Below are 53,721 nucleotides of genomic sequence, written 5' to 3' on the forward strand. Positions count from 1 at the left end.
AAACTGTAAATAGCATAATTTTAACAGGAGTTTCTGTCTGCAAATATTTTAAAAAGCTTTCTATTCGACAAATAGTGAATGAGATAGGAAAATACAGACAAAAGTGTAGACAACACTATATATAAATTTATGGGAGAAACTGTAAGCTGTGATGACAGGAAATTTCATGATCTGAGTAATTATAACAGTAAAAACAAAAGCGCATTTAATTTTTAAAAAGTCGTTAAAGAACAACAAAGTAAGACAAAATAAAGCAAAGGAAATGTAAAGATAAAAGCAAGTAACTAGACAGGATTAGCATGAACAGAAAGACTCGAATCCATTCATAGTTGACAGAGAACATTACCAAAAGACTGTTAAATATGCATGTTTTATGAGCACATGGAACTGGATTTATAATGGTTAGTTTTTCCTTTTTAATTCCATAATGTCTTCTTTTATTCATTATTTTTTCTTTTCATAATTGCATTTAATTTCTCCCTAAATTCCTCACTTATTTTCATTACTTTTGTTAGTGCTGTTGGATTGGATGTATTAAAACATACATTACTTTCGTTTTATAAATTAAGCTATGATCAAAAATGGAAAGGATCGGGAAGGTGCCTCCTGGGGACAGAACTAGGTTGGCTACACACGAATGACGTGTAGCACCCGCTCCACCCATCTCTGAACTACGCAGCCCCGGCCGCTTCAAAGCGGCTGCAAACCTTGAACCTGTCAATCCCGCGATGCATACCGCAGAGCTCTCTGGGAAGTGTAGTTCTGTAGCGAGCTGAACTTCGGGAAATGTAGTTCTGCGCGAACAAAACGCCGTCGGGTGGAGTCAGCGCTGTGCCACTGCCCCGAGGGGTAAGGGTGTGCGAGGCGGGGAGGGATCGTGAGATCGCGGCCTGGGGCGGCCCCCGTGACCCTCACAGTCTCGCGTCGACCCTGGCGCGCGCACCTACTGGCCCTGGAGCCGGTGCCAGTCAGGCCCGGAGGACGGCTCCGCAGCGCGGGCGGTTCTGGTCCAGGTAGGTGGGGGCCGCGGGGCGCGCGGGGAGGGAGCGGGGTGCGGCGGCGTAGGGCACAGGAGTATGCACCGGTGGGTGCCGGGCCGCGAGTGTGGGCGGCAGGACGGAGATTTGGGGGTTCGTGGCGGGCCCGCCCGTGGTGGCGGGATGAGGGACTGTGAGGAGACCGTGGAGCTGATTAATCTGGGGACCCTTGAGGGTAAAATCTGTGACGATCAGGAGCTTGGGGCTGGGCAGGGCAGCGTGGTGCGGACCTAGTGCAGGGGATTAATTAGGCGCATCACTGGACGGGATTCTGGGGGGGGGGAGCGTGGGGGGGCGTGGACCGCCGCGGTGGCAGGGGCGGGCAGTGGGGTTGCCACGGACGCTGCCCTCCGCAGTGACGGGGACGCAGGCCGCGGATTTGCGCGGAGGAACGGTTAGGGCTCCGTGATCGACGACCTGGATGCCTTTAGGAGGAAGGAGCAGGCGTCGTGGGGCACTTACAAGGCTCGGAAGGGGTGGACGGAGGCTTCCTTCGCGAGCCGGCCTGCTGCTGGTGACGGCGCTGGGTCGCTCCCGGGGACGAGAAGGTTTAGGGACCTGCCGCCCGCAGTGTTCCCAGAAACAGCTCCCGCGAAGAGCCCGTTCTGGTGTGGCTGGGTGACGCGTGCCCCAGTGTGACTGGGACAAGGCCAGACGCTGACCCTCCAGTTCTTCTTTGCCGACTTATCAGTGATTAGCCGAGCCGTTCGCCCCACTGACGAGCTGTGGGGACAAGATGCTTGTTAACCGGACCCGGCCGCGTGCTCGGTTGCTGGGAGCATCGTCCCACACATCAGGACGCTGCGGGTGACGACTGGAAAAATGCTTGTTTTCCCGACTTCTCTCCTTCCCCCAGTTCCCTGCACTTCGGTGCCGGCTCACGGGGAACAGCTCCTGATCCCCTGCGCTCCCAAACCTGCTTCCCCACACCTGGCTCCGTTAACCTGACTTACCCTTTCCGTATAAAAGAAACCAAAAAACTCTCCAGGCCTCGTCAAGATGCTTGTGTTTCTCCAGTGGCAGTAGGCCCCACCCCCAAAATCCTTTGGAATAAACTATTTTTTGACTAAGTCTGCATTTGGTTTTTTTTAAAGTATATTTTATTGATTATGCTATTACAGTTGTCCCAGATTTTCCTGGTACCCCTTTCCCTCCAGCAGTCCCTCCCCTTAGTTCATGTCCTTGTGCTGTGTAAGGTCCTTGGCTTCTCCATTTACCTTACTGTTCTTAACATCCTCCTGTTTTGTACCTACCTGTTATCCTTCCTGACCCCTTCACCTCTTCTCCCAATCTGCCCTGTCCCCCTCCCAGCAGACAACCCTCCAAATGCTCCCCATAGCTATGATTCTGTTTCTGTTCTCGTTTGCTTAGTTGGATTTTGTTTTTATTTTTTAGATTCAGATGGTGATAGTTGTGAGTTTGTTGTCATTTTAGTGTTCATAGTTTTGATCTTCTTTTTCTTAAGTAAGTCCCTTTGACATTTCATACAATAATGGCTTGGTGATGATGAACTCCTTTAGCTTCACCTTGTCTGGGAAGCACTTCATCTGCCCTTCCATCCAAATGAGAGCTTTGCTGGATAGAGTAACCTTGGGTGTGGGTCCTTGCTTTTCATCACCTTGAATACTTCTTGCCAGTCCCTTCTTGTCTGCAAAGCTTCTTTTGAGAAGTCAGTTGACAGTCTTATAGGCACCCCTTTGTAGGTAACTCTCTGCTTTTCTCTTGTGCTTTTAGGATTCTCTCTTTCTCTTTATCCTTTGGCATTTTAATGTTGATGTGTCTTGGTGGGACCTCTTTGGGTCTAGCTTGTTTGGGACTCTCTGTGCTTCCTGGACTTGTATGTCTATTTTCTTCGCCAAATATGGGAAGTTTTCCTTCATTATTTTTTCACATAAGTTTTCAATTTCTTGCTTTTCCTCTTCTTTTTCTAGCACCCCTATGATTTGGATGTTGGCCCTTTTGGAGATGTCCCAGAGTCTTAAACTCTCCTAATTTTTCTGAATTCTTGTTTCTTAATTATGTACTGGTTGACTGTTTCTTCCTTATGTTCAAAATTGTTGATTTGAATTCTGGCTTCCTTTCACTGTTGGTAAAGGTGGAATGGGTGTCTAGCAGAGTAATGGCACCCAAGATGGGGCTCATGAGAATCCCTGATTTATAGCTGGTGGGTCAGACATACAGGGGACGTCCTGACTTGTGACCGGGGTCTGCAGTGGAGGGGCACTGGAACCGCGAGCCCATAGCCAGTGGGTCAGAAGCACCAGTAACTACCTAGGCTTGCAGCTGGTTGTCTGAGTAGAGGACCGTCTTCTGGGGTTGAGCCCTGTACCGGTGGAGCCTTGATTCTATCTCAGGGTAGACAGGGCCAGAACTGAGTTGAGTTCGTGGGCACCTGCTGGGCCGGCCAAGGGTTGCTGGGTGGCTGGGGAAGCCTCCGCTGACATACACGCCGGGGCTGGGTCCAGGCACCGTTGCCGTGGGCTCGGGCTGTGCGGCCTGTCCTGTGAGCTTGGGGCTGGAGGATTCTCAGGGGGTCATGTGGGCGACAGAGGCCTGTGGGTGCTGAGGACTGGCACTTGGGTGGGGGGAGCGGTCTGAGGGGGTTTTCATGGGATGAAGCTGTCTTTAGGACCAATGTTTGAGGTACCTGTGAGGGTGACTCTTGGCTGTCGGTACAATCAGACATTCCCTTTTCCAGAGGAGGCGGCCAGAGAAGGTCTGCTGCTCCACACGGAAGAAAACCTTCCCGGGCAGGTGGACCTTGTTCTCAGGGACCCCTGGTTTGCACAGCAGTAAGTCTCTGGTCTTTTTTTCATCCAGGGCCTCCTAGACTGCTTAGACCCCCTGCCTGTCCCCAGGGGCTCGGAGGAGCTCCCTGGGCATCTCGGGGAGCGAGGCTTTTCCTTTGCATGCTGCTCCCAGCTTTCCTAGAACATTTTTCCTGGAGAGGTCTTCCTTCAAGCCCCAAACCCTTCACACTGGACTAAGGAGACTCCAGCTTCACTCGAGGAATCTGTCCTTTATGTCTGCACCCACCAGTGGGCAAAAACCTGTTATTCTCCCTCCTTCCCGCCTCTGGGAACTCCTCCCGCCCTGGATGTTTTTGCTGGGCCCTCTGACACTGTTTTAGGTCAAAGTTCAATATCCAGCCTGTCTTTCCAGATCGACTGTGGTTCTCAACTGCCCCACAAGATCCTCGTTACCTTGCTGACATTGGAACTTGTCCACCTCCCGGGCCTGAGTCTTCCTCGAGTCTGCTGCGGCTGTCAGGAGACGCTGCCGGGAGCTGGGAGCTGGTCCCCGTGGTCAGAAGCTTCCTTTCCGCTTCCTGCCTGTGTCTCATGAGCGTGGTTCCTCACGAGCGTGGTGAGTGGTGCCGCCTTGAAGGGGTGGTGTTCTGACTCCACTGTGGGCAGCGGCCCTGGGGCAAAACTTGGCCGTTTTCTAACACCCAGGGGTAACTTCAGCCCCTTGATTATGGCAGATGAGCGGAGACTTCTATGCACCCCTCACTATACCCATTTATACCCTTGGGAACATTGAAGGCCTGTTCCCTGGTCTTCAGTAAAACAGAGCCTCCGAGCCAGGGGCTCTTGCTCTGATTCTTCTGCAGGTAATAACAGTCACCCCTGTTCTGTTTATTTTCGGGAACGGGGTCCACTGACCTGTCCATGCTCAGCCTGCCAAGTGAGCAGTCAGCCTCTGGCCGGATTGCTAGGAAAGGTGGAGTTTGTCCCTCCTGTCCCCACGTTTACTGGGTACTGACCGTTTTTGGACGTTTCCTCTCAGGTGTATTCTTAGGAAGGAACAACCCCTGTGCGACCCACGCCTGTGAAGCCCTTCCCTGGCCCTGGACCGTGAGGACTGAGGAAAGCTCAAGTGTCAGCGTTTTTATACACCAGACACAGTCCTGTTTGTTTATTGCGGTTATCGTAAATCCTGGTCTGTCTACCCCAGTAATTCTGCCTAAGGTGGTACCTGATACGCAGTTCATGATGTTTAAAAAAAATTTTTTTTTAAGGAGAGGGGAAGGGAGGGAGAAAGAAAGGGCTGGAAACATCGATGTGAGAGAGAAACCCACATCGGCTGGTGCCTCTCGCAAACGCCCAGGGGATGGAACCTGCGGCCCAGTCCTGTGCTCCGACTGGGAATCTAACCCTGGGAATCTATCCCGGCAACCTTTCCGTTCATGGGACAAGCCCAACCAACGAGCCACTCCAGCAGGCAGTTTGTGATCTTTTAAAAGGGTTATGGATAGTGGTTGTACTCAGTTATCTGGTTATTTGGGCTGTTAGGGAAGTAATTAAAACCATAACCTGCAAACCCAGAAAAATTTTCCATAAAATTAGAAGAGAAAGCTCGAGTACCGAACAACAACTAACCCTGTGTGCGGGGAGCGTTGCAAGCAGGCGCCCAGGGACGGAGAAGGCTCTGCTCCGCTGTGGCCCGGTAGTCACAACCCGTCACTCACACGCTCTGAAGGTAAATGACCGCCTGCCGCTCACAGTCCTCCTGAACTTACCTGGCAAGCGGTGTGGCCGTTTGGGTTCACTAACTGCCTTTATCCAAAGAAAAAAACCAGCCTTTCATGTCTTCAGGAGGGAGCCGGGTGCCCAAGTCAGGCTGAGGAGGCCCGGAGGGTTTGAAGGAGGCGGCTTCCAGGTCCTTAAGAAAGACAGTCAGGTTCTTGGGCTGTTAAACTGGACGAGGCTCGTTTAGCTTTAGAAAAGATTAACATAGATCTCAAAGGGGCCCAGAAAGGACTTACAGTTACAGGTTTTCTAAAGCAAATGCTCTCTGAATAGAGATTGGGAGTTTCTCTTTTTTGCATGTGGGAGAATTAGGTTTCTTTCTTTCTTTCTTTCTTTTTTCTTCTTTTTAATTTACATTTGCCCTCACAGGCCTCTGAGCTCACGTTTTCCTAGTGTTGTCCGCTAATCTCACACAAGCTCTGGTGCCTTGCAGCAGGGAAGGGCTGAGGCCAGGCCTTTGAAGAGAGAGGAGGGACCCTGTAGGACTCCTGGGCAGCCGAGTCCCTCCACCTCTTCTAGCAGCTCCCCAGGTCCAAAGTCAGGAGCCCTTAGAAAGAAGCCTCAGTGGAGCGCTTTCCCTGGAGAGCGAGGGAAGGTGGGAGATGGTACAGGCCCAGAGGCAGCCGGGCGGCCCTCGCCTTTTCCTTGGCCCCTTAGGTCAGCAGCAGTTTGAGCTCCTCCATTACCCCTGGAGACCTGTGTTGGGGCTGCTCTGCCCCCCGGGAGCGGAGGAAGAAGCAACGCAAGGTTTCCTTAGGCCTCTCCTTGCTGCGATGGCTCCGGCCCGCAGGTGCGCTGTGCACACAGCCTCACCCCAGCCTCCTCCGCCGCGGGCTGTCCTCTTCTTACTGCTGTTTCCGTGAGTTCTCTGGCCTCTGCTTCCCTGTGGCTCCAGGGCTGATTTTGGGGTGGAGGCCAGCATCCGGCCTACGTCACCGTCTTGATCCAAAAGCTGGTTGCTTTCACACTGTGGCACCGATGCAAATGGTTTAAGTGCCGCCAGGAAATGTTGCTGCAGAATGAGTGAGCCAAGATGGTGTGTTCAGACTAGGCTGAGGTCTCTCTGCAGAGCATTCTGGTGTGTGCGTTGGGGGGCAGGGAGGCTCTGGGTGTGTCTGGTTGAACCAGTGAGGTGAGTGGCTTCCACCTGGCATTTCCAGGTGGGAGCCAGGGCGGCTGAGGGCAGTGTCGGGCTCAGCTGAGACCCGCAGTGGCTTCCGTTCCCTCCTGCTTCTGATTGGAGAGCAGCAGACAGCTCATCAGAGTTTCCAGTAAGAGAGAACCGAGATTTAGGTTCCCAAGTGAATTACACCACCTGAAATAAAATTCCCGCTGCATCTCCAGGTCACACTCTCAGGAACAAGATGACTGATGCCAGGTAAGGAAGCAGAGGCCTCAGGACTTCAGCTTAGAGCCCTTGACAGAGGCCCTTCTCAGACCGTCAGGAGGGAGAGAAGGCCCAGAACAGCAGAATTCCCAAAAGCAACAGAAAATGATCATGTCACAGGTGAGTAATCTGTTTATTCTCCACAAGCTTCTGTGGATGTGGTGAGGCTTATGGGAATCTGAGCAACAGGACAGGCCTATATACGTTTTGATCATAACCAGAGAGAATAGTATGAACCTGGGAAGGATGTCAAGAAGCACGAGTGGATGTAGAATCGCGCAGTCTTAAAGCTGGAACATAGAGGTACAAGAAATGAGGTCCTTCAGTGTTAGAGATGAGCTGCAAGCTTTCATGAGCAGCTCCCAGAAGCCGGGACAGAAAGGGCAGCAGGACCAGCTACAAAAGGCAGAGCAGTTCTCAGTAGCAGTGAGCATTTCCTGATGATCACATGGGGAGGAAACACGTCCATAGCTGTTTGTGTCGCTGATGTCGTGGACGACGTCCTAAACACCAATCCTGTAATGAACACACTTGTATGGAAGGACTCTCCCAGGGCCCCCGGTGCGAGTGAAGGGCGTGGATCTGAAGGAGGCCTCCGTGCTGGTGTGCAGAGGACACAGCAGGGCGTGGAGGACATGTGCTGCCGATGCTCTCGTTCTAGGAAAGAACCTAAATCACCGGGCAGAAGTGATCGCTACAAAACCTGCAGGTGGCCCCCATAATATTCTTGGTTAGAAGGGCTTCGCTTGTGTTGGCAAACGCTGGGCATGAGGGTGTCTGCCTTCAGCACTGTTTCTTTACTTTCTTGACTCGAGAAATAGACGCATGTCCCTTCACCTTTCAAAGTCATTCCCGCTGACTGTGTTTCTTTTAAAAACCCCGTTGTTTAAACTGACGTAGAATGACACCGGCTTTTCCCCCTTCCTGATGTGCAGTTACGGCAGGCGCTAAGCTGAGCTGAGGGGGCCCCGCTGCCAGGGCTCAGAGCAGCTGGTTGCAGCAACGGCTGACAGTCACTGAACCTTCCCTCACACACCCTAGGGCGCAGCCAGAGCTACCGGAGAAGGCACCGCCCCCGCCCCCACGCATTTCCCACCGCACACAGGCCGAGGGTCAGGTGCATCAGCGTAGACGTGGGCTCGGCCTACTCCCAGGGATCCCCAGATAGTGAGCTCCAGCAGTTTTATGCTCCTCGGTCAGGAGGAGGGAGCGTTGAGGTGGAAGGGCTGGGAGCAGGAGAGTACTGAGTCAGAATGAGCAGTGACTTAGCTTGCCCCTCCCTCACCCCATAAGGAGGTCTTGGCCGAGGCACCTGAGCGAGGCCTCGGATGAGCAGACCAAGGCTGCACAAGTTCATGACTGGCCAGGGCCCTGAGGCCCTGACTGCAGCTCCTTCTGAGTCTGCCCACCAGGATGACTGTTGGAGGGCAGCATCCCCTGGAGGCCTGCCAGGTAAAGCCTTTGTCATTGCGTGTCATTGGGCCTGAAAAATCTTGGTGTTTAGCCTGCAGCCGGCTCCTTGTATGAGGTTTAAAATGTGTCAATTCATGTAATCAAAGGCACAGTCAGGACTCAGCACATTCCATCTCTCCAGACAAACTCTGAGTCTCGCCTTCCTGCACCCCTGACTCCTGGCACCGACTGATCTGTCTTCTGTCTCCAGTTCTCCTTATTCGGAGTGTTAATGGAATCATATCTCTGCGATTCATCTATGTTTGTTCCCTCTTGCTGAGCAGTGCCACTGAATAATATCCCATTGGAGGGACCCACCAGTTTTCTAATCCATTCACTTTTTAAAACTATATATTTTATTTATGTATGTATTTTTAGAGAATGGGGGAGGGAGAAGGACAGGGACAGAAACATCGATGTACAAGAGAAACATCGATCAGCTGCCTCTTGCACACCCCCAACCAGGGACCTGGTCCGCAATCCAGGCATGTGCCCTGGCTGGGAATCGAACCAGCAACCTTTTGGTCCACTGAGCCACACCAGCCAGGGCTTCACTTACTTTTGAGAAACATCGTGGTTGCTTCTAGTTTTTAGCAATTGTTTCATAACACAAGGTTTGAACGTGAGTTTTCAGGTGAGCTTGCATGTTAAGGTTTTTTTTTTGCGCGGATACTTAGGAGTGGGACTGCTGGGTCATATGGTGAGCCTGGGTCTAACTATGAGAAGCTGCCAAGACGTCTTCCAAAGTCATCACCGTTTTGCAGTCCCACCATCAGTGCATGAGCATTGGTGTTGCACTGCCCCTAACTGGCATTTTTCCGCTTCTTGTTTTTTAAAAAATTTTAGCTCTGGCTGGGAAGCTTACTTGGTTGGAATGTCATCCCGATACACCAAGGTTGCAGGTTTGATCCCTGGTCAGGGCACACACAAGAATCGGTCAATGAATGAATGAATAAGTGGACCAACAAACTGAAGTTTCTCTCTCTCTCCCCTTTTTCTCTAAAATTAATCAATCAATAAAAAATTTTTTAAAATTAAAAAATTTTAACCATTCTAATAGGTATGTAATAGTATCCCTTGTAATTTTCATTTCGCTACTGACAAATGATGTTGATTTATTTTCCTTCTTGACGAAGTATGTGTTAAGATTTTTTTCCCATTTCTTAATGGCGATGTTTGTTTTCTTACTGTAGAGTTTATTGTTTATTGTTTATTTTTTATTTATTCATTTGAAGGAGAGAAAGAGGAGTTACTGACCTGCTGCTCCATGCACTGATGTACTCACTGGTTGATTCCCGGAGGTACTCTGATGGGATCAAACCCATAGCCTTGGCATGTCAGGTTGATGCTCCTACCAAATAAGCCACCTGGCCAGGGCTTATTGTTGAGTTTTATTGTTTCTATTCTTAATCTCCTTTTTTGTTTTTTGGTAGCCACTTAAATTTGTTGTATTTTTTTTTCATTACCATTTAGACCCCTTATATGACCCTCTCCACTATATTCTTGAGTTTTAAGAGTTCTTTATATATTCTGGATAGAGAAGCTTTCTTAGATAGGTGATTTGCAAATGTTTTCTACTATCCTGTGCTGTATTTTTTTCTCTTTATTTTTAAAGTGTCTTTTTCACAGAGAAAAAAATCTGATTTTGTAAAGTCCAACTAATAATGTTTTTAATTGACTGCTTGCCCGGCGTTGTATGTGACAGTTCATTACCAGACTCTAGTCACACAGGCTTTGTCCTGTTTTTCCTTGAAGGTTGTAGTTTTTGGTTTTACATTTAGGTCTGTGATCCATTTTGAGTTAACTTTTAAATAGGACTGAGGTATGAGCTGAGGTTTCTCTTCTGTGCCGAGAACACTCCTTTCCCTACGGAACTTTTGTACCTTTGTCAGAAATCGAGTGAAAATAATTAGGTACATGCTTAACAATTTAATTAAAAGGATGATCATCCCAGCATTATTAATAATAGCAAAAGAAGTCAGAAATAAAGTAAATATCCAACAAAAAAAGTCAGTTGAGCATATTTGTGGTTGTTTCTAGACTCTCTATTCTGTTCCATTCATCTATGAGGGGGGACTCCAAAAACTGGAATTTATTTATTAGAAGTTCTGTATTGTTACATGTTTAAACTTTAGTCACCTTCAAAGTACTCTCCATCTATGGAAAGGTTATTTCCATGGCTCACAACAGGTTTTGAATGTGTCGATATTGATGCCTTTTAGTGCTTCTGCCATTTTTTGTTTCACCTCTTCCACATCTGCAAAGCCTTCCCCTTTGAGGATTTTTTTTTATCTAGGGAAACAAAAGTCCCTCGGGGTGAGATTGGGTGAATAGGGAGGGTGGGGCAAGGGGGTCATGCTATTTTTGGTCAAAAACTGCTGAACACTCAGCTGGTGTGGGCAGGTGTGCTTGTAAATCACCCACCATGAAATGGGCAAACACATTGAAAGAATCTTCAAAAAAATTCACCGAAGCCCTGGCTGGTGTGGCTCAGTGGATTGAGTGCTGGCCTGCAAACTGAAAGGCTGCCGGTTTGATTCCCAGTCAGGGCACAGGCCTGAGTTGCAGGCCAGGTCGCCAGTTGGGAGCATGTGAGAGGCAACCAATTGATGTATCTCTCACACATTGATGTTTCTCTCCCTTTTTTTCTCCCTCCCTCCCCCTCTCTCTAAAAATAAATGAATTAAAAAAAAAAAAAAATCACTGAAGCTGAATGCAGCCTCTCACAGCAACGCCAGCTGGCGCACTGATACAGATGGGCTCCTGGAACACCCACCTAGTGGGGGAAGCCTGTCCTCCAAGGGGCCTGCCCTCCAGGAGATAATGACGGGTTTGGTTTTGTTCTGTTTGGGTCCCCTTGTGTGTATTTACTCTTTCACTAATACTGCCTTGCTTTAACTACTGTGGCTGCACAGGAAGTCTTGAAAAATCAGGTCATGTGAGTACCGCAACATTTTTTTTCTTTTCAAACTGTTTTTGCTGCTCTAGTTCCTTTGCCTTTTGTGCCCATGCTCTGTATGACCTTGTTTCATGGCCTCTTTAGCACCTCATTGCCTGTGGCCTGAAAAGACAGTATTTGAGGACATGACTTTTTTTTCTAACTCATCTTTATATTTCTAGCAGCTGTTACAGTTCTGGAACTCTTAAGTGCTCAGCATCAGAAGGAGCTAGCTAGTTGTTGCTACTTGGGAGCAGAACCCCCCCGGGGGAGGAGAGTGTCTTAGATACATAGATGGGACTTGGGTCTGACAGTGACTGAGACTCGGTCCTGCCTCTCAGCAGGCAGAGCCAGGCTGGCTGAAGGTCTCCCACTGCATGGCGCCATCGCGCTCAGCTAAGGATTGCTCCCAGACACCAGTGGCACCTTCCTTGAGAAACACTGCTTATTTGAAGACAAACTATTTCAATTTCTTATTCAATGGATATAAATGAATGAGTTCATAATGATGAATATTTTAATAACATTTTGTATCTCAAGGTATAATGCAAGATTAGGATATTACATTAATTAACCATCACGATATAACAAATTACCCCAAACCTTAGTGGCTGAAAACAGAAAACATTTATCTGACGGTTCCTGTGGGTTGGGAGTCTGCCAGCTGCTTACCCATTTGGTTCTGTAATCAAGGCGCGGAGAAGGGCTGTGGTCATCTGCAGCTGCGGTAGGGTGGTCCCCTTCCAGCTCACTCAGTGGGTGTGGGCAAGCCTCGGCCCCTTGTCTCATGGGCTTCTGCACAGGGCTGCCTCCCAGCATGGCAGCTGGGTTCCCCCAGAGAGCAAGACTGGGTGGGTTCCCAAGGTGGAAGTGCATCCCTCTGCCAGCTATCCTTGCCACCCGTCCCTTCTGCCCTGCTATGTCCCGTGGCAGGGGCTGCCCACCCCCAGAGGGAAGAAAGCCTGCGTTCTACATGAGAGGCACTTAAGATCTAACAGGAATTATGCTTTTCTAGATATCTTTTGAGGATGTGGCTGTGGCTTTCACGTTGGAGGAGTGGCGGCTACTGAATCCTACCCAGAAGAACTTGTACAGAGACGTGATGTTGGAGAACTACAGTAATCTGGTGTTCCTGGGTGAGGACATTGTTATGTGGTGTATGTACTGTGTGCCCAAGAAATGGGGGGGGCCTTTAAAATTGTACTGATTTTGGATTTAAGTTTCAGATGTCAAATATTCTTTGATTTATAAACGCAGTTTAAAGATTTTTACTCCCTCGCTTTATATTGTGGCCTTTGTAGTAAAATATCCTTCACATTTAAGAGCCCTCAGTCCAAGCAATGGTGCCCAAGTGCTCTGTGTTTCCAACTCACAGGTTATCAAATCATCAGACCTGATGCAGTTTTCAAGCTGGAGCAAGGGCCCTGGATAGTAAACGAAGAAATCTTAAGTCGCCACTGCTCAGGTGAGAAATGGGTGTGCGCACTGTGAAAGGTGCACCTCCAGGTTTGAAGGGTGGGTCGGTGCTCTGGGGATGTTCTTTGCAAAGCCGTTTAAAGTCCCTGAGTCTTTAGAGTTGACTTGGGACTGGTGACATTGTACTGCATGGCTTTGAAAGTGCTCTAGGCCCTGGTCGCCACGTCAGGGTGTGTCCTCTCTGCGTGGAGCTGATGATGAGATGCTCCCCCATCTTACCCAGGTGGGTGGCCAGTCAGTTAGGCCCTTGCTTCTGTGGACAAGGCTGTTGTTCCAGCTTCCTGAGTCTCCATTTCCTTCTCCCCTGTCCCAGTCCAGGCTGCAGTGGCAGGCTTCTCTCTTCCTCTTTAAGGAGTCATAGGTTTTTCTCACTTTAGATGACACTGGTCACCTCGGGTTGCCTTTATTTTTCCTTTCTCCTTCTAGTTTGTCAGATTTCCTTTTAAACCCGCAGAGGGTTGATGACTCCTGACCACAGGACAAAACCTGAGTACCTTGGACTGAGGTTTGCTCTTCCTGGCCTTGGTGCAGGCTCGGACGTGACAGCCTCCAGGGCATCTTCTTGGTGCATCTGGTGTTTAGCTTCTCATTTGTCCATCGAAGTCTGCTGGGTGTAAGACCCCATTACCTGCTGTGATATTTTAACTCCATTTATGTCGAAGAACTCCATATATGGCAACATCTTATCTGTCCAGTGAATTTCTGCCTACAGACCCGGGGTCGCTCCACTGGCACCGGTGCCTTCCTCCGTGTCTTCCGTTCATCTTCTCTGCGTGTGGGCCTTTGATTATAGCGGGCTTTCCCCATTCAGAACTGTCCCTCTTCGGTTTGAGTTGCTTTTTCCCCTGCAGTGAGTGTTCTTGTTTTACGCCCTTTTCTGAAATCTCTGCCCACAGAGCATCGTTTTATAGGAGCCCAGGCCCGATCAGACATTATATGGAATTCCTTAACCAGCGAGGCCTTACAGTGTTTTCCCACATAGAAGGATAGCAAGTAACTTCTTCTCTGTTCTCTATGGAGTTTATGGTATATAATTATGAAATATTTCATTACGTGGTTGTTGTGGGGTCAGGTAAGGCAGCAACTTTCTTATTCATCGAGTATTTCTTCAATACAAAGGTTTTTGTCTAAGCAAGTGTTTAATCTTACCTTGGCAAGTGTTTCAGAGCACAAATACCTGGGCAACATTCCATGGATTAATAGGTTTAGGTTTGTGTAGTTTGGAAAAGCGGGGAAGATAAATTTTATGTTCCCCCATTAATTCAGACCTGCTGCTATTATGTGGAATGAGAGGGTGTAAGAGAAAATGTGAGTCATGACACAACCTTGCCGGTGTCCTGTAGGGTCCAGTGGCACTGCCTCCCCTCTCACCCAAGCTGGGGACTTGAGGTGCGCCCTCTGTGGAGACTGAGGACACCCGCCTCGTGTAGTTGAGCCTTGGTTGCTGTTGGCAGGTCAGTGGGAGGGACTTACCCAGACCAGGCAGCTGCAAGGACTGGCTGCGACCACTGACCACCCACCTCCGCCCTCCGTGGAGGACCAGCTGTGCAGGGGCAGGTGGTGGTGCATCCATGTGGTCTGTAGTGTCCATGGAGTGCGTTGGCCCTGGGGTGTCCCGGGTGGAGCAGGCCACGGTCAGCCCCCACCTCTGTTTTTTCTGGGGCCACCCTGCCTGAGCTGGAAAGCAACCTGAGGTGGCTGCTGCTTGTGCTGGGCTTGGAGGTTCCCAGGTGAAGCCAAGAAGTGACTCTAGGCTGGCTGCTGCTAGTGCCGGGTCTGGGGCTCCCTGAGGCCGGCTGCTGCTTGTTCGGGAGGATTTGGGAAGTTGTGAGGCTGAGCCGGGACCAGCCACTCATATGGAAAAGCCACTGCTAACAGCTGTAAGTTGGGTGGGAGGGCAACTGGGGGTCTCCAGGGCAGAGAAAACAGTGTTAGCCAGGTTGATGAAGTCTCAGATATGGCACCTCCTGCCAGTTCTGTGGCTCTGCCTGCCCTTCTGTCTGGGAGAGCTGTCCCCCAGCTCTTGCCTTAATATCATACCCTCAGTTCCTCCCTGTGTGACACTGGTGCCTTTCAAGCTGCTATCCCGGTGCTGGAGCTCAGAGGGAGTGAGTCGGAGTAAGTTCTTGTGTGGGTCCTTTATGAGGAACTGCTTTGGACTCCAGCAGTTAATCCCACTGACTCAGTCCCTACTGGTTTGCAGCCAGAGGTTATGGGGACTTATCTTCCTGGCACTGGTACCCTGGGCTGGGACTCCTCACTCCTGAGAGATCCCTCTCAAATTTTTATCCACTACACGTGGAAATGGGACCACTCTGTTCCGCATCTGCGCCCCTCCTACCAGTATGGATGGATGTGGGTTTTTTTTTTTTTTTTTAAGTATATGTTATTGATTATGCTGTTACAGTTGTCCTAATTCTTTCCCCTTTGCACCCCTCTGCCCTGTACTCCCTTTCCTTCCAGCAATTTCCTCCCCCCTTAGTTCATGTCCATCAGTTGTGCATGTAAGTTCTTTGGCTTCACCCTTTCCCATACTATTCTTAATACCCCCCTATTTTGTTCCTACCAATTATGCTTCTTGATCCCTGTTACCCTTCCCCATTCTCCCCCTTCCCTTCCCTACTGATAACCCTCAAAATGATCTCTGTACCTATGATTCTGTTCCTGTTCTAGTTGTTGGCTTAGTTTTTTGTTTTTATTTTTTAGATTCAGTTATTGTTAGTCGAGTTTGTTGTCATTGTAATGTTCATAGTTTTGATATTCTTCTTTTTCTTAAATAAGTCCCTTTAACATTTCATATCATAGTGGCTTGGTGATGATGAACTCCTTTAGCTTTACCTTGTCTGGGAAGCACTTTATCTGCCCTTCCATTCTAAGTGATAGCTTTGCTGGAGAGAGTAATCTTGGCTGTAGGTCCTTGCTTTTCATCACATTGAATACTTCTTGCCAGTCCCTTCTTGCCTGCAAAGTTTGTTTTGAGAAATCAGCTGGTAGTCCTATGGGAATTCCTTTGTAGGTAACTCTCTTCTTTTCTCTTGCTGCTTTTGAGATTTTCTCTTTAACCTTTGGCATTTCAGCTGGTATCTTGGTGTGATCCTCTTTGGATGTGATTTCTTTAATTCCATAGTTGTAAAACTTCCATTTAACTCAACTACGGACAGTTCTGATGGTTCTATATTTTAGCTGTAATTTTTTGATTTGGTTGTGCGGAGAGGCGAGCCATATCAACCTACGCTAATCTTGACCAAGGTCATTATTAATATTTTTGAAAAGAAAAATTCAAAAACCAATCATAATCAAAGCCACATTCATGTAACAATTTGCATATTGAATTTTGGTGCTCTCCTTCCTGTTTCTTTGCCTACGTGTCAGCCCAAGTTTGTTTGCCCAAATAACTTAAACACCTAGAGCCTGAATTTTCTCATCTCTGAATGGGGGTTTTAACACCCTTTGGGGTCCAGTTGCTCAAATCATAAAGCTCTTTGCAACCTGAAAATGATGATGCAGTCCATCTTTCCTCAATGCGCCTTCTAGTCAGCCTGATCTTTCTTTCCCTTCTTTGTCGTTTAACTTTAATTTTCTATGTTCAGCCTAGTTCCTTATTTTCCCATTCCTTTCTGGAGGCTCCAGGGGAGCATTCCTGTTCTTGCCTTTCAAGTACCTTTAAGATCTTGCCCAATCTTTGATCTTGCAGAGTGCTTCCTAAGAATATTACCTCACAATGGCGAATAAAGAACATCATCCTAAATTAAACAAACCTTTAAAATACCATCCTGGGGCACACCCGAGCCTTCCCCATTCCCGTCGTCTTCTCCCCAGCCAGGCGCACTCGCTGCCTCTGCCTCTCCTTATCCTGAGCTCCAGGGGCCCTTCCTTGGCCACTGTGACTTGTTTCCTGAGCCCATTTCTTCTACGGCTCACTTCTAGCTGTAGCGTCCCTAAACTGCCTTTAATAATTTGAAAACAAAAACAAAAAACTTAAAAATAGTTTAGGCATGGTCATAGTGTGGAAATGACAAATAATTGTATTTATTCTGTCTTAGTGCTGTGCAAAGAATTCTTAGGCTTTGGAATAATTTCCATCGATAGTATTATATATATATTCAACACATAATAGATTATAAATTCAGTCTATAATAGGGTATAATGTTAAAATGTCAAGAAACCTAAATAAAAATGTTGATGCTGAGGTCTGGAGAACTCTTGGATAATCCCATGAAGTAACTTTAAGGATGGTACAGTTATTGATACCAGTGATTCAGGTGATGATCTTAAATGTAATGATTATACAGAAAACTAATATTTCTCACCTTTCAGAGATAAAGTTGATACCCTACATTTATTGTGCATTGTGTTCAGTATTTCTTCCTTTAAAACATTCAACAGTGTGCATAGTCTTCCTCTCTTTGGACTCGTTATTCTGTCCTCCCTGCATTGTGAGCCCTCGGACGGTGGAGGGCTTACCTCTCTTCTGCTCCTAATCAGTTCCAGTACATTAACCACATGAGTATTTGATTATAAATTGCTACAGTCTTTTATCTCATGATCACTGTTTCTTGAATATATTTCATCTTTCCTTAAAATTTTGTGTTTATTTAGAATCTAGTTTCATTTTTCTCTAGAAATTTTAATGGATAATAAGTAGACATTATATTTGGGAGATTTTGGGGGGGGCATGGGGAACTGGGAACCTAGGCTTCATTTCATAAGTTGTATTTAATAAGCATAATCATTGAGGGATTTACACAGTATGGTTCATTTTTTTCCTTTTTAGAAGAACTCTGGCTAGATAATAATCTCAAAATGTGGCAGCAGGATAATCAAGGCCAGCTTAAAAGTATGGAGAGAGATCATGAACATGGTGTTCTGGGGAAAATATTTCATTCAAGCATTAACTTTGTTCATTTAGGAATGAGAGTCCATAAATGTGGCACAGGTGAAAAAAGTCTGAATCAGCCTTTTGATTTTCTTATTCAAAAAAATAACTGTGGAAGAAAGAAACTTGCGCTCAATAAGAAAATGTTGTTTTACATCAAAACTGACAGAACCCACGGTGGAATGAAATACTGTGATTGCAATAGATGCAGAAAGACCAGCAGTAAAGAGTCGTGGCTCATTGCAAACCATATAGCACACAGAGGAGTCTATTTATGCATGGAGTGTGGTAAAGTTTTTAACAAGAAGTCGCAGCTTATTATACATCAGAGAACTCATACCGGAGAGAAGCCCTATGGGTGCAGTGAATGTGGGAAAGCCTTCTCGCAGAAGTCACTGCTCACTATTCATCAAAGGACTCATTCAGGAGAAAAACCTTATGGCTGTGGTGAATGTCCAAAAGCTTTCAGTAGGAAGTCACTGCTTATTTTACATCAGAGAACTCATACCGGAGAGAAGCCCTATGGGTGCAGCGAGTGTGGAAAAGCCTTCAGCAGGAAGTCGCAGCTTAAAAGACATCAGATAACTCATACAATAGAGAAACCCTATGGCTGCAGTGACTGCGGGAAATCTTTCTCCCAGAACTTAAGGCTCATTACGCATCAGAGAACACATACAGGAGAGAAACCCTACAAATGTAGTGACTGTGGAAAGGCTTTCTTTTGGAAGTCTCAGCTCATTACTCATCAGCGGACTCATACAGGGAAGAAACCGTATGTGTGTGGTGAGTGTAGTAAGGCCTTCAGCAGGAACTCACTCCTCATTAGACACCAAAGGATTCACACAGGAGAGAAACCCTATGAATGTAGTGAATGTGGTGAAGCCTTCATCAGAAAACCACAACTTATTAGACACCAAATAACTCACACAGGAGAGAAGAACTATCAGTGCAGTGATTGTGAAGAAGCCTTCTTTAAGAAGTCAGAGCTAATTAGACATCAAAAACTTCATTTAGGAGAGAAACCCTATGGCTGTGTGGAATGTGGAAAAACTTTCTTTGGGAAGTCACAGCTCCTTACACATCAGAGAACTCACACTGGAGAGAAACCTTTTGAATGCAGTGAATGTGGGAAAGCCTTCACCCAGAAGTCAAGCCTGATATCCCATCAGAGAACTCATACAGGGGAGAAGCCCTATGAGTGCACTGAATGTGGGAAAACGTTCAGTGAGAAATCAAGTCTCATTCATCATCAGAGAACCCATACTGGAGAAAAACCCTTTGAATGTAGTGTATGTAGAAAAGCTTTTGCCTGGAAGCCGCAGCTGCTTAGGCACCAGAGAATTCACACAGGGGAGAAACCCTATGCATGTAGTGACTGTGGGAAAGCCTTTGTTCAGAAAGTGCAGCTCGTTAAACACCAGAGAAATCACACAGGAGAGAAAGCCTATGGATGCAGTGATTGTGCAAAGGCCTTCTTTGAGAAGGCACAGCTGATTATACATCAGAGAATTCACACAGGAGAGAGACCCTATAAATGTGGAGAATGTGGGAAGTCTTTCACTAGAAAGTCACACCTTATGAGGCATCAGAGACTCCATACAGGTGATAAATACTACGGGTGCAGCGAATGTGGGACTACATTCAACAGGAAGTCTCAGCTCATGATCCATCAGAGAAATCATGTAATGTAGACACCACATGTGTGCAGTGAGTATGGAAAGCCCGCCAGCAGATGTCTTGCCTCCTGATACTTCTGAGGACACAGAGGAAAGAAACCCCAGCAATGCAGTGACTGTTTGAATAAATTTTTATTGGAAAGGCAACTGTCACTAAACAATTCAGAACGGGTTTTTTTAGTAGACAATATGAGAAAGCCTTCTCTCGGAAGACACAACTTATTACACATTGATAAGTCAGCTATCAAAATTGTAATAATACAGAACCTTTTGGTTAAAATTTTGTGAAAGCTCATTAAATATTTAGAAGACCTGAACAGGAGAAAAGTTATTGTCGTAGCAAGTGTGAGAGAGAGTTCATTAAGTGAGGATAATTCACAGTACACCAGAGTATGTATATAGCGGAAATACAGAGTATTAGCGATTTCAGATGGAAGGGTAGTCCTAATAACATGAGGAATTTGTTAGCATGATCCTATTGAAATAATCCTATAAAGTTGTTTGTTGCATATAAATCACTATAAAAGATAGTCATTTAAAAATGGTAGATGCGTTTTAAGTGTGAAGACTTTTTTCTGCCATGGTGGTAGAACAAGGACTAGATTAATTCTTTTGCCTTAAACAGCTAAAAACTGTACGATATAGATGAAATAATGGTTTTTTGACATGACAAGCACAGGTTTGTGACCCGTGGCAGGAGGTGGACAAAGTGGTGGTTTCTACACTGCAGTTCAGAGGAGGTAACAGACATGATATTGCTGAATTGAATAGAATTACTTAATTGGCATTTGGGGAGGCCACCATAGCTAGAATTTGCAAAGGAAAGGAAAGTAATGGAAGGGAGGGAGCTTCTTAGGGAGAGGACTGCAGACTTCTACCAAGTTGCATATCTGTGAAAAGAAACTTCCTGAGACCAGATAAAGTAGGCCAGAAAGCAGTAGGCTAAACAGTTTCTAGAACTCAGTGTAGGGTGGAGAACAGTTCCCACCAGCTAGAGCGGAAACAACCTTTAATACATGGGGCATCATGCAGAATTCCCAGAAGACTGTTGCCTTAGTGGTGATGGTAATTAACCCTAGATTAAAAGCTACTCTGGACCCACAATGTCTGGCAACCAAACCTTGCTGTCATGCAAAATAAAATGTGACTTGTAACAAGTAGAAACTGAGTCAGCAGAACGAGACCTAGAAAAGACTGAAGTGGTTGGAATTAGTAGACAAGGATGTTCATATAGCTGTTACATAGAGGAAAACACGAATTTGATGGAACTTGAAGTGGAAGATACATATGTATATTTTAAATGCCCAAACAGTACTTCTCAGGATGAGAACATATTAAAAACTTTAAAAGTAAATGGGGTAATTAATAACAGAATAGGCATGGAAGAAGAAACAATAATGAGCTTGAAGAGTAAAAAGAAAAACTATCCAAATGATGTACCCAGAGGAAAAAGACGGAGGGAAGAGAATGGGGAGTCGGTCACAGTGCTGTGATGTGCATATGACTGGAGTCTAGGGAGAGAAGAGAGGAGGCAAAGGAAAGTATTTGAATAAATAACGGCTGAGAACATTTCACATATGGTGAAAAGTGTATCTCCACATATTGAAGACGCTCAAAAACCGCAAACAGAAGAAACAGAGAAAATCATGCCAGTGGACATCACGTCAATTTGATGAAAACCTGTGGGAACGATAGTTAAGAACCTGAGCAGGAAAACAAGAAACGAAGGATGACAACACACTCCAGTCAGAGACTATGCGAGTTGGAGGACAGTGGAGTCGCGTCTGAATCACTGAGAAGATGCGAGACACCTGCAACCTAGAGTCTACTACCCATCGGAAGTGAAAGCAGAAAGTTTTCAGACAAACAAAATCAAAGAGTTTATAACCTGTAGACTTGCCTTCAGGGAACATTGGAAGAAGTTATTGGTCAGCAGAAAAATAACGAAGTGGAAATTTGGATCTGCAGGAGGAAAGGAAGTTCTAGGAGTGGTGACTATATGGGTAAATATAAAAGGTATTTTTCTCATTTTAAAATCTTTTAAAAAGGTAATAGTCCTGCTTATGCCAAAGCAATGACAATGTATTTGGGGTTATGATCTATTTAGAAGTAAAATATTTGACCACAATGGCACTTGTGTGAACCTTTAAAAAGAGCTGTACGTGTGGACTGCAGCGTCTGAGTGAGAAACCGGTTTGCTCGGGGCGTGGAATGACTCGCATTTGTAGCAGCTGCGCAGAAGGTGGTGCGTGTGCTGTGGATCCGGACATGCGCTGGCTGTTCCCTACGTCTCCTGCCCATTTTCCTCCTTCCTCTGCTCTGCCTCCCGGGGCTGTCCTCCAGGACTGTTTGGCGAGGGTTTCTGCTTCGGGTGAGCATGGAAGGTACTTGCGTGAGATGAGCGAGTGGGAGGAGAGGCTGGAGGATTCACTTGTCCCTCCTGCTGGCCCTGTTTGGCGGTGTCTCTCCATGTCGCTGTAGCTCGCCGTGGGCACTCAGCTTTCGTTTGTGACGTCACTCTCCTCGCTCTTCAGATTGAAGGGTGATCACTGCTTCTGCCTGCTTCACCTGCTTAGTCTCCCGAGTTCTGAACACACGCTGTAAAAATAGTCCCCTCATCAAATGTTCGTGAACTAATATTTTGAGTGTGCCATTTGCTAAATGATGAGCATCAGTTACTAGTACTTGGGTCTCATGGGGCACAGATGGACATCTATCAAGATTTCCCACATTAAATATCAATATTTTGTGTTTTAACAGCTCAGTAGAAATTACAACAAATACGGAAGTGTTTTTATTTTGCTACAAATGCGAATGCTCAGGAGGTTGTTGCCGGTCTGCTGCATGTGCAGGTGGTCTGGCAGCTGTCACCCTTCTTCAGTAATAACACCAAAATACTTAGGACATCTCATGCTACCTCTGGGTCAGCCAGACAACTTAAAGAGTTAGTATGTTAATTATGTACGCACAAGAAAAACGACAACCCGTTAATTACTGAGTGAAGAAAGAAAGGCACGCTGGACTATACTTCCCAGGACTCATTTTTAAAACTTGTGTTATGCAATTAAAACATCCTCATTCCATATTCTGTTGCTTTTATTCTGTATAATCCATGCAGTCTGTAGCCACATACAAGCTTTTCACTGCTGTCGTCAAGTTACTATAGAGAATCTCTGCCAAGGCTCCGTCCCAGTTCCCATCACAGACTGTGTCAGATCAGCTTCGCTGGGATCAAACCTGACTTGCTGCCCTTAAAACCTCCTGAAGCAGTGAGTGCAGCTGCCAGAGGCCCGACACAGACAGCCCCGCCCCCGTCCGTCGTTGTCAGTTCTCTCTTAGCAGTTCCACCCCCCTCGGCCCTCTCGCCGGCCCAGAGGCCTCCTCTGAAGGGAGAGAACTGCCACCAAGCGATGGCACGGCAGGGACTCTGCCGCTCGGTTCTGCATTCTCAGCTGAATGTTGAAGGAGCTCTTCACGCAGGTTTTCCACTCTGTGTAAGTCCAGGAGGCACCATTCACAACGGAGTCTGTGTTAATAAACGTGTCACAGCTAGCGAGGGGAAGAAAAATTCTGAGACTTGGGCCAAACTGGAATCCAGCATGGTGACAGCTCCCTATAACGGTTTTGCTGTCATCGTACTGTGTGATCTGGATGTGATAAGAAAGTGGTTCCCACCGTCAGGATTCTGCCTGCCTCCTTGACGCCATGTAGCGAAGGGAAGGCCGTGCTCTCGTTATCTTAGGAAATTTTATTTATGTCATGTCTGTCTGCAACATAGAGCAGGCAGTGAAACAGCTCAAAGCCAGCTCAAAAGAATGAAATTTAAGTTATAGTTAAAAAATGCTTTCCCCTACATTGCTGTTCCCTCCCAACCCCTCATGTACCTTAAACATAGTTTGCCCTGAAGCCAAATCTGTGGGTTTGGAGGTGCCAGCTGATTGTTCTTTATTTTCTTTGTGGGGTCTTTGTAGGTTGGATCAGTCCTTATTCATTGTATGCAGGTACTGTTGACATCTTGTCATTGAGACTTTCAGAATTCTAAGATTAAATAAACTGGGAACCCTGAATTTACTTAATACCTAAATCATTGCATTTAGGTATCTACCAGTATGTGGACTGTTAAAGGTGCCCAACAAAATGAATGTAGCTGTAGCAGCAGTCACTGCTGAGATGACAGGAAGAAAAATAGTGACATTTGTAACTTGAGGTTCTCATCTGAAGCATCCAACCCTATCACTAAAGTTTTTTCTTGAAAAGAAATCAAGCTCAGTCACAAGAAGAGGGAAGCAGCTTGACATCCTAGTGTTTGCTGTGATCGTGGGAGGGGGAGCATTTCAACCCCAGATGGCTGTGTGGGTTTACCCCAGACTGTGATCGTCGGGCAGCTCCAAGGGCGTCAGTGAGTTCCGTACATTTGTCCTACCATGTGTAACATTGGTTTGAAGCAGAAATGTGTCATGATGACGTCTAAGATCTGGGGCCAGCTGTACTGCCCATGTGAGAATGGGGTAAAAACAGGTCAAGTGCTCTTCCTTCAGTGAGGCACAGTCTCTGTTAGCTGCCGAGGTTTGCTCCCATTGACCATGCATCTGGGGGTTGAGGGGGCCGCACTGGCTCAGACCTATTGCTGACACGTCCCTCTGTGCTATATTTAAAAAAAAACTTATATGCCCACATGTTTACTGGGTGAACTGCTTGATGAGTCGATACGTGTGAGTGTGATCATTATGAACAATTAACTCTGGCTTCCACTGCAGCTTGGTTTCCCAGACCTAATCTGAGCCCCCACCAGTTTCCAAACACGTATGATCAGTACACCTAAAACATCAACTGTAAAGCACCTCGAGACCCAGTTTTTGTTGGTGTTAACGTGCCACCAAGCCCGCACTCACCTGGCCAGGGCCTGGCATCTGGGCAGAGGGAAAACTGTTTGGCAAACTAAATTTGGGACTCCCTTACTTGACGGAGGCTTAAGAAAGTAGAATATTCACAGCTTAGCCAAGAACGTTATTTCCAAAAAAAGAGAAGAGGCGCAGTGTGTACAGTTCAGCTGGGCCTACACTGGGCCTTCTCAGGACAGGGGTCTGGGTAGGACTGTAGACAGAAGTTGGCAACTCCATCAATGTCACCTCACGCAAATCCCAGTTAAACAGATGGGCAGTGTCTTGCCTAAGATCACAGTGGCAGGGCCAGCCTGATTCCACGTCCCCAGGTCGTGCTCTGCTCAGGGGACACACCGCTGTCCCTGGCTTCCTCTCCTGTCGGAACGCCTCCCACGCCACGCACACACACACACAGCCGGGTCCCTGCTCTGATAACGCCCGGGGTGGGTGTTGAACGGCACGTTTGCCTGGCTCAGAGGGTTTCTCATGGGAGGACTGGAGAAATCACCAACTCTGGCATTTGTTGATGCGGAGGCGTCTTGGGGGCGGTGGTGTTGCGCCGTGTAAGCTCTGTGCCTAGTGCTTTACTTTTTTTCCCTTTCTGTAAGTGTTTACCTCATTGCTAACGCTAAGGTACTCTGACATACCAAGGTCACTCGGCTACCAGGTGGCAGAGTTGGATTTGAATCTCCTTTCTCCCTCGAAACAAAGCACTCTGTGGTACTACTATTAATCCCTATGGAGTCATCCCTGTTTAAAACAGCTAATTTCTTTAAGTAGCTCAGAATCCTTACATTTACATTATTTCACAGACTAAAGCTAGAAAGACTGAGGGTCTGAAAAAGTCAGGAGCACAAGAGGCCTGTCTCCTTTGCATTATTAATTATTTTAATAAAATGGACTGTCGTGGTCTTACGGTGTCTGATCCACCCATCTGTTCCTGGGAATCATGGCCCACCTCCCCTCCTGCAAGTGCTTGCCTGACCCACTGACCAAAGCTGTGCTCTGTCCTTCGGGACACAGTGGTGCTCCCAGGTTCTGGGCATGTGGCTCAAGTGTATTTACCAGGATTGTATAAAATGGGTCCTGGAGAGCAGTGGCCTCCCTTTGGATTTGAAAACTGGAAAGTGGAGCTGCTCTTACTCATCCTCCCCCCTTGTACGGAGAACCTCATCTTCAGGATAAAGGATTCTGAGGCCTAAAATGAAGCAGAGGCAGAAAAATGAGTGTGTAGGAAAAGTCCCAATGATGCCATTTGAGGTACGCTCCATTTGTTCATTTTTCATGATTGTCCATTGAGTAAAGAATATTTAATCTAGCAGATGTTTTCTGGTCTTCATATAATGTTGGATACAGAACAAGACTGCCTATCAGTTAAATGAATAGGTTGGTGTTTACAACAAAATTGGTTGCATGTGAAATACAGACTGAATAGCACCAAGGAGAAGTTGGCACATTCGCTGCACTGCTCTGAGGTTAGATTTCGACTTCACCTGAATTGTCCTTTCTTTGTGGCTGCAATTTCTTTCGTCATCGGAGCCATTTACCTCTGGGCAATGGGATTCTATTTTTGCTTACATTTTAACAAAGATATGTTCCCTTATTTCATTAGCTGGTACTTCCACAAATATAGGAATTGGGGGGATTTTTTAATAGGCTACAAAATAATAAACTTTTATACATGCAAAAACTATATTACCACCTTCCACCTATTACTAGTAATAATGGCCAAGGTTACTGGCAAAACTTCCTATGTGTTATTCTGAGACTCCCCACTGCGTTTGCAGCCAGAGCTGTGGTCCTGATTAAGGACTTGGGGAGAAGCCTAACTGCGGCCTTGATTGCACCATTTGCCCATGTTGGGAAATGACTTAATCTGCACACACAAAATCCCCTCCAACTACCTTTAAACCTGTTCCCTTCACCCAATGACACGACATGAACATAAAATGTTATCTTCCATTGATTCACCATTTAGTCACTAAAGTTTAACTTCATTCAGTAATTTCACTGTTACAATCAGTAGACTGCCCTCCTCCCCCCACACTGTTTGACTGTTTTTCATGAGGTTGAAAAATGGATTAGAAAAGCGGGGCTGAAGCTTATTCAGCTTCCAAGAGCGATGCCCAAAGGTACATTGCAGAGCTGGCAGTTTGTAAAATAAGGAATTAAAAAAATATATATATATAGATATGTATATATTATATCACTGTTGGTGTCCCACCACGTTGCAGAAAAATTTATTGCCACCATAAGGTCTCTGCTGATACCACAAAGTGACAGAAAGGAAACCTGCAGGAAAGTTACTGCCACTCATGGCCCCCTGCATCTTTAAACTGATGATTCAGTTACATACACTGAGTTACCACTTGAATGACTTGTGACCAGAGCCTTAAGAGTACAATATATATATGATACACGTATACACACACGTACATGCAATGGGTTATTAGCCATGACAAAGATGGAATCTTGCCAATTGCGACAAAATGGATGAACCTAGAGGGTATTATTCTAAGTTAAATAACTCAGAAAGACAAATACTGTGATTTCACTAACATGTGGAATCCAAAACTATAAATGCACCTCATCGTCCAGAGAACTGATTGGTGGTTGCCAGAGACAGGGGTTGGAGGATGGCTGAAATGGATGAAAGTGGCTAAAAGGTACAAATTTCCAGTTATAAAGTAAGGCGTGGAAATGTAATGTACAGCAGCTACTGCAGATAATAATCCTGTATGGCATAATTGAAAGTTGCTAAGAGAATCTCTTAAAAGTTTCCATCATTTGAAAAGAATTATAAGTATTATGACAAATGTAATGACTTATGGTGGTGATCCTTTCACAACATAAATACTGAAACATTACAATATATACCTGAAATTAATAAAATGTTTTGTTAGTTACACCTCAGTTTTTAAAAAACTAACTATATATATATAACAGTTTCAAAAACAAAATGAGACTTGTGTAAAGAGCCAATGATTAAATACAAGTGGCTTGGTTATGGCACCTGACATAAGTGACTGAAACGAGCTTCCGTTTTATTTAAAGGTGGTGGTGTGTGCGGATGAATCTGTGAGCTCATGTTTTCCCTGAAAACCATTCATTACATTCAACACAATTCACCATGGGAAGTATTTTATTCCTTGTTACAGAAATCACAGACATACAGTGCAGAATTAACACCATCAGTGCACAGGTTCCCACTAATTATAGATGTAACAATGGCCTCTATTCTTACCTTTTCATATTATCTTTAGCCAAAGTATTTTAAAGAAAATTATGAGATAGTACTCTCTAAAAAACGACATTTTCCTACATGACCACGATATCAACAATAATCTCATACTGTCCAATAAGCCAATAGAAAGCATTTCTCAAGAACTTAACTGTTGAAAAGGGGGAATCACTGTACCCGGAATCCAAGCTGGGGGTGGCGAGAGATATTTAAGTATTTAGTGATCTGGAATAGTCTCCTTGTGAGATAAAATAAAAGGAAGAGCTCCCTTCCTTGCCAAAAACCTGCCCTGCCTATTGTGGCTCAGTGGACTGAGCGCCCACCTGCGGAAAGAAAGGTCGCAGGTTCAGTTCCCAGTCAGGGCACCTGCCTGGGTTTATGGGCCAGGCCCCCTTCGGGGACGTGTGAGAGAGCCGCTGCCCGTGGATGTTTCTCTAGCACATCGGGGTTTCCCTTTCTCCCTCCTCCCCCTCTCTCTAAAAATAAGTAAAATATTTTTTAAAAAGAAAATGAAAATTTCTTCTCTATTACAAGAGTAGACAATACTGACCTGAAGTTATTCGCCGTGGGCAGCCGTCCGTCTCGAGAGACGATGGTGTAGCTTCTTAAGAGTCTATCTGCACCGCCGAGAATGGTTGTGCAGTCCGACTCGGGAGTGACACGGTATCTGTCTCCTCCCGTGTTGAATCGACATCTTGCGATGACGCTGGAGTGTCCTCTCCAGTGAAGCTGAAGCTACAGAGCCTGGGCAGGGTGATATGGAGGGTCTGCTGTTGCCCATGCAGCAGACCCCCCCTCTCTTCGCAGCTGAAGGGTCCAAGGGAAAGACGGAGTCGATACAGCTTGGCTTCAGGTGCGCCGCAGGAGTTGCCGGTGTTGACTACAACGTCAAACCGCCTTAGGGACTCCGGCTCCGGATTTTCTGTCGGGGTTTACTCCCTTAGCCTTTCCCCTGAAGAGGTATGCCGCAAGGCAGCGGAGGTTTTCTGGAGTCAGAGTTTTCCTTCTCTGATGTGCCCTGACTGGAAGATCGAACCAGCGACACTTAGCTCGCAGGCCGACGCTCAATCCACTGAGCCAAACCAGCCATTATTCGCTGTAATGAGATAGAAATGCATCTCGAGTCTTAACACGACTCTTTTCTCTTAGAAATGTATCCGCACGGCTGAACCTGGTGTGCATCTCTGCACTGCCTACGCGGCTTCGAGAAGTTGTGTGGGTGCCCAGTCCCCAAGTCACTCTTGACCCTTTTGCCCAGACTTAACATGGCGCCCGGGACAGCTACTACCGAGATCTGCGAAGCCGCGGTCGCCCCGCCAGCATTAAAGATGGCGCCCAGGCCCGCAGCCTCTCCACTGCGCACGCTCCGCTAGTCCGCACACGCCCACTCTCCAAGGCCGCCCCCCTCCGTCCACTCTAGCCGCGGAGCTCTGTGGCCGCCACCGCCAGCCAATCGCAGGGCGCGGGCCTCGCTGGCCCCGCCCAGCGGATCAGCTGAGACGCACGACGACTGTTGACAGCGGCTGAGGCAGCGCGGCCGGTTCCGGGTTCGGCGCAGGGCGGGGGCTCAGCCGGCGGCGCGGGCGGGCGGCACGCGAGAGGCGGCGCGGCGGGGGCAGGAGGCCGCGGGCCGCATCCTGTCCCGACGTTTCCGGATCTCGGCAGATGTGAAGCCGATGGAGCAGCCGCCTCAGCAGCCGTGGGGGAGGCTCCTCCGCCTGGGCGCCGTGGAGGGCGAGCCGCCTGTCCTCCTGCGGAAACGGGAGTGGACCATCGGGCGGAGGAGAGGTGCTGGCCGGGGCGGGGCCGGGCTGTGGACGGAGGCCTGGGTGGGGACGTGAGTCGGGGACCAGGACCCGCGGGCGCAGGGTGGGGCCAGGAGTTGGGGACGGGGAGCCGCGGACAGGGTGTGGACGGAAGCGGGGGTGGGGCCGGGGCGCGGAGGGAGGCCGTGGACCGAGGGCCGGGCGCGCCGGGACAGTTTTTCCCGGGAGAGCGGCCATGCACTCGCTGGGACTCGCCCAGTCGCTTCCCAGTGCCCCCTGCAGATTGCCCAGCCGCGGGGCGTCTCCTCGGACCCTGAGCCCCGAGACCCGCCCGGGGAAGGCAGCCGGCAGCGCACGGCCCGGCGGAGTTCAGACGCCGCGCCCTTCAGCTCGGGGGCGGGGCCGCTGGCCGCAGCCGCAGGGGGACCATGGCGCAGCCGGACGGGTGGATGCAGACCTGCTGACACGCCCGGGGTGCGGCCACGGCCGCGCGTGCAGGGAGACGCGTGGCCGCGGCCCGCGCTGGAAAGGCCGCCGGCCCCAGCTGCCACGGCCTGTGGAGCACGCGGGGTCCCCGCTGGCCCTCTCCCGCCCCGGCCGCCTCTACCTTCGTTCGGAACAGTTGCGCCGCGACAGCTGTCCTGTCAGCGTGCGTTAAAAAAACTGACGGTGGAAAAATATGCAGCATTTTGGCATATTGTGCTTTGTTATTACAAGAAAGGTGAAGATGCTACTGAAACTCAAAAAAAGGGAGGTTTGTCCAGAAGGTCCCGTGACTGGCTTCCGTGCCGGAGCTTTCCCGCCGACGGTGCCCCACGGTCGGGGGGACCCGCTGACGTTGGCAGCGGTCAGATGGAGAGAGGAACTGAGCGTAATCAGCGTCATGGGACGCGGGAGACAGCCGACAAGCTCAGAATGCCCGAATCCGTAGTTACTGATGAAGATGAAAACTATGCCCTTTATTTTACGGAGAAAACTGTACGGCCTTCTTGGCCAGCCCAGTATTTGTTGGTCTGGTGAGTGGGGGAGCCAGAGCCGAGCCGCTGCTGAGAGAAGGGGCCCGGCCCCCCGTTCTGCCGCCGGAGCAGCTTTCCTGCAGGGAGAGAAGGGCACCGGTCAGGCCAAAAAATACTTAGTTTGTCTGTACCCTCTGACCGTGTCCTTTACTAAAGACAGAACGAGGAAGACTACCGTTTCAAAGCGGATGCTTTTGGTTTAATGTTACCTTTTGTTACGGACCTGCAGTTTTGGGTTTGCAGAGTTGTTTTGTTTTGTTTTGTTTTTTGGGAGTCTTAAATCCCACTATCAAGTTGACTTTTTTACAACTTCAGAAGTGCTTACATATCATTAGAAACTTGAAAAACAAACTAATCATCTTTCATTGAGGTAACTGCCCGTTTGGTGAAGACCAGAAGCCCTGGAGACAAACTGCCGGGGTCCGCCTGGCATATCACGTCATTTGCTTTGCGCTGACCCCTTACCTTCCTGTGGCTTTGCACCTGCTTAGCAGTCGCAGGAAAGGGTCGGTGAGACCCCCTGTTTGACGTGCTTAGGAGAAGCCCGACTTAGACTCAGCTCTTAGGGTAGCTATTGTTACTCTAACACAGTGTTATAATAACGGCATTTTACATGTTCCTTTAAGGAGCAAAGACGTGGTGTTGAGTTAATCTGATTCTTAACGAAGTCCTTCCATAGAATGTACTAACCTTTCCAGCGGAACCTAAAGTTGCTGTATGAGTAACTCCCAGGCTGCTGTAGCAAAGCTCGCGGACAGGGAAGCTTAAACGGAAACTCGTCCCTGTAGTCTGGAGTCTGGGAGGTCCCAAGTGAAGGCCCCGTCCGTCTCCTGGGGGGCTGCCTCTTGCCGTCCTCAGCCGCTGTCTCTTCCTGTTCTTGTGAGGTCACAGCCCTCTCAGATTGGGGCCCACCCTCACTCCCCACAAGCCTATCTCCAAATACAGGTTCACTGGGGTTAGGGCTTCAACACATAATTTGAGGGGTACACAAACATTCCGTAATTTAAAGCGATTACCCACCTGCTATATACAAGGCATTATTTGGGGGGAAAGGGAAAGCCAAGCAGATGTGTGAGAAGGGAGATGAGGAACTCACCTTCCCAAACAGCTCCCCATTCTTGGGGAGTGACAGAAATGTGCAGCAGCCATGTGAGAGATGTAAACAGCCGCATGGCATGCGGGGCTCATGCCAGGAATAGAACTTGAGCACAAATATCTCAGTTCCAAATTAGAATGATGAGGTTCTGGCCTGCAGCCTGTGACAGTGGACTAGTGTGGGGTCTGGGGCTTGAGGAGCCAGGCCTGGCGGGGGTACTGGGTGCCATGGGGACATCTGGAGCACGGGTGGAATTCACCGTACAGATGAACGACACTTCACATACTGCAGAGTGCTGATGCGAGTAGCATTTCTGATACTTGAGGTTTACAGAGGCCTGGTTCACATGTGGTAAAACCCACCCTTTTGGTGTTCAGTGCATTTTGAGAAATGGAACCAGCACTAGTCACCCCAGGAAGTTCGCTGCATACAGGTACAATTGTCGCCTAGAAGCTGTTGCTGTTTATTTGGGGGTGTTGATGGCGTATCCTGTCCCCTTAATGGGGCATCAGGAAGGTTCCAGACAGTCCTTGTTTCTTTACTTCAGATTAATTCTTAAATCCTTTAGCAAACTCTCTTTGTACCTTGCTTGATTCAATGTCGTCTCCTTAAGTGTGGACGCCACAGGCCCTGGTTGCCAATCACATGCAGACACGCTCTGGTTAAGCACAGGGCAGCATGAGCACAGCACCCACTGTCTCATTCAGGTGTGTCTCCCTCTGTGTTTTAGGGTGTGACCTTTCGTTTCCTGGCAATAAACTGCTCTCTGGAGATCACTGTAAAATTACAGTGGATGAAAAATCCGGTCAGGTGTCACTGGAAGATACCAGGTGAGCTCTTTCTGAACTTCTTTTCTGTTTCCTCTTGTAGCTTCAGGAAACTGACTTGAAGCCTGTGACTGGAGAAGAAATGAGGGTTGGTTTTCTCTACCCGGTAGTTGGCCAGGCCATGAGGGTCTCAGGAAGTGTACTTCCTGCTCCCAGCACGGGGTGCTCAATGACACACCTGTAACGCTTCTTGAGTGTATTCAAATTAAAGCAACAATATCTTAGAAATAAGACTTTAAAGACTGGTACATTTTTGGGTTTTGCAAACCTAGTTAATTAAGTTAGACTTACTTCCCCAAATGAAAAATAATCTTTCATTATTAAAATTTTTTATTAACTTTTTGCAGCATAAGTAGTATGTAAGAGAAGAGCTTTAGGCCTGGCTGGATAGCTCATTTGGTTAGAGTCTCGTCCCAGCGCCCCAAGGTTGCGGGTCTGACCCTCTGTCAGCGCACACACAAGAAGCAGCCGGTGAGGGCATCAGTGGGTGGGGCAAGGCAGTGCTTCTCTCCCTCTTTCTCTTTCTGTCTGAAATCATTACATTTTTAAAAATGTTTTTAAGAGAAAAGCTTTCCAAAATCCCACTTACCATGAAAAATGCATATATATTTATTTTGCATTAATGAGGTTTTTCTCTGTTTACGGTTGTATCTGCTTTTTTCACTTACTATGTCTTTGGAGTGCTGGACAATGTCAGTACGTCTAAATCCATCTCATTTTTTTCATTGTTGTTATATAGTAACTGATGAGAATCTGTTATTTTGACTTTTCTTATAAGTGACACTGCAGTGACCTTGGACGGCTTTGCGTGCCTGTCCAGTTACTTTTTTGGGATAAATTTACGGAGTAGAATCTGTGCGGGATGTGCCTGTTTTAGCTGGTACCAGTGGCAGGGAGCCCTCAGCGTACGCTGCGTGCCTCTCCCACCAGAGGAGTTCCTACTGTGGTGCAGGCCCGGCGCCGTGAGGTTCCTTGGTAACAGCTTCCGGGGCAGAAGGCTGGGAGTCGGGTTTACTGGGAAGCACTGGCTCTCTTGTCCCTCTCGTGTCAGGCGGCGGGGAGGCTCTCAACGCATCGCAGTAGCTACATGGCTTCCCCAGCCGGCCTCCGGCGCCCGGTGCTGGCTCTCCCCCGTGGGCTGTGAGACAGTATTAGGTTCCTGTGGCTGCTGTCACAAATCACTGCCAGCTTAGTGGCTCAGAACAACACAAATTTATGGTCTAACCGTTTTGGAGGTCCGGGTTCCACTCAGGTCTCATTGGACTGAAGTCGTGGTGTGGGCAAGGCCGGCTCCTGCCAGCCCCAGGGGAGAATCCCTGCCTGCCTTTTCCAGCCCGTAGGGGCCACTGCAGTCCTCAGTGAGGTGCCAGAGAGGAAGGGGTGCTCCAGGCAGGAGATGCCACAGTGCTCTGCGCAGTCACAGGGAGTGGGATGTGGGTCTGGGCAGGAGACCACAACCAGTAGGAAGACCCGATGGCCACACTGTAGCCTGAGAGCCACGGGATGTCACGGGGAGCGTGAGGTCAGCTGTCCTGCTCAGGAAGAGCATGAGGATGGACTGTGAGGAGGAGCCCAGCAGCACAGGCCTTGGCAGTGCACGGCCGTGCTGCCAGCGCTTGTGAGTGCGGCTCTCCTGGGACGGGCCACGGCCCTTCGGTGGCCTGCCGGCAGAGCTGTGAGGTCGGGGTGGAGGCTGTGACCTCGCGGCCTGCACTCTCGGCGTCCGGCCTGTGGTGCATCCTGGTCTTGTGTCAGAGCTGCACTCAGGAGTCCCTCCTCCGTGAAGGGCTTCCTGTCCCATCTGACTCAGGTCCTGTGTGTCCCCACCACACTGACACCTCTTACACCCAGCAGGGTGTCCCTGATTGGAGTGACCTCCCAGCTGGAGGGGACCCAGCTGATTGCGCGCTTTAAGGAGGGATCAGATCTCATTTGAGGAATGAATTGGCCCAGGTCATGGCTTCTGGAGGGAGGGGCCGACCTGTGGACAGACTGAAGCACAGAGGCAGGAGGGAGGCTGGCAACCAGAGCCCAGAGCTGCTGGCGCAGGTCCAAGGGTGGGAGAGCAGACATGGGGACACTTGACCAGACTGGCTGGCTGCTGGTTGGGCTGCCAGGAAGAGGGCGATGCTTTTCCTCAAGAGAATTATCAGGTGGCACTTGTGTCTCCACCTAGTTAAATGTTTGCATCACTCCTCTTGAGTATTGTATCATTTTCAAGGTGCTGATTTTTTATTGACATAATTGACATACGGTATTTTATTTGTTTCAGAGAGGCATCATAGTGATTCATCATTTATGAACATTATGAAATGGTCCCCATAAGTCCAGTCATCGTCAGTCACCGTACAAAGCTATTACAGTGCAGTACGATTGGCTGTAGTCCCTACGCTGTGTATTACATCCCGTGACTCATTCATTTTATAACCAGAAGTTTGTGCCTCTTAATGCCCTTCATCTATTTCAACCTGCCCCTCAGCCTCTCCCCACTCTAGTAACTCTGCTTGTTTGTTTTTCTAGATTCTACACATAAGTGAAATCATATGGTATTTGTCTTTCTCTGTCTGATTATTTCACTCAGCATGATACCATGCAGGCCCATCCATGTGGTCACAAATGACATTATTTTGTTGTTTTTACAGCTGAGTTATACTCCATTGTGTAGATGCCCCACTTCTCTGTCCAGCCATCTATCGAGGGGTGCTTAGGTTGTTTCCACATCGTGACTTTTGCTGCAATCAGCATGGGGGTGCCTGTATCAAAGTGGGAATATTGGATTGCTTTCCTGGGAGTTGTAGAAAAAGGAATTTTTAAGTCCAAGTGCTTTTAAGTAGGATAAATTACATTTTTATTTTCTTTGTAGCACCAACGGAACAGTAATTAACAAGCTGAAGGTTGTTAAGAAGCAGACTTGTCCTTTACAGACGGGGGATGTCATCTACTTGGTGTACAGGAAGAACGAGCCGGAGCACAGTAAGAGGGAGGCTCAGTCGGGGGGATGCACACGTGCTGTGCGGTAGGGAGGTCCTGCCGCAGCTGGGACGCTTGGTGGAAAGTCTCTCCACTGTTGATATAGATTCTTGGTGTGAGTCATGTCTGTTCAAGAATGGGACCCAGCCCTTCAAAAATATCCCCGTAGGCATGAGCCCTGGATCTCAGAACAGCAGCCATGGGGAAGTGAATGGGGATAGGTTGGTTCCACAGTAGAAGAAATCTGCATTGTGGGTAATAAGAGCTAGAATGGGGGTCAGAGGCCACGGGTGGTCCTGTTTGGGGACAGGAGGCAGCAAAGCTTAAACTGGATTTCGTTAGGGCTTTTCCAGCTCTGAGTGGCTGTGTCTGTAGAAGAAGAAGGGTATTGGACGAGGGGAGTCGGGAAGCTTCGAAAGGTTACCCCAAAACGGGAAGAAGGGGCAGACATGCCCTGGGTGGCCTGCAGCATAACCGCAGCCAGCTCCATCCACATAGGGGTCCCAGCTCGGCGCCTCCTGCGCAAGGCCGGGAGGCCGGGTCTTCGCCTCGGTGGCGCCTTGCCTGCCTTGGGCCAGCTGCCTGACTCCGGACGCGTTTTCCTGACGCCTGCTTTAAAGTTGGTTCAGATGTTTTGAATCATTTGTTTTAAAGTTGCTGAAACTGGTGATGTTGTTAGTGGCTAGTAAGCCACAATAGTCAACAAGGACGAAGTGACTGGAGGGAGAGCAGGAAGCGGGGATCCGGCCTGACGCTCTGCCTGGGTTCCTTCCTTTCAGACGTGGCGTACCTCTACGAGGCTCTGCATGAGAAGCCAAGCAGGACTCAGGACTCCTGCGGTAAGTGGGGTCCCAGCAGGGGGCTGTCCCCGGCCTCGAGGAAGCCTCTCCATCGGGCGGTACCCCAGGCTCTGACGCTCCTGCTGCTGCTTTGTGCTCACAGAGGCCAATAAGGAAAACGTGCTCCACGTGACCAAAGATACCTCAGGTGCTGGGCGAGGTGACGCGCCCCTGGTCCTGCCGCCATCGCCCACCCCTCAAGCAAGCTTTGAGGAACCGCAGCCATCGACGTCCACGTCGGACCCCTTCCCCGCGGTGGCTGCCTCCTCCACGACTCCCCCTGCAGGGCTTGCGCTGCCCGCTGGCGCCGGTGAGAGGGGGTCTCGGGTGCAGTGGGTCTGCTCTCTGCTCACTGATCTTGACATCTGCTGAGAAGTTCAAAGGTGGCACCAGGCTCTCAATAGTAAGATTTCTTGGCCAGCTGCAGGAGAAATGCCGGAAGTCAGGCTGCGATGCCATGGTACCGTTTTATTGGGATATAAGTCACGCAGCTTAACATCACCCGGCAGCTGCTAATCCGCTTTCTGTCTCTGGATTCGCCTGCTTGGACGTTCATATAAGTGGCATCCACAGTATGTGGCATTGGCATCTGGCCTCTCACTGAGCCTCAGGTTCTTAAGACTCCTCTAGCGGAACATGTTTTTTCAAACCAGTTTTATGTCTTTTGGTCCTTACAGCATGAATTCTTTACCTTCCTGGTTACTAGAAAAATACGCATACTATCTAGGTGAAGTATCATTACAACATGGAAGTTCGTGTACATTTATTTCCTAAATTGGATCACACTATACATATTAGTATTTTTTGTTTACTTTCTTAACTATTCTTCTGTATTTGTCTTCCAGATTATCTTTAGAATTACCTTTTCAAGTTTACAAAAAAAGTCTTCGAGATTTTGTTTGGAGGAGAATTAACATTTTTACTATACTCAGAAAAAAACGCTCTTTTCCCCTGTTTATTAAGCTCTCTGATATTCGTTAGTAAACTTCTGCATCCTTCACCTAGTTTTGGGATAATTATTTATCTCTCGAATGCTTGTTCTCTCATCCTTACATTATAGACCAGTTTGCAGATTTTTTTATGGCCAGAGACCCTCTTAAATCTCAGTGAGGGTATCTGGATCTGAGAAACAAAAAACCTGGCTTCTGTAACAGTCCAGAGATACGCAGCTCACCACAGGCTCATCAGCTCAAGCTGTCACCACACACTATCTGTCCGCCACATCTTTGCTTCTTTGTCCTCTTGCCTTTATCTTGTGGTTGCAAGGTAGCTGCCACAGCTCCAGCCATCACAGCCACATTTAAAGGCAGGATCCAGCAGAGCCACCACCTCACCAAACCCAAACCACAATGAGATATCACCTCACACTTGTTAGGATGGCCGTGAGGATTTGGGAAAAGGGAGCCCTGGTGCACTGCTGGGGGTGTTGCACACCGGTGCGGGCCCTGTGGACAGCAGTGTGGGGGCTCCCCACAGCACTGAGAATCGGTCTGCCGGGGCCCCAGCAGTCCCGCTTCTGCATACAGGTCTGAAGGAAGGGGGGAGCATCTCAGAGAGGTCTCTGCACTCCCGCCTTCACCGCCGCGCTGTTTACAGCAGCTGAGGCACAGCAGCAGCCTGAGTGTCGGGGATGGGTGAATGCGGCGCGCACGAGCGTATATATAAAACGGGAAATTAATCTGCCGCAAAAGGGCAGTGCGTTCGTGTATTACTTGTGCAATTTAAAAATATATAAGCTTAAATAGAAAAACTGTTCCTGTAAGCAAACTGTTCCGATGGAAACTTAGCTCCAATTGTATGAACTTGGGGAAACTTTGCTATCTGTCTACCTAAGTGCATACATACTAACAAAATGACCACAGTTAATACTTCCCAGGTGCCAAGCGCTTTTGTTAGTGTTCCTTAGTCCTCACCATGGGCATCCTCATAACCTTCACTCTGGAGTTAGTAGCCGGACTGTGTAGAAGGCCCTCAGGACCCAGCCCAGGAAGCTGCCGCTTTTCTTCTTCCCTTAAGATGCAAGATAGTTTGTTCCCAAAACACTTCTAACTTTTTCTTTTAGCTGCAGGAGGCCAAGTTTTTAAAAACAAATAGAAGCACTTACCACTTGAATATTATAGACTAGACATGTGTTATACAATAACATGATTTAGGTCTTTATTAAGATAAAGGTTATTGAAAAGCTTTACCTTTCCATAAAATTAATTTCAATTTATGACTCTGCTTCTTGCAGATGAAGACCAGTACTCTCCCCAGGAGTTATTTCTCCCCATTTCCCTTGTCACCTTTGGAGAACAGCTCACACTGTCCACGCCCACCTGTCAGGGCTTCCTCTGGCAGTGTGGCCTGCTGTGCCCTCTTCCAAAAGGTCTCTGCGTGAGCTTGTGTGTCAGCAGTGCGTGTTCCGTGGTAACTAGCATGTGGATTGGCCCCAGTTAGACTAAATGCTCAGGGCCAGTCCCCATCACAGACATGTGCGTCTCTCCCTGTGAATGTGCTGTGTGCCCCCAGCTCCGACGGGCACAGCACACTGCAGAATTGAGTTGAGTGGTTGAGTATCTCCTGGAAGCACGTGTCATTCTTAAACATGGCATCTTGCACTACCTGCATCGGTTTAGATTGTTGGTGCTTCACCCTTATGCTCTCACCTTCCAGGCAGGTGGATCAGAAGCTCTCTTAATGTGTTTCTCTCACAGCTACCGGAGGTGCCAGCATCTCCCCGAAAGGGTGTGGTCCACCTGTGAGAAGTGAAAACACCTCCAGCGTCCTTTCAGCTGTCCCTGTCAGAGAGGAAGCATCTTTTCCTCCATTAGAACTACAGGATCTGGAGGGTCTGGAGCCCATGAAGAAGAGAATGAGAGGAGGTCAGACTCAGTCCCTGGGCCTTTGGCCCTCGAGCCCCGCAAGGCGCAGCAGGGCTGTGACCCACCCCCGGGGCCTCCCCATCTTCCATAGAAGCACAAGGCTGTGTCTCAGGTTGAGCCCGGCCGTGCCTCAGCGTTTTCTGAATAGAATCTAGGCCTCTTCTTTCCCGTTGACTAAGGAGATGATGGTCTGGATCTGGAAACAGTGGATCCAGAATTGTATTTCTGTCCTGATACAACCAATTCTTAGGAATATATTATCTCTGAGCTAGTCTGAACCTTCACCTCAAAGGTGATTTAGCGAAAAATCTGCACTTTAAAAGACAAAAGTTGAGAAGCGTGTGGAAATATATCAGCAGGCGAACTAGGACATTAGCTGTGCGTAAGGCCTGAGAGGAGCCCGTGGGCGGAGGCGGGACAGGGAAGCTCCGGGACAGAGGCCTTGTGGGCAGATCCCATTAGCAGCTGTAATTAGCAGCTTGGAGAAGAATTGGTAACGGCTACGTAAAAAAATTAGTATAAAATTGAGGCCATTTTTAATCTCGGTGAAGATGAAAAGCTGTAGAAGGAAGGAAACTTAAGAAGAGCTTACTGTTTATCTCGGTAGTAAGTGCTGAAGCAAATAACCCGTGTATAACATACTGAGCCAACGGCTGCGTCGCAGCCCATTGGGAGGGGCCCAGGGGACAGAACCCTTCTGTCCTGAGTAGCTGTCAGGAGTTGGTTTCTGAAATTGACCTCAACACAGCATCATGGCTCAGAAACATGGGTCCCTAGGGGAGAGATGGCTGAAACGCACCAGAGCAGCCTCCTCAGAGGAGGGAGGCTGGAGGCGAGGAGAGGCTGCACAGAGGTTGCTGCTTTTGTTTTCTTTTAAATACTTATAGACTTTTTAACTCTGTGCAAGTATTTCTTAAATTAAAAATTAAAATCTATGATTAGCAACACCTGAGACTTATAGGGGAAAAAAAAATGAGAAGAAAAGAAAAAAGTTTTAAAGCTTCCGGTAATGGCCCTGGCCAGGTACCTCAGTTGATTGGAGCATCATCCCAATACATCAAGGTTGTGGGTTCGAGCCCCAGTCAGGGCACATACAAGAATCCACCAATGATGTATCAATAAGTGGAACAACAAATCAGTGTTTCTCTCTCTCCCTTCCTCTGGTACTGAGAGTCTATACTTTCCAGCAGTTAGTTTCCTGTGTATATGAGTCATGTTTTTGTTTGTATAACCAAAAAGATGGTATTAGTTCCTCTTAACTATGTCTCCTGAATGTCTTTTATCTCATTAATTATTTTTCTGAAACAAGACTTCAGTGGACTGGAATATGAGACTTAGCAGCCTTGTTAAAAATGCCCTTAAAACACTGGTAAGGACTGTGTTCTGTCTGCAAGTTAAAACTTTCATAAAACAAAAAGAGCAAGTGTCTCTTTCCTCCTTGGATAGGACAGCCACAGCGTGTCCCTTTCTTTTGCAGATGGGGAGCCCAGCCCGAACGTGCACTTGGTGGTCACACACCAGCTCAGGGACGCCCACAGCGCCTCCGAGAGGGTCAGGGCTGCGGCCGAGAAGCCGGACAGGATGGAGGAGCAGCTCACGTGCTGCATCTGCCAGGACCTGCTGCACGACTGTGTGAGGTGCGCCGCGCGGGGGCCGGGGCCGCGGTGCAGCCAGCCTCTGGGTCACATTTGGGGTCGAGTCCACTGATGTTACCAGTGTCATTTTACTTGAGTGGGCACCAAGCCAAAAACCTGGCCAGGGTGACCAAGGCTACAGAAGAAGCCACAAGACTATGTGGCGGTGGCCTTGGCTGACGTAAGTGCTGGTCCAGCTCAGGTGCAGAGCAGGTGAGCTGCACCTAGTTCAGGAAGCACAGTAGGTGACACGGAAGGTCCCAGGAAGAGGCAGAGCCTGTCCGAATGTCAGCTTAAATGCAGGCCTCTTGGGCTTGGCGTCGCTGCTCCTCACATTCCTGAAGTCCCAGTGTGCTCTCTGAACCTCCTGGGACGGAGTACCACATGGCCTCTAGTTTATTTTACTGAACAAGGACTAAGTGAACGTAGCTTAGGTTGAATGCTGCGTTTTCACGTGGGGACTGCTGGTCAGGTGGGGTGTGGGAGCTCCTGCTTGTTAGCCCAGGAGGTACCACGCAGGAGTGTCGGCTCCAGGCCCTGCTGAGGCCCTAGTCAGCTTGCTTTCCAGTTTTGTTACCAACCCTCAGCGGGGGCAAGGCCACACCTTCCCTGGGGGAAGGGGCCGTGTGACCCAGAATCCCAGCTTCTTGCCTCCGGGCTGGCTGGGCCCTGGGGACTGGGGCTGCCGTGGCTTGGTGGGCAGCAGCTCCTGCTGCGAGTGCCCTGTGGGTCACTGAAGGCCGCCCTCGCCCGCAGCCTGCAGCCCTGCATGCACACCTTCTGCGCGGCCTGCTACTCGGGCTGGATGGAGCGCTCTGTGCTGTGCCCCACGTGCCGCTGTCCGGTCGAGCGGATCTGTAAGAACCACATCCTCAACAACCTGGTGGAGGCGTACCTTCTGCAGCACCCAGGCAAGTGGCGCCGCCGCCCGGCTCCTGCAGCCCCCAGCGTGTCCCCAGGGGCTTGCCCGCCAGCAGAGCGGTGTCCTTTGAATTGCAGACAAGAGGCGAAGTGAGGAAGACTTGCAGAGCATGGCCTCCAGGAACAAGATCACTCAGGACATGCTGCAGCCCAAAGTCAGGAGGTCATTCTCGGATGAGGAGGACAGTCTGGAGGACCTGCTGGACCTGTCAGATGAGGACAGCGAATCCTCGGATGTCAGGTGAGCCTGCACCTGGCCGGGGGTGGAGCGGGCTCTGCACAGAGCGGTCAGCTCCCTGGCGTTCTGGGCTAACTTCTGACCTGTGACCTCGGGAGTGGTGTCCTCGGTCTTGAGTGTGGCAAGGAGAGGTGGGCATTGAGAACAGCCCCCCACTTCCTGGACTCTGAGGGGTATTGGCTCCCCTGCCTCCTCCAGTACCTTTATTTTTTTCTCGAGTGTACGCGGAGCCTTCTTTTTTGTTGTTGCTTGCCTGTGTTTGTGTCCAGTTGCTGAGATGCGATCGGCACGCAGCACCACGAGAGTTTAAGGATGTCGGCATGATTGGACACGTGAGACGATCGCCACAGTGACCGACACCCTTTTACCTGCTGACTTCCCGTCCTGCCCCTTGACTCTGGGTGTGACGGGCGTGATTTAATATGCTCCTTGTCCCACATCCGCACACGTACTCGGTAGCTTATCTAGTGACAGTGAAGGGCTGCGGCACACGTGCCAGTGTGTGTCAGTGCAGAGAGGACGCAGTTTGGGAGACCGCACTCTGCCTGCTGAGGAGCGCTGCGGCTCCTGGCGCCAAAGTCCAGGGTCTGATTTCTGACCCAAGGCCGTGATATTCAACAGGACAACAAAACCCCCGAATTTATCTTTATTTCTTTTCACAAAACTTCATGAATAACGGTCAAGCAAAAGGAAAACCAGAACATCTTGTTTATCCATCTGGCCATTCACATGTATGTGTATCATGCACACGTTTTTAACAAAGTAGGATGCACTGTGCTTAGAAGGAAGTGTCTTTATGAAGATGGAATTAGACCACGCATATGACTTCGTGGTTCCCCAGTGTTTTGAACTCAGAAACAGTGCTGCAGTGAGTTCTGCATTTGTGGCTTCTTCCACATGCCCAGTCATTTTCCTGCAAGGAGCAGGTGGGAGGGGAGAGCCAGGTCAGGGAGCCGAGGGGAGGCGGCCTCATGGGACGGTGATACGGGCGTCCTCAGAGGCCTGGCGGCAAGGTCCTGGCAATCGCTCTCCCTGGATGGCTTTTATTTTTTCTAGTCGGGTCTCCCCTGTTCTTCCCTCACTGGTTCCTGCCATTGGGGCAGATTCAGGAAGGCATTTGTGGCTGAGAGGAGGGGAGTCCCTGTACGGCTTTCTGTGGGTGGTTTGTGCCGTCGGCGGTACGGAGGGTCTGCTGACCTGCACGGGGTGGGGGCACAGGGCTGCTGGCCACTAGGGAAGCTCCCTGAGGGCAGCAGTGCTCAACCGCAGTGCATTGTGCTCTGCTTCTACTGTTTGCAGACGTTTTCTGGGTGGTGAGGGTGATGATCCTGAGGGCCCTGGGTGGTCTGAGGGCACCTCTGGATGCTGATGCAGCTTGCCCAGCTGTGAACCTTAAAGCACATCCTGCTCCTTGCGGAGACCGAGTGGCTGTGCCCATGGGGGAGTCCTGCAAAGCGAGGGGTGGGCAAATGACACCTCTGTACCCCAGGAGCAGCTGAGGGGCGAGGGCTCTGGAAACCGTCCCGGAAAACAGGAGCCGGGAGGTGGCCGAGAGCACAGCCCAGAACACCCACTGGGTGACAGCAGGTGTTATACAGGGCTGAGGCGTGACGTGGAGATGAGGTCCACAGGCAGGCAAGACCCTGCCGGGATCGGGGATCTGGCCCTTTTCTTGTCACCACGGCCCACATCCCTGAGAGCAGCTGTCACCCCACCCCTCTGAGCTCAGGTCTGTGTGTCTGTCCTTGCAGCCAGCCGTACGTCGTGTGCAGACAGTGCCCTGAGTACCGGAGGCAGGTGGGGCAGCTCTTTCCCTGCTCAGGGTCTGGCAGCGAGCCAGGGGCACTGCAGGCCTCCGGGGACACACCATCAACGTCTGCCAACGTCACACCAGGTGAGACAGTGTGCCTTCCGTGCTGTGACCACTTGGGGTGTGGCTCCTCTCTGCTGTCCCGTCCCCTGCCTCTAATGGTCCCACTGCCTCCTGTAGCTTGTTGCTTCTCCCATTTGTTCTGGGCTAAGAAATTAGGTAATTATCATATTCACTGCTCCTGGACACTCCTGTGGTCTCAGTCCTGATTCGGCCCCCACAGCCACTGACTTCGGGGCAGCTAGTGTTCCCGGTGGTACCTGCCAAAGCCGAACAACCACACATGGGCCCCTCCCCTGAGAGACCGGCCACTTTCTGGCTATGGCCCGTGTTGTTCCCTGCGCTACCCTCAGCTCTGTCCACCTGTTTCCAGTATCCAGTTCCCCAGGAGCCATCAGGAAAGGGACAATATACACATGGAACCTGTGGTTTGTGGCCCTACGAGGGCCCAGCCTCTTAGCCACTGTCGGCCTAAATCCATCATGAGGTCGCAGACCCAGAATGTTACCCAGAGCCACATCCTTAACCATCTGCCACAATGGTGTGGTGCGGCTCCCGGCAGCTTTCTGTGGGCCACGTGGACAGAGGGCGGCAGTGCAGTGCTTGGTGGCCTGCTGCCCCTGCCCCTCACCAGGTGGCTCCATCGTTTGCGGGGTGCAGACGTGAGTCCCCGTCGAACGGGGCCTGGAGCAAGTGCGTGCTCAGACGCCCCAGCTGGGAGAGTGTCCAGCTGACCACAGGCACCCACACCCGGTGCACGCCAGCCAGTGTGGCCTGCCGGGCCTGTGGTTTGTTTGGAGGACGCAAAGATTATATATAGAATTTCCATTGTTTTATGTTGTGTGCTTTTTGACCCGTCCTTCCTTTATAGGAAATGGCAGAAAACCTTTGCGATTTTTCACATCTTGATACAACCACTGAACCAAAGGATAACTTTGGTTATTTTCAATTTACTTAAACTCCTTCATTTCAGCGGTGTACTGTTAGTTAGCCGCTGAGGAGAAGGGGTCTAAGTTCTCCTGGGTGTTCATGGAGATCGGTCTGTCCTTGGGGGTAATTTGTAGTTGCCCCTAGATGTTCTCTTCTCTGCCCCTTCTGCCTGTGTCGCGACACTCACTGGCCTGACGTCCTGCCCGTTCTGCAGCCCAGGACTATGTGTGCACCCTGCAAGGAAGCCACGCCATATGCACCTGCTGCTTCCAGCCCATGCCTGACCGGAGGGCGGAGCGCGAGCAGGACCCCCGCGTCGCCCCCCAGCAGTGTGAGTGCCCTAACAGCCCCCGACCACGCCGCCTGGCCTGTGTGCCCTGCCAGCTCGGGACGCAGTGTCTGGTTGCTGCTTGCCTGTGGTGGGAAGTAAAGATGCAGTTCTGTTTTTCCATCACATAATTTGTGGTCCCTGTGGGCACGCAAGTCACCAGCTTTTCCCACCAGCTGGTGAGGCCGTCCCCGCCATGTGCAAAGTGTCCACACTGGGCAGTTCTCTTTCTGGGAGTCTGCGTCTCACATCTGTCCCGACCCTGGGGCCATAGTCATACTTTCATGTGTCACTTTTAAATCTGGTGGATAAACATGATGCTTTACTTGAGATTTTGAGGGTTGCTATTCAAATCAAGCTTGTTGCTTATTTGATAGCCTTGTGACCTGATTGCTCACAGAGGTGTCCTACCTGGTAATTGTGCTGTGTCCACAGGTACCGTCTGCCTGCAGCCTTTCTGCCACCTGTACTGGGGCTGTGCCCGGACCGGCTGCCTCGGCTGCCTGGCCCCCTTCTGTGGTAATGCCGCTCTTCAGCTGGCCCCTTCGACCTCTGCATGTTCTCTTGGTGCACTTGCGGGCGGGACAGGGTGGCGCGGCCCCTTTGCCCAACGATGGGGAGGCCACTGTAGGTCCACACAAATTAACTGCCTTTTCCTGACATACTGCATGGATTGGCCATTTTAAAGTGTTAGCTCAGAACCAGACAATAACAGGGGAATTTGGGGGACGCAGAGTTCAAAGTCAGGAGGGTTGATTTACGTGCAAGGATCACCACCCCTAAAAAGACAGACTGGCTGCAGCCTTCGACCTTTGACAGCAGACCAGGTACTGAGGAGACTCGGAGAGCTGCCATTTCAGGAGGGAAGGAATGGAAGTCGGTGTCAGGTTGTAGTTTGTCGTGGGGACTTTGGACTTGTAGACTCTGATGAAGGAAGTGTGGCACTCCTAGCTGTCGGGGGAACAGGGCTTTCATGAAATGTCTATAAAACGGATAACGTTGCTTCCCTCCACCCAACAGAGCTGAACCTAGGCGACAGGTGTCTGGACGGGGTGCTGAACAACAACAACTATGAGTCCGACATCCTTAAGGTACCCGGGTTAGGCCAGGGCCACAAGCAGGGCTCCCCAGGACTCTGTTACCTTAATAACTTGGCATTTTCCAACTCATGCCGCCCCTGATGGTCAGCACCCTATTTGTATATGTCTGTTTTTGCCCATATTCCAACACCTAGGTGCTTCCTTTATGCTTATCATGCCCCGAGGTGCTTCAATGGCTCGACTCCCACTCGCCCTATGTAGAGGGTTTTGGGGCTTGGATGGGGCCCCACTGTGCCTGGGCGGAGCTGGGGCCCCCTCTCTGGCTCTCCTCCGATGATTTCCTTCCTCACGTCAGGAAGCGAGCACAGCTCTTGGGATTTCAGTGTGTGTGATGTGCACATCAGCTCCTCACCAAGGACTTTGTGTTCCTCCCATTTACGTGCTCATCGCATGCAGGACTTGGGGCCCCTCAGCTGCCTGGCACACCTGAGCGCCATTGCCCCTGGTTAGATGTACGCATGGAGCTCCCCTGTAGGTTTGCCCAGGAGAAGCCGGGCAGCTCTGCGTGAGTGAAGGGCAGAGCGCAGATCCAGACACCTAGCTTCTTGGTCACGTGGCCACGGGCCAGTCGCCGAGGTGTGGCTGCTGCCACTGAGGCCAGCGTCTCACACTCTTGTGTTGGGACGTCCTCGCAGAGCTTCAGCGAGTGTGTGTCACTCTGCACTAGAGAGCCTGCAGCTGGCCTGTCTGGTGAGGCTTCAAAGAGGCATCTGGACCAGAAGCCCTGTGCACTGGTTTACGGGTGGGTTACCACGCACCAGGCCCCCCGGTCGTCCTAAGCTGTGGTCATGGAGGCAGGCCCCAGTAAAGGTGCGCAGCTACCCTCTACGAAGACCCGCCACGTTTAGGTTGCTGGGCTTTGGCTTTACCCACCTTCCAGGGCCTTTCAGGAACCGTTTACCTCTTGTCCAAGCTTGTGTTTCCCCTGTTGCCCTTGTTTCCCCATCACAGAATTACTTGGCAGCCAGGGGATTGACGTGGAAGAACGTGTTGGCTGAGAGCCTGGCAGCTCTGCAGAGGGGAGTGTTCCTGCTGTCTGGTAAGCTCTTGGTGCGTGCCGTGCCCTCGAGAAGAACGCTAGTGTGAGAGAGAACCACCCATCGGTTGCCTCTTGTATGCACCTCAGACCTGTAGCCCAGGCCTGTGCCCTGACCAGGAATCGAACCGGCAACCATTCACTTTGCAGGACGATGCCCAGCAACCTGAGCTATACCAGTCAGGGCTCAAGTGATTGTTCTATGAAAGACTTGAGCAGTTTGCTGGGAATCCTTCCAAGCTGTTTCTGTGTCATGAACACACAGTGGGGAGTGTCTCAGATATTCTCTGCTGGGAAACTCAGTGTAGCTGCTCAAATCAGCTGGGTCTTAACTCCTTTCATTTTTTAGTAAGAATGACATGGCTCACAAAAATATAGAAGTGTATGGGGTAGTATGAAGGGTAAAGTGAAAACCATTGGGAATCCTACCACCTAAAAACATATACCCAGTGATAATACTCTCATGACTGCATACACCCATGTGCACATAACTTTCATAAATTCCTACCACGTGTGCAGTTTATAACTTATCCACTCAGCAATATATCTTGGACCCTTTATACATCAATAAAGATTTATACCTTTATTTTTAATTATTACAGTAGTCTTACCTATTGGTTTGGCCAAAAAGTTCCTTTGGTTTCTTACGTAAGGTGGCTCTAGTAGCGCTTAGTTGTCTTTAACTTTATTTGAAACAGTTTTGTTAGATTATATTGTGACAGCTGTCTTATCAGCGTGCATTTTTTAAGAAATCATTAAAATTAGTGAATTTTTGTATAGCCATTTTAATATTGAAGATGGAAGAAAATATGCAACATTTTTGTCATATTATGCTTTATTATTTTAAGAAAGGTAAAACGCAACTGAGGCGCAAGAAAAGATCTGTGCAGGGTTTGGAGAAGGTGCTGTGAGTGATCAGACATGTCAAAAGTGGTTTGTGAAGTTTCGTGCTGGAGATTTCTTACTGGTCAGGTAGACCAGTTGAAGTTGTTAGCGATTAAATCGAGACATTAATTGAGAACAGTCAATGTTCTACCATGCAGGAGACAGCCGACATACTCAAAATATCCAAGTGAAAATGAACAATGTGTTTTATTTTACGGAAAAAGCTAAACGACCTTTTGGGCCAAACCCACAGTTTATTTTCCCAATTCATTAATAAAGAATGTTTAGGTTATTTACCACTCCTTACGGTTAGAAACTACACTGCAGCTGCTGACTGGGCGCGCGTAGACTTGACAAAGGTCCCCCTGGCTCAGTAAGTAGGGTTGTAGGACCTTGGAGAAGGCAGCTGAGACTTTGTCGTGTTAGCTGTCCTCCCCGAGCTGCGCCTCCGGAGTGGGGCCGACATCCCCCGAGCCTGCAGCCCCGTTTGTCGGGCCTTGTAAATAAAGAGGTGAATGGTGGTGCTCTGTCATTCTATCTGCCCATGTTTGATAATCCACAGAGCTGAGGGTCCTTTCGTTTTATGGGTCACTTGCTGTCTGTGACGTCAGCCCATGTTTGCTGTCCGGCTGTTTGCATCTGGGGTGTGGGCCTGTGTGACAGCTTGGTTGCGTGGGGGCTGGCATGCGTCCTCGGTGTTGCGGGTTTCCTGCTGTTCCCTCCGCTCTCACCTGCCTGTTGTGTCTCTGCTGTGACAGTTGCTGTTGGCGCTCAGAGCTGGTGACCCTTCCGTGCTGCTTGGTTCTCGTGGCGCCTGGGAAATAGTTCAAGAGAAAAGCTGTACTCATTCTTCTCAGCTGTTTTTTAGATTTTTAAAAATATTAAAATTTTTAATCCAAGTGGACTTGTTTTGCAGTAAGGAGAGAAGTTGGCATCTGGATTGGTTTTGTTCATTTCCCAAACGTCTAGCCCACTGTCTCCCCCATTTATGGATCAGAGGGTTAGTTCCCTGCAAGTTTGCATGGCCATGTCTGTCCTGGTGTTCTGGCCACTGATGTTCCCAAAGTCTGGCCACGCCGCATGACACTGTGTCCTTGCAGATTACAGGGTCACGGGGAGCACCGTGCTGTGCTACTGCTGCGGTCTGCGGAGCTTCCGAGAGCTGACCTACCAGTATCGGCAGAACATGCCTGCCTCCGAGTTGCCGGGTAAGGGGCCCCCCAACTCCCACCCCATGTATGTTTGCTGTGGCTTCTCTGCTCCTACACCACAGGTCAGTACCCCGTCTGGACCTTCGCTTCGTGTTCTCGGCCGAGGGCTACCCGAGTACCGTGCTGGGTCAGGGCCATAGGTGCACAAACCACCCTGTGGACAGCTGGAGTGATCTCATTTCCTGAATTGGGTTTTCCATTAAACACTTATCCTCCCTGGAACAGTAGAAGCAAACTCGTAACATGGGACAAAGTGCAGCTCATTTCAGCTGAAGCGTCCCCGGGTCTCTGGGAAACTCCCTGAGCTGAGTGTGGCGTACACATTATACATTGGAATGGTTTTCTCTTTCTAGTGGCTGTCACCTCCCGTCCCGACTGCTACTGGGGCCGCAACTGCCGCACTCAGGTGAAGGCCCACCACGCAATGTGAGTGACGCCGTGTCTGCGGGGCGGAGTCGGCGCAGGTGCTCGGGGCTGGGAGCGGGGCTGGCAACGGGCCTGCGGAAGGGCAGACCCTCATCTTCCTGAGGGCACTTCTCAAGGGTTTCGTCCAAGTTGGCATCTCAGCTTTTAGGAAAGCTCGTGAACTAGCCAACTACTTACAAACATGCTGCTTTAGTCATGTAGCCTACAAAGTAGTGCTGTCACTTAGGGACTCGACTCTCTCTTACCTCATTTCATGGAACACTTGCATGGACGTGTTTGTCCCCGTCCTCCGCCTCCGTGAGTGCAGCCGTCGTTCCCAGCGACTCACACGTGGGTTAGTGCTTTGCAGATCAGTGGCCGTGGGACTGAGGACGTCCTCCCAAGTCACAGCCGGTGTGCGTGCCACAGCACACCGGGCTCTGGCATTGGTGCTGTGAGCAGGTGTCTTCGCTCGCTCTAAATTGGTCGCTTGCTGGGTGTTCCCTGTGAGGTCCTTAAGGCCTTGTGGTGGTGACATCCATTGAGGCTGTCCTTAGGAGCCAGCTCACCTCTGCTTTTAAGCCGAGGGTGAGGTGAGGCGGTCATGGGATGTGTCCCGGGGCGTGACGCTGTGTGAGGCTGCAGTGATTCCCGTCATTCACGGTCCGCAGTAAAGTACTGCTGACCCCTGAGCCACGTGGTTGCGAATGGAGGCAGTCGTTTGAAAACCCAAGTTTAGCGAGACCACACAGTTCATACGCGCAGTGCCCAAGTGGGGGCTGGAGCTGAGAGTCTTAGTGCAGGATGTGTGGGGAGGGGTCGGGTACAGGCAGCTCTGAGGGACCACTGGGGTGACGCTCATGCTTCCTGTCGGAGCAGAAGTAGCGTGCGGAACAGACTGTTCTATTACAAGAGAAGGGATTTCACTGGGAACTGGCTCACCCTTCTCGATAAAGACCTGGGTAAGGGGAGCAAAGGCATAACCCTCTCCCTCCAGGGACGCCCTGCTCGTCACAGGGAGGAGGGTGGCCACACTGCCCCTCTCTGATGCTCTGAGGGTGCTGAGGATGTGCAGCTTCGAATCTCCCCTCCAAGAAAATTACCTATAATGTTCAATTTCTGTTTTCAGATTTATTTATTTATTTAATTTTTTAGAGAGTGGGTAAGGGAGAGGGAAAGGGAGAGAGATATCGATGTGTGGTTGCCTCTCGCATGCCCCCAGCCGGGGACCCATCCCGCAACCCAGGCATGTGTCCTGACTGGGAATAGAACCAGCGACCCTTTGGTTCCCAGGCCAGCACTCAATCCACTGAGCCACACCAGTCAGAGGTCTTTTAAAATTTTAGAGAGAGAAAAGAAGGCTGCCTTTGGGGCTTAGTTTCTTTGATGGTGTTAAACGTGTGCTCTCATGTGTAATTTGACTGCTTTCTTCTTGCAGGAAATTCAATCATATCTGTGAACAGACGAGGTTCAAGAACTAAGCGTCTGAGGCACCAGGATGACCTGGGAGTACAGGGGTCTGTGACGGCGTGTTTCAGGAAGTGCATTGTAAGGGCATTTTACACCCCCTCAGGGCTCACTGGGGGTCTTCGCGCCCAGCACTCTGGTGTGACTTTTTCTTCTGTGGAGGAGACCCTCTCCGTGAGGCCCAGCAACGGCCTAGGAGGCCCGGGGCACACAGCCGTCCTCTGAGCTTGGGGCCACCCGAAGTGCTTCGCCAGCACGGCCATCAGCTGTCCCTCCTGAGATGGTGACATGCAGGTTCACTCTGTACCTTTCCCACAGCTGTGGTTCAAACACACGTCTCTCTTCAAGAACAGCTTCATGGGAGCAAAAGAAAAGTGTGTGAGAAACATTCAGCTCTCTAAGGAACACGTTTACAGCCCACAGGCGCTGCAGCGCCCCGCAGGGAAAGCCACGGCTCTATGCTTCTCATTTTAATAGGGTTGGTGCTTCTCTTTTAATACGATTTAAATACCACAAACTGTAGCACAAATAATATAATTTATAATTTACAAATTGACGAATATTGGGAATAGTATGGTATTTGAAAAAATAAATGTTTCTGTTTATTAATAAAAGCATCATCAGGTGTCTACAACTGCTAATCCTGGACACCAACACTGGGAGTGCGCGGCCCCTCCCAGGGGTGGGGAAGTCGGGGCGCCACCACCCTGAGCCTTGGAGCCAGCACAGCACTGGCCCTGCTGCTCCTCCAACCGTGTAACTGCAGGCCCCACCCCCTGTCTCCAAGTTCTTTATTCCCTCCTGCAGGACCCTGGCCATGGGCGGCAGAGGTGCAGGTGCGGGTCGGCCCCGGTGGCACCCAGCCTACTGGAGCCGCCCTTTCCCGCCACGCGCACGGGCGCCCTGTGCTTCCGCTAGTCCTTGCCCTTTCGTCCTGCATTGGGTTTGCTGTCATCTGGAATAATACTTGAAATTTTGTTCTTTGTAAAAGAAACAATGTTTTTTTTATGTTTTGTTCAAATCACCTGTTAATTGTGTTTGCAAAATTGTAACTTTTGCTTCTTCTCAGGAATACGATTTTCAACTGTTGTCTTGCTCTTGATACAGACTGAGAAGCAGCCCTGTGTGTGAGAGGAGGCCTCCTTCCCGGTTCTAATAAACAACCGTGTCTGTTTCTCTCCCTGCATGTTTGCTCGTGGGCTGGTTCAGCGCGCCCCCTCCCATCACAGGGACAGGCGGCTGCAGGCATCACTGGTTGCTACTCACTACTAAGGAGGTTCCGCTGAGCTGGCCCTCGGACACAGTGACCCGGGCCCGGGGCCCCGGTCTGAGCACCCATGAGGAGGCACAAGGTCTCTTGGATCTGCTGACCCGAGGGGGCCGCAGCCTGTGAGTACTTGTTGAAGCCACAGCTTTGTGTCCAAGCCCCAGGCCCTGCTTGAGCAGGACTGAGGTCTGCCCTCTACACCCCAGGACGCTGCCTCATCGCCCCTTCGGCCCACCCAGCTACCCCGCCTCTCCCCAGAAGTGGGAACAAAGGTGCAGTCCCTGGGAAGACCAGCTTTTTTGTCTGGGTTTAAATAACATGAAACTCCTCACACTGCTGGATCCGTCCGTGAAGGGGAAGGTGTGTGCCACATCAGACTGCAGGGCCCATCCGACTTGGGTTCCCCATTTCTAATGAGTGTACTCCTGTCAGTTGTAACTCATGGGCAGAGCCCTGGGATCAGAGCTGCTGTTCTACAGAGCTGGGTGGGGTGTGCATCATGCCATGTTTTTATGACTTTCTGTACTTCCTATTCCTCAGCACCCTCCCACCCCACTGCCAGCCCACCATTGGACTAGAGCTGTGACTGTCCTGTTTGTGCAGGGGGGGCTCCCACATGCTATCTGGCTCTTCGGCCCAGTCTCAGAGCAGGTGCAGCTGAGTCCTGTAGACTCTCTCAACCTGTCCCTAGACCCAAATTGCTTTTGGGTTCCCACTACCCCCAGCAAAAAGAGGCCAGCCCTGCCCACATCCGCACCCACTGTGCCCCTTCCAAGGGCTGTATTTGAGCCCCTCCAGGTCTGTAGTCTGAGTGCCAAGGTGAGTGGTGGCCTCATTGGCCAGCCTCTGTCAGGACTCCTGGTGCAACCAAGAACCCAGCAAATCATCCTGATCTGTCAGCTAACAGAACGGGAATCACAGGCCCAGGCCTGAGAGCAGCAGGTGGTGTCGGTGGACTTTGCCCCAGAGAAGTACCCGAACTAGGACAGGCATAGTCAGGCTTTTCCAGCAGGAAGTCATGCAAACACAGCCCACATGCTGCCCAGACGAGGACCAGGAATGTTCAGGTTCTGGGTCAGTTAGGATTGATGCTGTGGTGGCCACCAGGAGCCCAGCACCAGGAAGGAAGAAAGAGAGGAGAATTAATTGGATTTAGAAAGCCCAGAGTGGGCCTGACTTGGCTGGATGCAGGGACCTCAACGCAGTGCTGGGACCCTCCTTTCTCGAGGGCAGTAGCTGCCCAGACCTCAGCTTCCATCAGGCAGAAAAGCAGATAATCTGGTAGCTTCCCCACTCATTCACATGAAAGCCAGTCCTTGGCTCTGTCACTGATCAGACCTGAGCCCACTGCACTCTGGGCCACCAACACCCACAGGCAGGTGGGGCAGTTCAGGGGCAGTTCCAGGCAAGAGGAAGATGGAAGATGAATGCCGAGTATCAAGTGTCCCCAATGAGAAAGCAGAGGCCCTCCAGCCCCAAAGGCCTCAGCTGCTCTGGCCTGATCCTGGTGGGAGCCTGGAGAGAGCACCAGCCAGGTCTTAGCGACTCCCCTT

At 49.7% G+C, this 53,721-nt stretch overlaps 2 protein-coding genes across 6 annotated transcripts; both read left to right on the forward strand.

The window, feature by feature from the left end:
• The first annotated feature begins 825 nt into the window (after positions 1 to 825).
• ZNF605 (zinc finger protein 605) lies at positions 826 to 20,435 on the forward strand. Of its 5 annotated transcripts, none has more exons than XM_090291293.1 (9): positions 826 to 1,013; positions 3,736 to 3,829; positions 4,200 to 4,403; positions 4,827 to 5,008; positions 6,227 to 6,428; positions 6,914 to 7,076; positions 12,362 to 12,482; positions 12,722 to 12,811; positions 17,597 to 20,435. In XM_090291293.1, exons 6-9 carry the CDS (start codon positions 7,062 to 7,064, stop codon positions 19,387 to 19,389), a joined length of 2,019 nt encoding a protein of 672 aa, XP_090147419.1. In that variant the 5' UTR covers positions 826 to 1,013; positions 3,736 to 3,829; positions 4,200 to 4,403; positions 4,827 to 5,008; positions 6,227 to 6,428; positions 6,914 to 7,061; the 3' UTR covers positions 19,390 to 20,435. The 5 variants fall into 5 exon arrangements, with proteins under 5 accessions (XP_090147419.1, XP_090147422.1, XP_090147418.1 ...); XM_090291296.1 differs by lacking the exon at positions 6,227 to 6,428 and adding an exon at positions 7,499 to 7,665; XM_090291292.1 differs by lacking the exon at positions 6,227 to 6,428.
• An 8,630-nt stretch (positions 20,436 to 29,065) lies between these two features.
• On the forward strand, positions 29,066 to 51,492 carry CHFR (checkpoint with forkhead and ring finger domains). The gene is given in 17 exon segments (XM_090290518.1): positions 29,066 to 29,286; positions 32,107 to 32,206; positions 35,067 to 35,176; positions 35,953 to 36,012; positions 36,116 to 36,322; positions 38,709 to 38,876; positions 40,354 to 40,513; positions 41,267 to 41,421; positions 41,510 to 41,683; positions 43,411 to 43,563; positions 44,684 to 44,800; positions 45,233 to 45,316; positions 45,818 to 45,888; positions 46,849 to 46,936; positions 48,919 to 49,026; positions 49,383 to 49,455; positions 50,873 to 51,492. Coding segments are annotated over 17 exon segments (1,983 nt in total). The 5' UTR covers positions 29,066 to 29,174; the 3' UTR covers positions 50,916 to 51,492.
• Positions 51,493 to 53,721: the final 2,229 nt, after the last annotated feature.

This window comes from Furipterus horrens, unplaced genomic scaffold, assembly GCF_987537825.1.
Source record: "Furipterus horrens unplaced genomic scaffold, mFurHor1.1.pri manual_scaffold_11, whole genome shotgun sequence".
Classification (NCBI taxonomy): Eukaryota; Metazoa; Chordata; class Mammalia; order Chiroptera; family Furipteridae; genus Furipterus; species Furipterus horrens.

What these genes read in the sequence shown, in the direction of transcription:
- ZNF605 (XM_090291293.1), top strand. An exon ending in CAGTAATCTGGTGTTCCTGG is followed by an intron (nt 12,483 to 12,721) that starts GTGAGGACATTG and finishes TCCAACTCACAG; the next exon opens with GTTATCAAATCATCAGACCT. An exon ending in CTTAAGTCGCCACTGCTCAG is followed by an intron (nt 12,812 to 17,596) that starts GTGAGAAATGGG and finishes TTTCCTTTTTAG; the next exon opens with AAGAACTCTGGCTAGATAAT.